Consider the following 72,089-nt stretch of genomic DNA (forward strand, 5'->3'; position numbering starts at 1 on the left):
TGATACCCCATATATGGGGGGGAACCACTGTTTGGGCGCACGGCAGAGCTCGAAAGGGAAGGAGCGCCGTTTCAAATGCAGACTTAGATGGATTGGTCTGTGGGCGTCATGTTGTCATGTTGCATTTGCAGAGTCCCTGATGTACCTAAACAGTAGAAACCCCCACAAGTGACCCCATATTGGAAACTAGACCCTCCAAGGAACTTATCTAGATGTGTTGTGAGAACTTTGAACCAACAAGTGTTTCACTACAGTTTATAACGCGGAGCCGTGAAAATAAAAAATATATTTTTTTCCATGAAAATGATATTTTAGCCCCCACATTTTTTTTTCCCAATGTAACAGGAGAAATTGAACCACAAAAGTTGTTGTCCAATTTGTGCAGAGTACGCTGATACCCCATATATGGGGGGAACCACTGTTTGGCGCACGGCAGAGCTCGGAAGGGAAGGAGCACTGTTTTACTTGTTCAAAGCAGAATTGGCTGGAATTGAGATCAGACGCCATGTCGCGTTTGGAGAGCCCCTGATGTGCCTAAACAGTGGAAACCCCCCAATTCTAACTGAAACCCTAACCCCAACCCTAACCCCAGCCCTAACCCTAGCCCTAACCCCAACCCTAGCCCTAACCCCAACCCTAACCCTAGCCCTAACCCCAACCCTAACCCTAGCCCTAATCCTAACCCTAATGGGAAAATGGAAATAAATACATTTTTTTAAATTTTATTATTTTTCCCTAACTAAGGGGGTGATGAAGGGGGGTTTGATTTACCTTTATAGCATTTTTTGGGTGGATTTTTATGATTGGCAGCCGTCACACACTAAAAGATGCTTTTTATTGGAAACAATTATTTTTTTATATAAAATAGTTTTTATTGTGTAAAAGCGCCAAAACATAAAAAAATTATATAAATGAGGTATCGCTGTACTCGTACTGACCTGAAGAATAATGCTGCTTTATCAATTTTACCACACGTGGAACGCTATAAACGCCCCCCCCCCAAAAGAATTTCAGGAATTGCTGGTTTTTGTTCATTCCGCCTCCCAAAAATCGGAATAAAAAGCGATCAAAAAATGTCATGTGCCCGAAAATGTTACCAATAAAAACGTCAACTCGTCCCGCAAAAAACAAGATCTCACATGACTCTGTGGGCAAAAATATGGATAAATTATAGCTCTCAAAATGTGGTGATGCAAAAACTATTTTTTTTGCATCGCTTTATTCTGAGAGCTATAACTTTTTTATTTTTCTGCTGATGATGCTGTATGGCGGATTTTTTTTGCAGGACAAGATGACTTTTCAGCGGGACCATGGTTATTTATATCTGTCTTTTTGATCGCGTTATTCCACTTTTTGTTCGCCTGTATGATAATAAAGCGTTGTCTTTTGCCTTGTTTTTTGTTTTTGTTTGCGGTGTTCACTGAAGGGGTTAACTAGTGGGATAGTTTTATAGAGCGGGTCGTTACGGTCGCGGCGATACCAAATATGTGTACTTTTATTGTTTTTTTTAATTTACATAAATAAATGGTTTAACTGGGAAATTTTTTTTTTTCCTTTATTTGGGGATTTTTTTTCTTTTTTTCTTTTTTATACATTCTATATTTTTTTTTTTTTACTTTCTACTATTGTCCCAGGGTGGGACATCACTGTATTACATCAGATCGTTGATCTGACAGTGTGCATAGCACTCTGTCAGATCAACGATCTGACAGGCAAGTGTAGGAGGCTTTCCGGTGCCTGCTCTCAGCAACACTCAGCAGGCGCCGGCTAGCCAGGGCATTTCATGACCCGGAAGGAGTCCTGCGGCCATCTTGGATCCGGGGACTCCTTCCGGATCACCGGAGCAACGCGATCTCATCGCGTTGCTCCGGAGGGAGAGCGCAGGGAGCCCCCGTCTCTGCGCGTTCCCCCTCTATGCCGCTGTCACTACTGACTGCGGCATCAGAGGGGTTAAATGCCCGCGATCGGCGCTAGCGCCGATCGTGGGCATTGCTGCGGGGTGTCAGCTGTCATATACAGTGAGACCGCGGTGATCGGTGCGCCGTACTAGTACTGCTGCTGGCACAAATGCAGTGTCGGCAGCGCAGTACTAGTACGGCGCATGGCGCGAAGGGGTTAAAGTGCTTGAATAAAGGATTACCCATTTTAAGGATCGGTGAGTGCTATTACCTTCTTTCTTTTATGGACTTGATATATATATTTATATATATATATATATATATATATGTGTGTCCCACTGACATTTATATATATATACATATATATATATACTAGATTGTGGCCCGATTCTAACGCATCGGGTATTCTAGAATATGCATGTTCCCGTAGTTTATGGACAATGATGATTCCAGAATTCGCGGCAGACTATGCCCGTCGCTGATTGGTCGAGGCAACCTTTATGACATCATCGTCGCCATGGCAACCATTGACATCTACGTCGATACTGTGCCCGTCGCTGATTGGTCGAGGCGAATTTGTGGCAGACTGTGCCCGTCGCGGATTGGTCGAGGCAACCTTTATGACATCATCGTCGCCATGCTGTGCCCGTCGCTGATTGGTCGAGGCCTGGCGGCCTCGACCAATCAGAGACGCAGGATTTCCAAGACAGACAGACAGACGGAAAAACCCTTAGACAATTATATATATATACTAGACTGTGGCCCGATTCTAACGCATCGGGTATTCTAGAATATGCATGTCCCCGTGGTATATAGACAATGATGATTCCAGAATTCGCGGCAGACTGTGCCCGTCGCTGATTGGTCGAGGCAACCTTTATGACATCATTGTCGCCATGGCAACCATTATGACATCTACGTCAATACTGTGCCCGTCGCTGATTGGTCGAGGCAACCTTTATGACATCATCGTCGCCATGCTGTGCCCGTCTCTGATTGGTCGAGGCCTGAAGGCCTCGACCAATCAGAGACGCGGGATTTCCAGGACAGACAGACAGACAGACAGACGGAAAAACCCTTAGACAATTATAGATATAGACTGCATATGTTTTCACGAATATTTGAGCTCATGGTTCCATTCTATGTCCATTTTGCAAGCCGGCGAGAAAATCTCGCTGTACGGATGCCATACGGATTACGTACGGAGGTTTACATGCGCAAAATCACTGCTTTGGGATCATTCCTACGTATTACGCCTGTAAAAAAAGGAATGTATTTTCCTACGCTGAGTGTGACCCCGGCCTTAGTGTGGGCAATTATATCTCTCCCTGTACTTGGTCAGGAGTGTTGCCCCAACGCACGTTTCGACAGGTAATCTCGCTTCTAGGGGTGGAACCTGCTGGGTCACCTAATGATTAACAGTTTGCACAGACAATCAAACTGACCTGCCTTAAGGTACCGTCACATTAAGCGACGCTGCAGCATCGCTGTTTGGTAGCTGGTGAGCTGTCACACAGACAGCTCTCCAGCGACCAACGATGCCGAAGTCCCCGGGTAACCAGGGTAAACATCGGGTTACTAAGCGCAGGGCCGCGCTTAGTAACCCGATGTTTACCCTGGTTACCAGTGTAAATGTAAAAAAAAAAAAACACTACATACTTACATTACGGTGCCTGTCGCGTCCGCTTCCCTGCACTGTGTAAGCGCCGGCCCTAACAGCAGAGCGGTGACGTCACCGCTGTGCTTTGCCTTACGGCCGGCACTGACACATTCAGTGCAGGAAGCTCTGAGCAGCAGCGCGGGCGCCGGGGGACGTGACAGACATCAGAGGGTGAGTATGTAGTGTTTTTTTTTTACTTTTACAATGGTAACCAGGGTAAATATCGGGTTACTAAGCGCGGCCCTGCGCTTAGTAACCCAATATTTACCCTGGTTACCATTGTAAAACATTGCTGGCATCGTTGCTTTTGCTGTCAAACACAACGATACACGCCGTTCTGACGACCAAATAAAGTTCTGGACTTTCAGCAACGACCAGCGATATCACAGCAGGATCCTGATCGCTGCTGCGTGTCAAACACAACGATATCGCTATCCAGGACGCTGCAAAGTCACGGATCGCTATCGTTATCGTTGCAAAGTCGTTTAGTGTGAAGGTACCTTTAATCCAAATAGACTAAGACTAAGCAATAGAAATTTGTAGTTAAAGTGGCAAATGTATTGGAATTGTTAATCATCACGGATAAGTGTAATTATAGATTACGGCTCATTTAGAAATATTATGTCACAGTTTTAGGTTTTAGTTAATTAAGAAGTAATATGTCACTATTTCTGATTTAACTATTCTTTAATTTATTGTATTACTTTTCTCATGAATGAAGCAGATTCTAATATATTAACATATTGCATTTACAGGTTTTGATTCATTCATAAAAGTTATATCACATTGTAATAAATCAATTTTATTTCTAATTCTATTATTCCTTATTACTATTCAAAAGACAAGATTAGGTTGCTATTGCATATAGAATAGCTATATATTATTCATTGTAGCCTATAACCTATAAATGTAATTTTTAAAATTTTAAAAAACAGCTTTAATTTTAGCACCACCTTAACTTGTGGTGTATGCTCATCATTATACACTGCTCACAAAAATAAAGGGAACACTAAAATATCACATCCTAGATATCACTGAATGAAATATTTCAGTTGCAAATCTTTATTCATTACATAGTGGAATGAGTTGAGAACAATAAAACATAAAAATCAATGTAAATCCAAATTAATATCCCATGGAGGTCTGGATTTGAAACGATACTCAAAATCAAAGTGGAAAATCAAATTACAGGCTGGTCCAACTTCAGCGGAAATGCCTCAAGTCAAGGAAATTATGTTCTATTGTGTGTGTGTGTGTGTGTGTGTGGCCTCCACGTGCCTGTATGACCTCCCTACAATGCCTGGGCATGCTCCTGATGAGGCGGCGGATGGTCTCCTGAGGGATCTCCTCCCAGACCTAGACCTAAAGCATCCACCAACTCCTGGACAGTGTGTGGTGCAACGTGACGGTGGATGGTGCGAGACATGATGTCCCAGATGTGTTCAATCGGATTCAGGTCTGGGGAATGGGTGGGCCAGTCCATAGCTTCAATGCCTTCATCTTGCAGGAACTGCTGACATACTCCAGCCACATGAGGTCTGGCATTGTCCTGCATTAGGAGGAACCCAGGACCAACTGCAGCAGCATATGGTCTCACAAGGGGTATGAGGATCTCATCTCGGTACCTAATGGCAGTCAGGCTACCTCTGGTGAGCACATGAAGGGTTGTGCAGCCCTCCAAAGAAATGCCACCCCACACAATTACTGACCCACTGCCAAACTGGTCATGCTGAAGGATGTTGGAGGCAGCAGATCACTCTCCACGGCATCTCCAAACTGTCACATCTGTCACATGTGCTCAATGTGAACCTGCTTTCATCTGTGAAGAGCACAGGGTGCCAGTTCCGAATTTGCCAATCCTGGTGTTCTGTATCAAATGCCAAGCATCCTGCATGGTGTTGGGCTCTGAGCACAACCCCCATCTGTGGACGTTGGGCACTCAGACCATCCCCATGGAGTCGGTTTCTAACTGTTTGTGCAGACACATGCACATTGGTGGCCTGCTGGAGGTCATTTTGCAGGGCTCTGGCAGTGCTTCTCCTGTTTTTCCTTGCACAAAGGCTGAGGTAGAGGTCCTGCTGCTGGGTTGTTGCCCTCCTACAGCCCCCTCCACGTCTCCTGGTCTACTGGCCTGTCTCCTGGTAGCGCCTCCAGCCTCTGGACACTATGCTGACAGACACAGCAAACCTTGCCACAGCTCGCAATGATGTTCCATCCTGGATGAGCTGCACTTCTTGAGCAACGTGTGGGTTGTAGAGTTCATCTCATGCTACCACAAGTGTGAAAACACAACAAACATTCAAAAGTGACCAAAACATCAGCCAGAAAGCATTGATACTGAGATGTGGTCAGTGGTCCCCACCTGCAGAACCTCTCCTTTATTGAGTGTGTCTTGATAATGGCCAATAATTTCCACCTGTTGTCTATTCCATTTGCAGAACAGCATGTGAAATTGATTGTCAAACACTGTTGCTTCCTAAGTGGACAGTTTGATTTCACAGAAGTTTGATTTACTTGGAGTTATATTCTGTTGTTTAAGTGTTCCCTTTATTTTTTTGAGCAGTGTATATTAGCATCCTATACTCTTTTAAACCTAGCACCCCCACTAAAGGGATATGCTATACATCGTTATTATTTAGCATGTGAGGTGTTCACTCAGACTAATGTCCCACCAATCTGGCAGGTCAGCACCATAATATCCAGTTACTATTAATAGAAAAACTTTCCGTCAACTTTTACAACAGTATTAGAGATTTTTAAGTTGTCTCTCAAGGCAGTTTTTAACTATCCTTCCTTTAAAGGTTTTCTCTGGGCATAGAAAAAAAAAAAAAAACACTAATTTTGTCTCTGGAGTTAATCATTAAAGTACGTTAAAATTGGTGTCGTCTTGTAACTGTTCTAGAAGGTTGTAGGAAGATGAGCTCCCAGTGGATATTCTGATCTAATACAGGAGGTGCAAGAGGCGCTTAGGTAAGAAGAGGCTGCTCACACTGCTGTCCATCCTGTCTCTATGATTTAATACTAGAGATACCAGGTTTGCTGAGGTAAGAAGATGCTGCTCATGCTGTTGTCCACCCTGTCTATCTGATCTAAAACTGAAGACATCAGAAGTGCAGTGAAGTAAGAAGAGGCTGCTCACACTGCTGTCCTTCCTGACTATCTTATCTAATACTGAAAATACCAGATGTACTGAGGTAAAAGCCACTCATACTGCTGTCCACCCTGTATTTCTGACCTAAGGGCTCATACTCACATGCGAGAAACTTGGATGAGTCTCTTCAATACCTGGCACTGCAGCAGGCACTCAGGAGCGGAGCGTGCTGCTGCATGTATTGCTATGTGGCCGCACGCTCCGATCTGAGTGCCGGGTATTGACATGCGAGATTCATCCGAGTTTCTCGCATGTGAGTATGAGCCCTAATACTGGAGATACCATTGATGCTGAGGTAACAAGAGGCTGCTCACACTGCTGCACACCCTGTCTATATGATCTAATATTAGACATACCAGGGTGCTGAAGTAAGAAGAGGGTGCTAATGAAGTTTTTCTCCTTTTCCTTCTGAATGCTGAATGATTACTGTGATGTGGAGATAGATTGATGGTTCATGGTATAGATTATCTCTAGGTCACAGTAGATTCCTACTGCACACGCACATGCATCTGTCCCATTAACATTCCAGGAGAGTTTTCTGTCAGTGTAAACTCTGGCCATTGTAATGTACTATAGTGATTACCTCCATAGGCAAAACTGGTGTGATTCACTAATAAAAACTATCTACGAACTTATTTATAATGACCTTTTTATATATATATTCCTGGACAATGTCTATCAGAGCTTTTTCAGTGGAATAAATTATGCATGTGGTCCCCGATGCTATCTGCAGCACAAACTGTGTCACAGAGCCTAAACAATATTAAGGAGAAATTACATCACTAAAGGGGACTCTGTGTGACTGCAGACTTATGAATTCCCCAGCGCACGCACTGTTATACATACTCCTGGCCAGTGGGTGCAGCCTCATTCTCCACACACTTGTATGGAGTGAGGCCCTGCACACTAGTTGTACACGCCCACTGGTCAGCCGCATCACTGATCGGCCTTGGCTCAATGCAAAAGAATAGAGAGAGGCCACAGCCAGTGGCCGGGGGTATGCATAACTCATATATACTCTCCGTTCCCGGGTCTGAAACCAGCCAATCCCTGTGTCACACAGTGCTCTGGGGAAACCATAAGTCTGCAGTCACACACAGTGATTGCAAACTTATTGGCTTTGACCAGACAACCCCTTTAAAGGGACTCTGTCATCTGAATTTGGAGGGAACAATTTTCAGCCATAGAGGCGGGGTTTTCGGCTGTTTGATTCACCCTTTCCTTACCCGCTGGCTGCATGCTGGCTGCAATATTGGATTGAAGTTCATTCTCTGTCCTCCGTAGTACATGCCTGCACAAGGCAATCTTGCCTTACGCAGGCGTGTACTATGGAGGACAGAGAATGAACTTCAATCCAATATTGCAGCCAGCGGGTAAGGAAAGGGTGAATCAAACACCCAAAAACCCCGCCCCTATGGCTGAAAATTGTTCCCTCCAAATTCAGGTGACAGAGTCCCTTTAACGTATCCTATACTGTCATTTTTATGACATGACATTCAGAAATTTACACTTTACCAGGTATTGCTCCGTCTGTCTGACATGTTCATTGACAATTTACATTCCATACTTCGTGTCACATGTTTACCAAGTCAGAGAGGGGGCAGAAGAAAACAGCGTCTGTTTTCTCTTACTCCTGCACTGTGTAGAAGTACTTCACCTTCATATTAAATGGATGCTGATTTCATTTAGCAGTACAGGGGTTAATCTGCTCAGATGAGAGCTCTTGGAAGCTTTCCTTCATTAACCCCTTCACCCCCAAGGGTGGTTTGCACGTTAATGACCGGGCCAATTTTTACAATTCTGACCACTGTCCCTTTATGAGGTTATAACTCTGGAACGCTTCAACGGATCCTGGTGATTCTGACAATGTTTTCTCGTGACATATTGTACTTCATGGTAGTGGTAAAATTTATTTGATATTACCTGCGTTTATTTGTGAAAAAAATGGAAATTTGGCGAAAATTTTGAAAATTTCGCAATTTTCCAACTTTGAATTTTTATGCAATTAAATCACAGTGATATGTCACACAAAATACTTAATAAGTAACGTTTCCCACATGTCTACTTTACATCAGCACAATTTTGGAACCAAATTTTTTTTTTTGTTAGGGAGTTATAAGGGTTAAAAGTTGACCCGCAATTTCTCATTTTTACAACACCATTTTTTTTTAGGGACCACATCTCACTTGAAGTCATTTTGAGGGGTCTATATGATAGAAAATACCCAAGTGTGACACCATTCTAAAAACTGCACCCCTCAAGGTGCTCAAAACCACATTCAAGAAGTTTATTAACCCTGCAGGTGTTTCACAGGAATTTTTGGAATGTTTAAATAAAAATGAACATTTAACTTTTTTTCACACAAAATTTACTTCAGCTCCAATTTGTTTTATTTTACCAAGGGTAACAGGAGAAAATGGACCCCAAAAGATGTTGTACAATTTGTCCTGAGTACGCCGATACCCCATATGTGGGGGTAAACCACTGTTTGGGCGCATGACAGAGCTCGGAAGCGAAGGAGCGCCATTTGCCTTTTCAATGCAAAATTGACTGGAATTGAGATGGGACGCCATGTTGCGTTTGGAGAGCCCCTGATGTGCCTAAACATTGAAACCCCCCACAAGTGACACCATTTTGGAAAGTAGACCCCCTAAGGAACTTATCTAGAGGTGTGGTGAGCACTTTGACCCACCAAGTGCTTCACAGAAGTTTATAATGCAGAACCGTAAAAATAAAAAATCATATTTTTTCACAAAAATTATCTTTTCACCCCAAATTTTTTATTTTCCCAAGTGTAAGAGAAGAAATTGGACCCCAAAAGTTGTTGTACAATTTGTCCTGAGTACGCTGATACCCCATATGTGGGGGTAAACCACTGTTTGGGCGCATGGGAGAGCTCGGAAGGGAAGGAGCGCCGTTTGACTTTTCAATGCAAAATTGACAGGAATTGAGATGGGACACCATGTTGCGTTTGGAGAGCCACTGATGTGCCTGAACATTGAAATCCCCCACAAGAGACACCATTTTGGAAAGTAGACCCCCTAAGGAACTTATCTAGAGGTGTGGTGAGCACTTTGACCCACCAAGTGCTTCACAGAAGTTTATAATGCAGAACCGTAAAAATAAAAAATCACATTTTTTTGACAAAAATTATCTTTTCGCCCCCAATTTTTTATTTTCCCAAGTGTAAGAGAAGAAATTGGACCCTAAAAGTTGTTGTACAATTTGTCCTGAGTACACTGATACCCTATATGTGGGGGTAAACCACTGTTTGGGCGCATGGGAGAGCCCGGAAGGGAAGGAGTGCCGTCTGACTTTTCAATGCAAAATTGACAGGAATTGAGATGGGACGCCATGTTGCGTTTGGAGAGCCACTGATGTGCCTAAACATTGAAACCCCCCACAAGTGACACCATTTTGGAAAGTAGACCCCCTAAGGAACTTATCTAGAGGTGTGGTGAGCACTTTGACCCACCAAGTGCTTCACAGAAGTTTATAATGCAGAACCGTAAAAATAAAAAATCATATTTTTTTGACAAAAATTATCTTTTCGCCCCCAATTTTTTATTTTCCCAAGGGTAAGAGAAGAAATTGGACCCCAAAAGTCATTGTACAATTTGTCCTGAGTACGCTGATACCCCATATGTGGGGGTAAACCACTGTTTGGGCACATGGGAGAGCTCGGAAAGGAAGGAGCGCCGTTTGACTTTTCACTGCAAAATTGACAGGAATTGAGATGGGACGCCATGTTGCGTTTGGAGAGCCACTGATGTGCCTAAACATTGAAACCCACCACAAGTGACACCATTTTGGAAAGTAGACCCCCTAAGGAACTTATCTAGATGTGTGGTGAGCACTTTGACCCACCAAGTGCTTCACAGAAGTTTATAATGCAGAGCCGTAAAAATAAAACAAACATTTTTTCCCACAAAAATTATTTTTTAGCCCCCAGTTTTGTATTTTCCCGAGGGTAACAGGAGAAATTGGACCCCAAAAGTTGTTGTCCAATTTGTCCTGAGTACGCTGATACCCCATATGTGGGGGGGAAGCACCGTTTGGGCGCATGGGAGGGCTCGGAAGGGAATGCAGACTTAGATGGAATGGTCTGCAGGCATCACATTGCATTTGCAGAGCCCCTAATGTACCTAAACAGTAGAAACCCCCCACAAGTGACACCATTTTGGAAAGTAGACCCCCTAAGGAACTTATCTAGATGTGTGGTGAGCACTTTGACCCACCAAGTGCTTCACAGAAGTTTATAATGCAGAGCCGTAAAAATAAAACAAACATTTTTTCCCACAAAAATTATTTTTTAGCCCCCAGTTTTGTATTTTCCCAAGGGTAACAGGAGAAATTGGACCCCAAAAGTTGTTCTCCAATGTGTTCCGAGTACGCTGATACCCCATATGTTGGGGTAAACCCCTGTTTGGGCGCACGGGAGAGCTCGGAATGGAAGGAGCACTGTTTTACTTTTTCAACGCAGGATTGGCTGGAATTGAGATCGGACGCCATGTTGCGTTTGGAGAGCCCCTGATGTGCCTAAACAGTGGAAACCCCCCAATTATAACTGAAATCCTAATCCAAACACACCCCTAACTCTAATCCCAACGGTAAACCTAACCACACCTCTAACACAGACACACCCCTAACCCTAATCCCAACCCTATTCCCAACCGTAAATGTAATCCAAACCCTAACTTTAGCCCCAACCCTAACTGTAGCCTTAACCCTAGCCCCAACCCTAGCCCCAACCCTAACCCTAACCCTAGCCCCAACCCTAACCCTAACCCTAGCCCCAACCCTAGCCCCAGCCCTAACCCTAATTCTAACCCTAACCCTAGCCCTAACCCTAATGGGAAAATGGAAATACATTTTTTTAATTTTTTTATTTTTCCCTAACTAAGCGGGTGATGAAGGGGGATTTGATTTACTTTTATAGCGGGTTTTTTAGCAGATTTTTATGATTGGCAGCCGTCACACACTGAAAGACACTTTTTATTGCAAAAAATATTTTTTGCATTACCACATTTTGAGAGCTATAATTTTTCCATATTTGAGTCCACAGAGTCATGTGAGGTCTTGTTTTTTGCGGGACGAGTTGACGTTTTTATTGGTAACATGTTCGGGCACGGGAGATTTTTTGATCGCTTTTTATTCCGATTTTTGTGAGGCAGAATGACCAAAAACCAGCTATTCATGAATTTCTTTTGGGGGAGGCGTTTATACCGTTCCGCGTTTGGTAAAATTGATAAAGCAGTTTTATTCTTCAGGTCAGTACGATTACAGCGATACCTCATTTATATCTTTTTTTTATGTTTTGGCGCTTTTATACGATATAAACTATTTCATAGAAAAAATAATTATTTTGGCATTGCTTTATTCTGAGGACTAACTTTTTTATTTTTTCACTGATGATGCTGTATGGCGGCTCGTTTTTTGCGGGACAAGATGACGTTTTCAGCGGTACCATGGTTATTTATATCCATCTTTTTGATTGCGTGTTATTCCACTTTTTGTTTGGCGGTATGAGAATAAAGCGTTTTTTGCCTCGGTTTTTTTTTTTTACGGTGTTCACTGAAGGGGTTAACTAGTGATATAGTTTTATAGGTTGGGTCGTTATGGACGCGGCGATACTAAATATGTGTACTTTTATTGTTTGATTTTTTTTTTATTTAGATAAAGAAATGTATTTATGGGAATAATATATATTTTTTTTCTTTATTTAGGAATTTTTTTTTTCTTTTTTTTTTACACATGTGGAAATTTAAAAAAAAACTTTTTTACTTTGTCCCAGGGGGGGACATCACAGATCGCCGATCTGACAGTTTGCACAGCACTCTGTCAGATTGGCGATCTGACTTAGAGCGCTGCAGGCTTACCAGAGCATGGCACTGCGGATTTCCATAGGTTTACATGGCACTGTACAATGCATGGAAAACTGCTGCGAATCCGCAGCGTCAAATCCGCTGCGGATCCGCAGCCAAATCTGCAACATGTGCACATACCCTAAGGCTCTCAGCTGTTTACTGTTGGCCACTCCCCTCTACTATATATTCTGGGCCCTGGCTAGCACTCATTGTTAGAGTAGCTCATGCTGCATGTTTAGGAGATGGTGGTCTGTGGTTGTTGTTTGAGAAGGCGTTTGGTGGATTTATCTGAGACTGCTGCTAGGTTTTGAGTGTGTGATAATTTCCCTCCTTCTCCTACTTTAGTTTTACTCCGTCCTCCACTCCCCAGTGTTTACCTCTGTTGTTTATGTGAGTATATTTGTATGATTGGCATTTTCCTTTATCCTGTTTGTATTACCTTGTTAGGGTGGTTTCACACTTGCGCTTTTGTCTGCAGCGTTTTTTGCACAAAAAACGCATGCGTTTTTCCCCTATATTTAACATTGAAAACGCATGCGTTTTTTGTACGCGTTTGGTCGCGTTTTCAAACGCATGCGTTTTTTTTCTGCATGCGTTCATTTTCAGGAATGCTACCTGCAGTATTTTCTTGCGCGTTTTTTTTGCCGCGAAAAAAACGCATGCGTTTTTTCGCGGCAAAAAATGCATTGCTGTCTATGTAAACGCATGCGTTTTTAAGCACATGCATTTGTTTGCGTTAAAAACGCATGCGTTTTTATTGGAAAAAAAACAGAAAACATACTGAAAAGTCACCCACCACCATCAAGGTGATAAAGGGATCCAAACCCTAACCCTACCCCTAACCTCACCCCTAACCGTTTAATGAACATTTTCTGACAGTCATAGTGCCACGTATTTCAGTGCCACGTATTTCAGTGCCACGTATTTCAGTGCCACGATATTTCAGTGCCACGTATTTCAGTGCCACGTATTTAGGGTAGGGTTAAGTGTAGGGTTAAATGCGTGGCACTGAAATATCGTGGCATTTACGTGAAATACGTGGCACTTAAATACGTGGCACTTAAATACGTGGCACTTATATACGTGGCACTTAAATACGAGGCACTTAAATATGAGGCACTTATATACGTGACACTTAAATACGTGGCACTTATATACGTGGCACTTATATACGTGACACTTAAATACGTGGCACTTATATACGTGGCACTTATATACGTGGCACTTAAATACGTGGCACTTATATACGTGGCACTTAAATACGTGGCACTTACGTGGCACTTAAATACGTGGCCACTGAAATATCGTGGCACTTATATACGTATATAAACGTATTTCAGTGCCACGCATTTCAGGTTAGGGTTAGGGTTAGGGTTTTTTGTTTTTTTCTTGTTTTCTTGTGGTTTTCTATAAAAACGCATGCGTCTAAAAAACGCATGCGTTCTACCGCGTTTACATGCATTTTTTGCAGATAAAAACGCAGATAAACGCAGATAAAAACGCAAGTGTGAAACCAGCCTAAGTCTGGTTAGTGTATTGTTGTACACTACTACTCCCCTCTTTCCTGGGTGGGGGAAGGCTACAGACTGAGGGCGCATTCGGGAGCTAAGGCAAGGTATGTGGCTCCAACATCTTCACCATCAGAAGTAATCTGGGGAACAGGGCGAGCAAGGGCGCCCCTAGCGTTAGGGACAGGGAAATAGCTCCCTGGTCCCGGGACACCCGACAACAGAGTTGTGACAATTTGTCTACATTGCCTCAACTTAGTGGTTATGTTGTAGTGTCACTAAATTTATCTACTCTGGATGTAAAATCTCTACACACCCCTGTTCAAATATCAGGTTTTTCTTATGCAAAAAAAAATCATACCAATAAGAATCATTTCAGAAATAAAAATGATGAAACTAAAGTTGGTGCCTAAATGCGAACATCCTCTTATAATTAGTGATGTGGTTGTGCCCAGAATCAGGCAATCACATTCAACTCCATTTAAACTTTAGCAGTTCTAGTAGGATTGTCCTGACATTTTCTTAATTGCATTTTACAGCAAAAGCTAAATGTAAAATGGATCTAATTGAAAAATCTCAGTCAGGAGAGGGGTAAAAATGTTTTTCCCAACAGGGACATTACCTAGAAATGAACGTCCCTCAAAAACTGATAAAAAACCCCAAGAAGAATATTGGTCTGGGAAGCTGCGAATAGTCCTATAGTGACGTTAAATGAGCTGAAGAAATTTCTAACAAGTAATGGTTGTATACTGCATGTGACAATAATCTCCTGTATTCTTCATATTTCTGGCCTGTGGGGTAGGGTGGAAAAACAGAAGACTTTCCTTACAATCAAAAATATCCGAGCTTGGCTACATTTTGCCAAAACTTATATCATGTCTGTCAAAAGTATATGGGAAAACATATTATGGTCTGAGGAGGCCGATGTGCAAGTTTTTGGCTATAGTTCCAAAAGGTATGTTTAGCGCAAAGCCAACACTGGACATCACCAGTAGAACATTTCCATCACATCACCAATAGAACACCATATCCAAAGTGAAGCAGGTGGAGGCATTATGCTTTGGGGTAGTTTTTTGTCAGCTGAAACTGGGGCTTTAGTCAAGGTGAAGGTAATTGTGAATAGTTTCAAATATTAGTCGATTTTGAAACAAACCTTCAGGCTTGACAAATTGGTAGTTCTTATAAAAATGATCCAAAGTGTCTGTCCCTTTATACAAGACCTGTTGAAACTCTTAGGCTCCTTTCACACATCAGTTTTTTTGCCATCAGGCTCAATCCGGCGAATTTTGAAAAAAACGGATCCATTGCAAATTGTGAAAAACTGATGTGACGGATCCGTTTTTTCGCCGGATCCGACACCGAATAGCTGGTTGAGAGAGAGAGAGAGATACAAAAAATTTTACTATGTGTCCGGCGAAAAACCGGACAGCGAAGGATCCAGCAAAAAAATGGATGAAACGTGAGGCCATCCGTCGCTAATACAAGTCTATGAGAAAAAAACGGATCCGACAGCAATTTTTGCCAGATCCGTTTTTTTCAAAATTCGCCTGATTGTGCCTGACGGCAAAAAACTGATGTGTGAAAGCAGCCTTACTCATGCCTTTTTTTAATATATTTTTCATCTTTTGTGTCACATTTTTTTTGCAGGCTGCAGCTGGGCCCTACAGTGCTGGATGGGGCAATTGGGATGTCTGTCCTTGTGGCGTGCACTTACACAGTGCTGAGCAGCCTGTCCTATCTAGTAGTGTGGGCGAGAATATAAGCTGTAAGCCAGTGTGCACTATATCTATGCGTGTGACTGGCGCCCTATACAAGCCTTATCCATGTGCATTATTAATACTAGGCAACCATCCTCTCCATTAATGGTAGGCGCGAGTGGCGATTTCATCATCCTCTACCTTTATCATGGGTCCCTGTTGCATCCTGTCGTATATTAGTATTGTGACCTGTGTTGGTAAATATATTCCCATGTATTCCCACTTGCCATTCATGCTATATGAGTAGGCTGTACATCTTCATCAGCTGTATGTCATCATTATAGGTGCTTGATATCCCTCTCCTTAATTTTCCAACATGCATTGTTCCTGTCATTGTCCAGTGGTTGCCTGTCCTGAAATGAAAGTACCCCCGTCCCCTCACCTGCTACCTGTATGTAGTTTAACAGACAGGAAAAGAAAGACAAAAACCTGACCCCACTTCCTATCCAGGTAAACACATATACTATACAGTTTCCAGTGCTGTGCATAGAAATCATGCCCCCCCCAAAAAAAAACAAAAAACAAAACCCAAAACAAAACCAATAAAAAATAATATTCGGTGGGGCCCAGAAGAGCATAATTCACAACTTTGCAGCCCTTACAGAGACAGAGTGATTGTCCTCCTATTGAAGCCATAGATTCCTTTTTTATTGTCCCCATAAAGTACGATGCCAACAAAAGTGCCCCCCCACAATACGATACCCAAACAGTGAATTCCTACACAGCACCCTCCAGATGCACAGTATGATGACCTTGCTGTACCACCCGCCAAAGTATGTTGACCCCAAAACAGTATGATGCCCCAATTGTGACCCCAACACAGCCCTCCACACAATATAATGGCCCCCACCTCCACACTGTATAATGGCTCCCTCATAGCCCTCCAAACAGTATAATGGCCCTGACATAGCCCTCCAAACAGTATAATGGTCCCCACATATCCTTCCAAATAGTATAGTGGCCCCACATAGCCTTCCATATAATATAATAGCCCTCCATATAGTATAACAGGCCTCATATTGCCTTCTTTATAATGTAATTACCCCACATTGCCTTTGATATAGTGTTATGGGCCCCACATTGCCTTTCATATAATTAAATCAAATTAAATTGGGTCAGTACATAATATGTCTTCGCAAAGTCATTCATTTTCTTTATGTAGACGTACTAGTGTAATGTGTAGGTATGATGTTTCAGAGACCAAAATGTACTAAATAAGTATATGGCAGTCCTGGTTAGTAGTTGAGGTGCTCAAGTAGGGTTCCAACCCGCAGTTAAGCAAGTAAGGAACTTGACACTCAAAATCGGTAACAGCGCTGCACTTTTCAGAACAAGAGAATACAGCATATGGCAATCAGTTCTGATGAAGGTCCGACCCAAGGACCGAAACGTTAACACCTATTTGGATTGCCAATAAAATATTGTTTCAATGATTGTAATTTTGAGCTCCAAGTTCCTTACTTGTTTCAGAGATCACAGTCAGAACATAGAACACATGGATTTCTTACGGATTACAGTATTTTCCAAACATGACATTATTTATTTAAAATTAGTTTGTAAGTATCTTGTTACATTAATTACAGTCGTATAAATAAAACTAACGTGAGTAAACTCATGGCACTGCTATTTGGACACCATGCTGGGTGATGAGTATAACTAGACACTGCTATGTATGGCTTTTAGTGCACTACATGACAGTACATTATATGGTGGGAGGTGAAGCACTAACAGAAGGTAACGCACAGAAACAGCGTGCAGCGTAAGATCAGCCCTGTACAGAAGTTGGATTGTGCAATGCTGTCATACAATCAGAGACACTGGTATGTGAAAGTAGAAAAGATTCCGGCTTATGATCTATAATGGAAATGCATTCACAATCTCCAGTTTGGCACTGACCAGGTAAATGTGTTGTAGAAAGATTTTTTATAAAGGCAACTTAAATTTGAAAATCCATCAGTGATCATTGCATTGTAAGGCTGCAATTATGATTTTGTGCTTCTGTGTGTACCATGTTCAACACTATATTCAAAAGATCCATTCTTAAACCCTCCAAACATTTTACAGCCATTTATGATCGTAGCAAAATGATTCAACTTCACAAAAATTCTGTTTTTATAAAGCCTAGAAACCCTGAGTATTGTATCTGTGAAGAACAGTTCACCAAAGTGAACCTTCATTTGATATGTATTCCAAAAAATATGAGTTTAGGAATATTGATTTTAGGGTTATTTAGTGAAATCATTTAACACATAAAGAAAAAATCCCGAATATGTGAGGAATCTGGAGAAAAATAATAAATCAGTAGGGTTTTCTTGTGGTCTTCAATTTTAGAACTTTATGGTTCTGTAGCTTCAGAGTCGCAGGATGATTGTCTCGCCGTCCTCTGGCCTGTAATCAGCAATACCTAAAAAACAACACAGTTTGTAAGACTCAAAGGCCTCATTCACACAACTGAAAAATGGATCAAATCATTATCAGTATTTGATCAGTGTCCGTTTTTTTCATTAGTGTTTTTATCCTATGCAAAAAAAAGGAGATTCGTCAAACCTCTCCTGGCACTAGTTAATGAAAACTGGAACCAGTAAGCCATGAATGTGCTGTCCAAATTTTCAGCAGACCTGTAGAGTTACATCTGGCGAGTTTGATCAGTGACGCTAATCAAAAACAGACAAATCTCCCATTGTTTTTGTGGACACTCAGATTGCAAAACAACATGGACATGAGAATAAACTTATGAAAAAATGTTCTTTTTAATAAAGAAATAAAAATAGGATTTTTTAATCTGTATTGTCACCTATATGCCATCCATATGACATCCGTTTTTATACATTAATAATTAAAAAATTATAATCCCAATTTATCTGTTAAAAATCAATGCCATACTGTTGGTGTCCATATTGTATCCGATTTTGCTGCGCACCCGCTGAAATCTATAGGCGAGTCTCAACCAAAAAATGTATGAGACTAGAGCATACAGTGAATTTTTTTTTCATCGTCCATTGGTCTGTGTTGGAAAACATTCATGTGAACTAACGTATTGATTAACAACGGTCTGTGTACTGTCTATTTGGGGTCCACTTTCCATCTGGGCAGCAAGTCAGTGAAAAATGGACAGCACATGAATAGCATTTGAGCACTGTCTGATTTTTTCATGGACCCACAGACTTTCTTTGCAGAGTTTTATTTGACACTTGGATCAATATCGGACATGTCTCTTTTTTTTTTGCATGGACCACTATCTGCAAAAACTCATGGATATGTGAATAGCTCCATAGACTGTCATAGGTACAAATGTTGTACGTGAAAAGAAAAATACGGATAGCACTCGTACATGAAAAACTGACCTCTGAATGAGGCCTTAGGGTATATTCACACAGAGCATTTTTTTCTGCTTTTTTCTGCAGCAAAACCTGATTTCTTGGCAGGAAAGAAGCTGCGGCAAAAACGCATGTTTTAGTGCATTTTTTTTCATGCGTTTTTGTGGCTAACTTAGGTCTCTTTGTGCATGCTAAGGCTGGTTTCACATTTGCGTTCAGGAGGGCTGCAGATGGCTGCGTACTTCCTCCCTTCTGCCTCCCTGAAGCTCCGCCTACTTCTATATGCGTCCTGCGTACCAATCTTTAACATTGGGTACACAGGGACATGCGTTGTATGCGGATGCATCCGCATGCGGCAATTTGATGTGTGCGGCGACCGCACGGAATGCGGATTACTGCGTGGAACACAACGACAGACAGGTATGGGTATATTGTTGGTTTGTTATTTTACTTTTATTACAGGAAATCGAGGGCTTCGCTGGGATTACGAGTTTAAATGGAAATGGAAAACTGTGTTTAGTCTTATTTCAAATAAAGGACTTTATTCTGGCTGTGTCTTTATTTACATGTAACAACTATAGGATTAGTAACGGATAGGTGTCTTATAGACGCCTCTCCATTACTAATCTGTGGGCTTGATGTCACCAAATATTACCCCACTTGCCACCACTACAGGGCAAGTGGGAAGAGCCAGGCAAAGCGCCAGAATTGGCGCATCTAATTGATGTGCCTTTTCTGGGCAGCTGCAGGCTGCCATTTTTAGGCTGGGGGGCCAATATCCATGGCCCCTTACCAGACTGAGAATACCAGCCCCCAGCTGTGAGCTTTAGCAAGGCTGGATGTAAAAAATGGGGGGGACCCCACAATGTTTTTTTTTAAGTTATTTAAATAATTTTAAAAAAGCGTGAGGACCCCTCTATTCTTGATAACTAGCCTTGCTGAGGGTTGCAGCCCCCAGCTGTGAGTTTTGTCTAGCTGGTTGTAAAAAGTAGGGGGGAACCCACACCGTTTTTTTTTTAAATTATTTATAGCGCGGGAGCGACAGATGAATACTCCCATCCGCCGCTCCTGCTCTCACTGTAATTGGCGGTAGCAGGTGTCAGATGATGGGAGCTGTAATCCCATCAAGCTGACACCAGTGACCAGAGGTAAACTTGATACCTCTGATCACAGCTGAGCAGAAGTCGAGCACCTACTGTTCCTGTCATTTGTTTGTAAGGAGTCTAAATTACCGGAATCTATTTCACATTTTCTCAGATTTTGTTTTGTAATATAAAGCACTTTTATTAATTTGTAAGTAAATATGACTATCAATTCAACCCAACAGAGCATTCATCAGGAGACTTACCTTCTAACAAGGAAATATTTGGTTCCTTCAGAAGTTGCCAGTAACCTGCCACATTATTCACTGTGGTTAGGAATAGTCCATACAATGTGTTTTTGGTTTCAAATCTAAGAGCAAAAATTTAGAATGATTGTTACAAGTGGTGGGAAAGAGGAGCTAAACATCTAAAACACAACAGGGAAATGTACTGCCGGATTTCTTTCTAAAATCGCCAATATGGACTGATGAAAAAGCCTGATTTGGACCATTGTCTGCTAACTAACTTTTATTATCAGAAGCAGCAAGACAGAGGCCAAATACTGAGAAAGTAGCAAAAAATACATATGCTGTATAATGGCTCTTATAAACAAGAATCTGCATTCTGAATTTCACACAGTGTTAGATAGATTTCACATGTCTGACATTTACGGCCAGAGTATAGACTTCGATCTACGGACCGGCCATGGATTTCCTTACCAAAACTCAATAATCTCATACATCTGTACTCAGACATTGAATCTCAGACACTTCTCATGTTTACATTAATTAATGATTGATATAGTGTGAGACCCATTTAATTGTCTCTCAAGGGCCTGCTGCAGCTTTCAAATTAATGACCTTCACACTGTATCAATATGTACCATAAATTCCCTTTTATCGCCTTCTCGGTGGCCTTCGTTGTCATTCCTAACCTTGCTTATTTCTCTATGTTGTAAAAAAAAAAAAATATCACAGAAAAATAAACAGCATTTCCAACACTAGGTCAGAATACCAATACCCTGTCAGGATGCACGAGACACTCATGATAAAGGCGGGGGCAGCACAGGTACAAAATACTGATGAAGCAACCACTCCCAAACCAATCAATTCATGGAGAGGGTGGCTGCCTAGTATTCAAAATGCACACATATGAGACTTACATAGGGCCCCAGTCACACAGGTATGCATTTTGTATCAGTAATCTGACCTGGTGTTAGAAAGGTTTTTTATTTCTCTGTGAGATTTGTCTTGAATCTATGCCCTATGTGAGCCATTTTTGAATGTAGTGTAGGATGTCCCATGTATGAGGACCCTTGGCGTGGGTTGCGAGCTTGCGAATCTGGGGAAAAAATTAGTCACCAATACTGTTAGGGGTCGAGTTCCCGCCTCTGCACAGAGGGAATCTTGGGCCATCTCCGCTGCGGTCTCCCATTCTTCTCCAGCTGCAGTGGAGCCTGCTCAGCGGAGACGTCGGTCCCAGCGTCTCGCTCAGTCTGACTCTGTGCAAAGGGTTACTGCTGCCTTTCCAGCTTCTGCCATTGTAGCCAGTACTGGGCAGCGGAGAGCAGACGTTTTTGGGACTAAGTCCTACTTTTCCCCTTCTGAGCATGCCCAGGGTAAGATCTCTCCTTGGAGATCAAGGGTCACATGCTTAGATACTGCAGCAAATCCCATTGGTCCTCTAGGAAGGTCCAGAAGGTGCTCAACTTCTGTGACAACCTTCCATTGGTCCTTCTGGGGAGGTCCTGTACTTGCTGCAGCTATAAAAGTTTTGCATGACTGCACGGCCATGTGTTAGTATCAATTCATGTCATGAGTTTTGCGCCAATGTGGTCATTCATGTGTGTATTCAGGGCCCTGGCTGAAATAAGCCACTAGAATTCCGGCACCTCCGGTGAGGAGATTGTGTGTATGCATTCAGGGCCCCGGCTAAAATAAGCCACTAGAATACCGGCTCCTCCGGTGAGGAGATTGTATGATTGCCTCTTTGACTGCCTGACCACAAACTGCTATCTGCTCGGCAGTTGCTGTGTACTCCTGTGAGCTAAACAGGACACAGTGCTTTCTTTATAGGCGACTCTGTGAAGTAACAGAGTTCGCTTCTACCGCCATATAGTGCCGCCGTTTGCCAGCAGCAGGTTCTCTCCTGCACGGTGGACCCCGGGATGCGAACGCACCAAATATCATCTCACTATTTACTCGGTGCGTTCCGCCAGACCTAACAAATACCTCATGTATTTTATACATAATTTTCATTTTTTTATTGCACATTTTTTTGCAGGATGCAGCCAGGCCCTTTAGTATTGGGTGAATTGGGATGTTTTTCCTTGTGGGTTGCACTTATATGGTGGTGGGAGGCCCACCTGATCTAATATTATGGGTGCTGCAAATAGGCTGTAAGCCAGACACTGTGCATCACACGTATCTGTGAGACTGGCGTCGTATACAAGCCTCATCTGTGTGCATTTGCAATACTAGGCAACCTCCCCCTCCATGAATTGGTAGGTTTGTGAGTGGTTGCTCCATCAGTATTTTGCATCTGTGCTGTCACCACCTTTATCATGGGGTCTCCTGCACCTTGCTAGTGCATTGGTAATCTGACACAGTGTTGGTAAGGCTGCTTCTTTTTTGTGAGATTTCTCTTGAATGTATGTCCTATGTGAATGCTACTATCTTGCACCACATACCTATGAGATGACAATAGAGTCTATACCAAAGTAACTGAGATAGGGTTAATATTCACTGGAACTTACGAAAACTTAGAATTTTGGTCTTGAGCAGTCTTCAGAATATCTAGAAGGGAGGAACGTGATGGGACTTTAATCAGCTCATTGAAATTCTGGCCTTCTACCATCAGCCGGACGTGGATAAATTCATTACCAACAACGACATCATCGGTGGGTGACATGGGGATTAACAAGGGATCGTCTAAACAGGAAAATAAGTAACACTGGTTAATAGCATCTGACTTCAGAAAATGGCTTTTTGAAGGTGTTCATGTATCTTCAATAGCTGTTGGTTGAGCGCTTGGTCACCAGACAGCTATTTCTCCCAACAATCCCCATACATAGGCATGCTCAGTTTCGTTGAGCATGCATGTGTTTTCAATGAGATGCGGGAACCAAGCTGCTGCCAAACACATCTGGAATATACTTATCTCTAAAGAGAACAGAAGAATCAGGCTTGAAATTCAACTTGCATTATCCTTATTTCCCCAACATCATCTTTCAAAAGAAGAGTTGGGAGGCCCCCATCCATTATAGTTGGCTAAGTCCACTGAAGTTGGAGGGGTTTGCTAACTTTGCACTAATGTGTATTTGATCCTTAAAGGAGTTGTCAGAAGTTTCAGAATTCTCATCTCCATTATTCCTTCCAATCCCCCTCTTCAACTTTGTAATGCACTTATGTTTATGTAAGTGTGTCCGCCTTGGTCATCTGGAGTGATCTTCTGTGACCTAAACACCCATGTCATGATCTGGCTGTGATTACACCACATCACATGGGTCTCTAGCTTTCTCCAGCTTACAGGTCCGTCCTGTCAGTGGAACATCATCAGATTCAGGGTTGGGGGATGGGCATACAGTCAATGTCTACATCACATGCAAAGACCAAGCAGTAGCTGCTTCTTCTGAGCATGCAGTCTGATGGATGAAACAGGAGATGGGAGGATGGCTCAATACTTCAATTAGTACAGCCACACCTCTACCATATATTAAATAGTGAATCCACCTATAGCAAAGGTATGATAAGTAAGTATTGTGTCTGGTTTAGCAGTGCTGACTGTGTTGTGTCTGGTGTAGTAAAGCTCACTATGTTGTATTGGGTCCGTTGTAGCAGTGCTTATCGTGTTGTGTCTGGTGTAGCAGAGATGAGTTTGTTGGGACTGGTATAACAGAGCTTAGGCTTCTTTCACACTAGCGTCGGCCCAACGTGCCGACGAGCGTTGTGAAAGTAATGCCCGACATGGGCAGCAGAAGCAGTCTTACGACGCTTCTGCTGCCCCATTGTAAGGTCCGGGGAGGAGGGGGCGGAGTTTCAGCCGCGCATGCGCGGTCGAAAATGGCAGACACGATGCGCAAAAAAAAAGTTACATGTAACTTTTTTTGTGCCGATGGTCCGCCAAAACACGACGCAACCGTCGCACGACGGTTGCGACGTGTGGCCATACGTCGCAATGCGTCGCTAATGTAAGTCTGTGGGGAAAAAACGCATCCTGCAGACAACTTTGCAGGAAGCGTTTTTTCTCCTAAACGACGCATTGCGACGTATTACAAACGACGCTAGTGTGAAAGTAGCCTTACTGTGTTAGGCCACGTTCACACGTTCAGTATTTGGTCAGTATTTTACCTCAGTATTTGAACCAGGAGTGGGTGATAAATACAGAAGTGGTGACTTGTTCCTATTATGCTTTTCTTACAAATGCTGAGGTAATATACTGAATGTGTGAATGCGGCCTTATGCTGTGTTTGGACTGGTGTGACAGGGCTGACTGTACTATGTCCTATGTAGCAGATCTGACTGTGTTGTGTCTGGTGTAGCAGTTCTGACTGTGTTGTGTCTGGTGTAGCAGATCTGACTGTGTTGTGTCTGGTGTTGCAGATCTGACTATGTTGAGTTGGGTTTGGTGAAGCAGACTGTGCATGTAGATCTGTCACAGAACAGTAATCATTGCTAGATTGGTAGTTCTAGCTAGGAGGAGAAAGAACAAACACCTAACAAGGAGAATCCTACTTGAATGAAGGGTGGGATAGAATATAAAATAACATATTACACATCATTTTGATACAAAAAAGGAAAGAAAAAGATGATAAACCAGGAAGAAATGAGGGCGGAGAGGGAAGGGTTTGGGAGATGAAGATGTGGTGCAGCCTGTAACTATTGTCACGCCCGACAGTGTGGAATGGGGATATCTCTGGCAGGTGTTGCAATATATGGGGTTTGGCTTGTGGTTTGTGTCCTGGATTCGGCTGCTGTATTCGCAGCCGATGACCAGAGTCCGGGTGAATGGGGAATTATCACGGACTATACAATTAGCTAGAGGGACGAGGCAGGGGTGTCTGCTCTCTCCTCTTTTGTTTGCCCTGGCCGTGGAGCCATTGGCTGCTAAACTTCGACAGTCTGACAAGGTGTCTGGGTTTAAATATGGGATGATTGAAGAGAGGGTGGCGTTGTATGCGGACGATATTCTACTGTTTCTAGCTGATCCGGTTGCTTCCTTGGGGGGGCTATTGAGATTATTGAAAGATTTGGCTCACTGTCAGGACTGACGATGAACTGGAGTAAGTCTATTTTGTTTAAAGTGGACGACGTAGGGGAGGAGGGGAGTGAGCTGCTGGAGGATGGGCGACTGAAGGTGGTAAGTCAATTTAAATATCTTGGGATATGGGTATCTATGCCGGTTACGGATTACATACATAGGAATCTGACTCCGATCTTAGGTGTTCTTAAGGCAAAAGTGGATGCTTGGGTTAAACTGCATTTTTCTGTGGTGGGCAGGGTGAATCTTATCAAAATGATTTTGATACCGAAGATTCTGTATGTTCTTTATAATGCGCCAGTTTGGATACCGCGCGGGAAATTTCGGCAGATTAACTCCCTGTTCAGGAATTTGGTATGGGGGAGACAACATCCACGTATCAGACTGGAGACACTTCAGCGACCCAAGGAAGATGGGGGCTTGGCATTGCCTAACCCTGAAGTATATTTTCTTGCAGCCCAGAGTCAGCACTTAAAGGGCTGGGCGCATGAAGGGTCGTCCGGGGCGGTACAGCAATTAATGGAAAAGGTGACAAAAAGAAGGCCAGCAGTACAATGTCTAGAGGATGGCTCCCTGGGGGCTTTGGGGAAATTGTATCCGACTATGTTATTGATATGTAAGCTGTGGGGTAGACTAAAACATATACGTGGGATTACGGGTCTGACCAGATTCTCCCCGCTATGGCATAATAATAATTTAAAGGAGTTTGTGGCAATGGGGGTACTACCAGAATGGTGGGCCAGGGGGATTCAATATGTCTATCAGATAATTGAGCAGGGAGAGTTGAAATCCTTTTCCCAATTGCAGGTGGAATTTGATCTCGGGCATGCGGGGGAATATCAATATTTGCGGATGAGACACGCATTTGGAGCTCAGAATAGGGACGGAGGCATCAGAATTCAAAGGGATATAGTGTTAGAGAATGTGTGTGGTGAAGGGACTACCGGGGGGAGTTATTTCCACTCTTTATAAAGACTTGCTGCACACTTTCCTGTTAAGGTTTCCAATACTGGCGAGAGCTAATTGGGAGAGGGATCTGGGCCCAATGGAGAATGAAACTTGGGAGTCGGTGCTGGAGTGGGTTCCACGGCTGTGTCTGAGCGAACCGTATAGGCTGTCACAGCTTTATGTAATACACAGAGTTTACAAATCTCCGAAGGTGTTATATAAGGCAGGTTTGCATGATGAATCTGAGTGCCCGAGGTGTAAATCTACAGATGCAGATATATTTCATATGATGTGGACGTGTCCGAGACTGGCTGCTTTTTGGTTGGTAGTTTTGAGTCGTGTGGAAGGAGCATACAGATGCAGGGTGCCAAGGGACCCGATGGTGTGCTTGTTGGGGTGCGTGGACGAGATTGGAGTGGATAACAACCTGAAGACAGCTATTGCCAGATTGCTGTATATGGCCCGGAAGGTAATTGCACGAAATTGGATTAAGGACGAGCCGCCTTCAAGAAGAGAATTCCTCCAATATGTGAAGCAGGGCCTGAAACTGGAAAAGGGATTTTATCAGAAAAGAGGGAAAATTGAAATGTTCGATAAGCTGTGGTCTCCGTGGCTTGCCATGGGATAGGTTTGTTATAGAGACCGGGTGAATCAAGACCCTGAATTGGTGAAAACATAACACGTGGCCTATGGTCCAGGGGATAGTCATCCTATAGATTTGAGTGTGGAGCTATTAAACAAGGTGGGCTGTCTTATTGGGGGGGCGGGATAAGTTGGGATTGCGGGGTTCGTTTGGGGGGAAAACTTTGTACTGAAAACAAGAATGTAACATGTCAATTGTAATATTATTCTTAATAACAATTTATTTGAGTTAAAAAAAAAAAACAACTATTGTCACGCCCTGTCCCTGCTGCATTAAGATGTAAACAAGCACAGCTTGTTTATGGTTTGCAGACACTAAGTAACATAGGTGTCATGCTCACGCCAAGGGGGTTTGTGGTCCCACTGTGCCACGAAGCAGACTACCCTGGATGGGGCGTGACTATGACAGCTGCCTTGTGCGGCAGGCAGCTGCCAGGTGCTACTCCAGGGTGGTGTCTGGCTGTAGCTGCTGATCCCACTTGGAGAACAGGAACACTAGGACAGGTGCGGGCATCAGGCAGGACTAGCAGATGAGCATGGATGAATCTCAGACGAGTTGGCTGGCAGAGACACAGGGCTGGCAGGCACGGCAGAGACACAGGGCAGACAGGCACAGCAGAGACACAGGGCAGGCAGGCACGGCTGAGACACAGGGCAGGTTGGTGTGGTGTATGAAGGAACAGGTTCACACAGGAGGTTCAGGTACGGATATGAAGTATGAAGCAACAGGTTGGGACCTGTTCACACAGGAGTTGCGGGTAAGGAAACAAGCAGGAAGGAATGAAGTATGAAGGAACAGGTTGGGATCTCTTCACACCGGAAGAGAACCGCAAGGCTGCGGATAGGAGCGGTAGAGCAGCAAGAAATAGAGCAGCAGAAGCTAAGCAGAGCAGAACCGCAAGGAATGCAGAGAGGAGCTGCAGCAAGAGATTTCTGCAGGAGCAGAGCAGAGTAGAACGGAGCAGAACCGCAGGAATGCGGAGCAGAGGTAAAGCTGCAAGAGAGCGGAGCACAGGCAAAGCCACAAGAGCCGCAAGAGTGTGGAGCATAAGCAAACAGAGGACACAAGGAAAGACACAGCAGGGAAAGAAGCCACAGACAAGGAGACAGAGGTAGGACAAAGTTCAGACAAGGTAATGGAACAAGACAAGGTACAAGAACAAAGACACAGGGACCAGGATATTCTGCCTCCTGGAGGGCGGACAACAAGAACAAGGCAAGGCTAGAACAGAAACACTGAGACCAGGATATACAACTTCCTGGAGGGCAGACAGACAAGATCAAGGCAAAGCTAGGAGTAGAACCTCCAGAGAAGGAGAAACACAGAGCAATGCCTGGCAGCTCAGAAGCTAAACACTAACTGAGTTTACACATTGCACAGGCCCAGTCCACAGGGTGGAGCTGTCCTAAATACTGGAGGCCTCTTGGTAATTGGTCAGGAACAGATTAGACAGGTGCACCTGAATCCTAAAAGAACCAGAGAGTTCTGGCGCCGCCCCCCTATGCACACAGCCAGGAAGCATGCAGAGAGGAGAGGCACAGAATATGGACCTGGCAACAGACTGAACACAACATGACATGGAGCAGTGAGTAAGATGGTGTGTGAGGGATGGGAGGCCATGTAGTGATGCCAGCAGAGTTGTTACAGTACCCCCCCTTTACGGCCTCTCTTCTTCAAGCCCGCCAGAATTACTTGTAGAAGAAGGATAGGAGCACACATAGTCAGAGCCATCACGACATTCCTCAGGTAGGATGAGGTAGGTGTGACATTAAGAATCTCAGGTTGCCCAGTCTCTTTGAGTCCAGCAAGATCAGCTTCCCACACTGAAGATACAAGGGCCAGGACTTCTTTCACCAGGTTGACAGAAAGCAGGGACTTAGAAGCTTCTGCTTTGACCTCAACATAATCCGATTCTTTGGAAACTGAAGACACCTTCACTGGATCCAACTTAAGCCCATCATCACAAGAAAATTGAACCTCCTCCTTTAGACTGGTGGAAAGCAGAGATGAGAACACTTCTGTCTTGGGATCTTCACCCATTGGCCACATGGAAGCTGGAGGCATACGTACAGGAAACATCTTCAGCCTGGTACGCTGAGAAAACTGGACCTCCTCTTCTGGATTAGAGGATGAGTAAGTCTCTGTCTTGGTATTATCTTCAAGTAGCCACTTGGAAGCAGAAGGCATACATTTAGGAAGCCCCATCAGCCTGTTACTCTGACAAAACTGGACCACCTCTTCTTCCGGACAGACCAAAACAAGGCAAAGCAAGGACACAGACACTGAGACCAGGATATACAGCCTCCTGGAGGGCAGACAGACAAGATCAAGGCAAAACTAGGAGTAGAACCTCCAGAGAAGAAGAAACACAGAGCAATGCCTGGCAGCTCAGAAGCTAAACACTAACTGAGTTTACACATTGCACAGGCCCAGTCCACAGGGTGGAGCTGTCCTAAATACTGGAGGCCTCTTGGTAATTGGTCAGGAGCAGATTAGACAGGTGCACCTGATTCCTATAAGAACTAGAGAGTTCTGACGCCGCCCCCCTATGCACACAGCCAGGAAGCATGCAGAGAGGAGAGGCACAGAATATGGAGCTGGCAACAGACAGAACACAACATGACATGGAGCAGTGAGTAAGATGGTGTGTGAGGGATGGGAGGCCATGTAGTGATGCCAGCAGAGTTGTTACAATAGGCAATAGTATTTTTTTTATTTTTCAACATTTTTACTGGAATGAAAAATCCCTTTAAGTTTTAAAACATCAAACAATACCCTGTTTACACTTGTCAGTCATATCGAGCATGTGGTGACTTACTTATGATGCTGTCACAATCCACATTAGCCACATCCAGATATGATTTCTGGAACAACACAGGCATCAGCTGGGAAATCATCATGGGGTTTGAGAACTTTCCTTTTTCCATTCCTTTCATCAGGGCTTTTATTGCTTTAGAGCAGGTATCTTTGTCTTTTCTTCCACCCAATGCTGAGAAAAACTAATGAAGAAGAGGCAGAGGAACATTTGTTTAATAGTGCACTGCAGTGTACTGCAGAGAGCGCAGCATCATTCACTAGCGGTGACATCGTCACCGGCTTTTTCCCACGGTCCAGAGGTCACCTCAGTTCAGGCCGGCCGTGAAGATGTCACCGCTGGTGAATGATGCTGCGCTCTCTGCAGCTCATTCACCAGTGGTTTTCAGCCGGGACGGTCGCATATTGGCACCATCCTGGTTGAAATCTATTTAGCCCCCAGACTTGGATTACAGCGTGGGACAGAACGACGAACAGATATGGTATATTGTCGGTTTATTATTTTATTTTTATTACAGGAGATCGAGGGTGTCGCATGGATTAGGAGATATAATAAAATGGCCAAACTGTGTTGTGTTTTATTTCATTAAAAGACTTTATTCTGGCCGTGTCTTTATTTAACATTACAGCTATAGGATTAGTAATGGATAGTTGTCTTATAGACGCCTATAAGGTGACTTCAACCACACAACTATTACCCCACTTGCCACTGCTACATACGCCTTTTCTGGTCAGCTGCGAGCTGCCGTTTTTAGGCTGGGGGGGGCCTATATCAATGGCCTCTTACCAGTCTGAGAATAATAACCCCCATCAGTGAGCTTTAGCAAGGCTGGTTGTCAAAAATAGGGGAGACCCCACACCTTTTTTTAAATTATTTATTTAAATAATTAAAAAAAACAGCGTGGGGACCCCTCTATTCTTGATAACCAACTTGCTGAAGCTGACAGCTGGGGGTTGCAGCCGCCCCCAGCAGTGAGTTTTGTCCGGTTGGTTAATAAAATAGGGGGGAACCCACGTCGGATTTTTCATTCATTTTTTTCTGAACCCCCATCCTCCGCACCTACTGTCACTGTTATTAGTAACAGTAGGTGTCAGATGATGGGGGTAACAGTCCCAAAAGCCACCACACCACCTGCTGGTGTTCGGACTATAATTTTACACTCATCATTGTCCTCTGCTCGTTGGCAGAGCAGGGGAGAATGATGACAGCCGACTTCAGCACAAACTGCCGGGGAACAGCGCTTACTGTAGCGCTTCTTCCCTGGCAGCTGTTTGTGTGGTACTGATGCGGCACACGGGTGGCACACGGTTGCCACACGTAGTACACACACTGACACGGATATCTCCGGTACTGGTTTTTCCGGTACCATCAGGACGTGTGAAACTGGCCTACTGCAGGGCTGTGGAGTTGGTAAGCCCAACCTCCGACTCTTCAACATCCCTGACTCCCGACTCCGACTCCACAGCACTGCCTCACTACTGAGCATGAGCATAAAGTGCAGCACAGGTTCATCTCAACTAAAAGCCAAGGTCTTTAGATTATTAGACATTTATAGGACATTTCACACCTTTCCCAAATTCTTATGAAAACATTTACAGTACATACTATATTGAACTACTGTACCCAATTTATTATATATTTTAGGAGTCGCAGTTGGTTCATTTTATACCAACCCCACCAAAATGAACACTGACTTTGACACTACTTTGGCCAATACATACTCCCCTCCCACTCAGTATGATGGCCCCAACATAACCATGCGCTGCAGCCATTTTGCTGGAAAAAATAAAAATTTTACTGCAGTAAAATAGTGGCGGCGCATGCCCAGTAGCATCTATTGCTTGCTGATAGATGCTGCTGCGCAAGCGCCACCACCATTTTGCTGCAGCCAATTTTTTCTTCTTTCAACAAAATGCCACCACCAGTGGCGCTTGCGCAGTAGCATCTATCGGTAAGAGATAGATGCTACTGTGCAGGCGCCGGCCCCATTTTTCAAGATGTAATTTTTTTTTCTAAGCCTCACAATGGCCACAACATTATAGGTATTATCAACAATATTACATGTAAAGAATATTATCTATAGTAATATAAAAAATATTATATGCATTATCTAAAACAAGAGCCATACAGATGAATATGTAAGCGAAGCAGCACAAGAAGACCCCCCCACAGGCTGCTCCGGAGCACAAGAAGCTCAATAACTGAAAACTACAAGTGAAGATTAAGCAACAACCACAAGATGGATTTCATCAACCCAGCTTTCATTGTAATCAGTATAACGGTGCCCACCTGACACCGTGTGTAGGTTACTGTGCATGATCCTGCTGACAGGTTCCCTTTAAAAATAAATAAATATTCACCTCACCCCGTTCCCCCGCTGCTCCAGTCTCTGCAGTGCGTCTTCTGACCCTCTGCACTGCTTGGCACAGATTGCTCTGATGGCATCATCGCGCCTTCTGCGTGGGACATCATAGAGCTCAGATGCAGAGAGGAATGATAAGAGAGGGAGCGTCAGCTGTCGGCTCTCTCTCTCAATCATTGTTTTCAACTGTATCAGCATCCAGATACAGGATGCCGATATAGCTGACAGTACGATGTTGGGCGGGGGGGACCCAGGGCCTGCGCTGGCACTGGGCCACCCCGTCTCACTGGCCCCATAGGCGGTACCCCACTGGTCTCAATTGCTCTACTGTCCCTATAAAACTCCGATATCTATAAACTCACCTGCACAGCAAGGGGGGTGCTGTAAAGATTTCCTAGTTCCCCGTCTTTGTTTTCTGATTCAACAATTTTGTCTTTTATGCTTTTAACAGAATTTTTTATATGCAGGACCAGCTCACGAGGATAGTTATTGAGTCTCTTTACACATAGCAATGCGATGCCGGCCATGGCTTCTGTGTCTGTAACAGCAAACATAGATTACACAGTATAGACGCCATTCATATAAACTACTTAAAGACATTAAATAAGCAATTCCATCATAAAATGAACAATAACTTTTCCAACAGTGGAAAAAGCCATACTATTTTATTACTTTACAACTTTTCAGGCCTTAAAAGAGGCAGTTTACTTTTGACAACCCTGTGGGCAATACTAAATCGTGCCTGTGCTGGATTACCAGTACACCAAGCACATACAGGTGTTTCTCACAAAGTTAGAATATCAACATAAAGGTACGGTAATTTATTTCAGTTCTTTAATACAAAAAGTGAAACCCATATATAATATAGTCATTACAGAGTGATCTATTTCAAGTGTTTATTTCTGTTAATGTTGATGGTTATGGCTTAAAGCCAACAAAAACCCAAAAGTCATTATCTCAGTAAAATAGAATAATTAACAAAAACACCTGCAAAGGCTTCCTAAGCATTTAAAAAGGCCCCTTGGTCTGTTTCAGTGGGCTCCACAATCATGGGGAAGACTGCTGACTTGACAGATGTCCAGAAGGCAGTCATTGACACACTCCACAAGAAGGGTAAGCCACAAAAGGTCCTTGCTAAAGAAGCTGGCTGTTCAGAGAGTGCTGTATCCAAGCACATTAATGGAAAGTTGAGTGGAAGGAAAAAGTGTGATAGAAAAAGTTGCACAAGCAACTGTATATCTGTATATGGGAAATGTCCTGCCCAGAACGCAGCTTCTGAATTTTTGCACTTTGTAGAACTAAACCAAATAATGCTATATATACAGTATATTTCTATTTGATAAGTTCATTCTCTCTACCTATTGATATTGTGTCTCCATATCCAAGTTTCTTTTGTTCTTCTGCAAGAACGAGCTTGTGGACCACATGCCTGTCGACTAACTTGCCATTGACGCACATCGCCAGAATACCAAGGCTGTACTGGAAGTAGTTAGAAAGTGGTTTGCCATTAAGTGCTATATAAAGAGAAAAACATCATAAAACTTAGGGGTACAAATAGGTTGGTAAAAAATGTCACTATCTTAAAATCATTTGTAGTCATAATTACTATTAACCCTTCCCATTGGAGCCAATATTAATTGTTGAGCTTTCAAAAGCTTTTTTCCTCCCATTCTTCCAAGAACCATGACTTTTTTTATTTTTTCCTTGACATAGTAGTATCAGGGCTTGTTTTTTTGCAGGGCTCATATTGGCCATCAGGAGTCACCGTGTGCTCTGTCGGACATAGGACATCATTTTCGGTCTTATCCGCCTTTTTGAGAGGCAGACTCCAAGACACAGTTAATTAATTAGGGGTGTACGTCTGAAAATTATGTTTGCCAGAGCACACACAGTGACTCTGCCGACATCATTACCGTCAGTGGCCCAGTAAACGCATGCAGTCCATTAACTTTACCATAAAATGTACTGAAAAACGAAAACAAGTGGGGTGAAATGGTGTAAAACACACAATTCAGCCATTGTTTTTTAAATTTTGTTTTATGTCACTCAATATGCTGTGAAAATTACCTAGCAACATGATTCTGCAGCGGAGTATACTTACGGCAATTCCTAACTCATTTTGCTGGTTTTTAGTAATTCAGAACTTTTTGGAAAATTCTGACACATAACTTTTTTTTTCATTTTTCCATTGATTAAGCAGTATGGGGCTTGCTTTTATCGGTAACATTTTGGAATACATATGAATTTTTGCTTTTTATTGCATTTTTTCTGGATGTTTGGTGACTGAAAATTGCAATTCTGGCATTAAAGGGCAGCATTAATCAAAGTACAGAGCCCACCCACTGCACTTACATATCTCCTGCCCCGCTCTACTCTCCACCCACTGCCTTCCTTCTGTCTCCAGGTCACTCATGTTTCAGTGACCTATCAGTCAGAGACAGGAGGCAGGCGGCAGGTGGAGAATAGAGCGAGGCCGGAGTTATGTAAGTACAGAGCCCACCCACTGCACTTACATATCTCCTGCCTCGCTCTACTCTCCACCCTCTGCCTTCCTTCTGTCTCCAGGTCACTCATGTTTCAGTGACCTATCAGTCAGAGACAGGAGGCAGGCGGCGGGTGGAGAATAGAGCGAGGCCGGAGTTATGTAAGTACAGAGCCCACCCACTGCACTTACATATCTCCTGCCATGCTCTACTCTCCACCCACTGCCTTCCTTCTGTCTCCAGGTCACTCATGTTTCAGTGACCTATCAGTCAGAGACAGGAGGCAGGCGGCGGGTGGAGAATAGAGCGAGGCCGGAGATATGTAAGTACAGAGCCCACCCACTGCACTTACATATCTCCCGCCTCTCTCTCCATTCTCCACCTTCTGCCTTCCTTCTGTTTCCAGGTAACTCACGTTTCAGTGACCTATCAGTCAGAGACAGGAGGCAGGTGGAGGGTGGAGAATAGAGCGAGGCCGGAGATATGTAATTACAGAGCCCACCCACTGCACTTACATATCTCCCGCCTCTCTCTCCATTCTTCAACCACTGCCTTCCTTCTGTCTCCAGGTAACTCTTGTTTCAGTGACCTATCAGTCAGAGATAGGAGGCAGGCGGCGGGTGGAGAATAGAGGGAGGCTGGAGATATGTAATTACAGGGCTCATCCACTGCACTTGTGGCCTATAAGCAAACAATTTCAACTACGGTATGTATTTCTCTAAACCAGCAGCAAAACAGATTTCTACAAGAAATATAAGGATTTATTCAGCACTAATACCCCTTAACATACATGCCTTTATTTTTAATATGGTGACAGGATCTCTTTAAAAAAAATTTAAGTGTCTAAGGGCTAATACTAACATATAGTATGAGTACAAATTCGTTGCTTTGCTCCTAACTGTAGTATGATTGATTGCTACATTTAGTGGGGCAGTTACTTTTTCACATTGCTGATCAGAATATAGGAAATGCATTTGTTCCTTTAAATAAATGCAGTAATCATGTGGGAAATTGTGATGTATCAACTCCTCTTCCCTTTGTGTTATTTTCATTTGTAATTGTTATTGAACAATTAGATGCGATTAGTGTGACACATAAGAAATAACAGGGGTCATCGCACTCTATAATCGGCCATACCGTATGCTGCATTTATTGGTCACTACTAGTGATGAGCGAGTATACTCGTTGCGAGTATTTTGTAGTGCTCGGACATTTAGTTTTGTCGCCTCAGCTGCACGATTTACGGCTGCAGCGGACAGACTGAATACATGTGGGAATTCCCTATCAAACAGTCAACCCACACATGTATTCAGCCTGGCTAGCAGCCGTAAATCATGCACCTGAGACCACCCGAGCGTGCTCAGGAAAACCCGAGCAACGAGTATACTCGCTCATCACTAGTCACTACCAGATATACAGGACTCAACCATGTCAGATAATTACCTATGTTTTCTTTTTCTTTGTGAAGGTGATATTTCATATGTCTAAATAATCTGTTTCTTACAGATGAGTCTATGTTGTCACAAGACACCTTCTGTGCCATCAGCTGAAAGGCTAGCAGTCCTGTCTTGGGCTCGCCTTCTTTGATTCCCAATCGACTATATTTGTGAATGACAAGATGTTTAGTGAGAAGAAAATCAACAGAACAATTCACAAGTCATGCAGAAGCAAAATATTGAGAGAAAATCTGGTTTCCTTTTGGTACTAAAGTGGTGACTCTTGCTAGTCCTCTATAAGGTCTGCCTACTGACATATTTCCTTTATTTTCCGTGTAACAATGCTCTCAACGGCATTAGTGTAACTCTTGTGTGGTTAATGGGGCTCCACACACGGAGATTAATTTTAAGGAAAAGGTAGAAGTAAAAGAGATTTACATTCAAGAGGAATTGTCACTTCTCAAAAATATGTAATTTTTCACCTGATGTAAAAGCTGCTCCTTCACTGAATCTGGTGTTGTTTTTCTTTTCTATCTGAGCCTCTCCATTTTGAGATATACGATCCTCTCTTCTTTTCATATTTTTATCCACGTGGGCATGATCCTCAATTCTCCTCTATGAGCGTATTCTTGATGATTAGGCCCAGTTGACTAAAAAGATTAGATTTATATACAAAGAAGAGGGGCCGATATCTCAGGAACAAAAAAGAAACCATGCCAGAATTAGGAGAACATCAGCTCAGGTAAAAATATAAAATTACCAGTAAGTGACAGATCCTCTTTAAATACCAAATAATCTGTGATGAATAAATATAATGCTATTGTTGATATTACTTTGCATGAATACATTCTCATAGCCTTATTCTCCATTCACACCTGTGTTAGAGTCCCTAACAACTTCTTAGCGCCTCCCTACTCACTGCGTTCGCAGCTCTGCTCCTCCTTGTGTCAAACCGCTGTGCCGAGTCCTTATCCAGCACTTCCAAACTTTGCATATCTGCATATCCCTGCTGTCTACACCTGGCTATAGGGAGGGACAGCCAGATCCTGCAGCAATTTAACCCTGTTGTGTCCTGCAGGGTTTGCCTTCCCCATCCAATCCCCTGCCAGGCAAGGTATACAGTTGTGCTCAAACGTTTACATACCCTGGCAGAATTTTTGCCTTCTTGGCCTTTTTTCAGAGAATATGAATGATAACACCAAAACTTTTTCTCCACTTATGGTTAGTGGTTGGGTGAAGCCATTTATTGTCAAACTACTGTGTTTTCTCTTTTTAAATCATAATGACAACCCAAAACATCCAAATGACCCTGATCAAAAGTTTACATACCCTGGAGATTTTGGCCTGAGAACATGCACAGAAGTTGACACAAATGGGTTTGACTGGCTACTAAAGGTAACATCCTCACCTATGACCTGTTTGCTTGTAATCAGTGTGTGTGCATAAAAGCTGAGTGAGTTTCTGGGATCCAGACAGACTCTTGCATCTTTCCTCCAGCCACTGAAGTTTCTGGAATGTGAGTTATGGGGAAAGCAAAAGAATTGTCAACGGATCTATGGGAAAAGGTAGTTGAACTGTATAAAACAGGAAAGGGATACAAAAAGATATCCAAGGAATTAATAATGCCAGTCAGCAGTGTTCAAACTGTGATTAACAAATGGAAAATCAGGGGCTCTGTAGAAACAAAACCACTGTCAGGTAGACCAACAAAAATGTCATCCACAACTGCCAGGAAAATTGTTCGGGATGCAAAGAAAAACCCACAAATAACATCAGCTTAAGTACCAAACTCTCTGAAAACTAGTGTTGTGGCTGTTTCAAGATGCACAATAAGGAGGCACTTGAAGAAAAATGGGCTGCATGGTCGAGTCATAAGAAAGCCATTACTGTGCAAATGCCACAAACTATCTTGCCTACAATACGCAAAACAACACAGAGACAAGCCTCAAAACTTCTGGAACAAGGTAATTTGGAGTGATGAGACCAAAATTGAACTTTTTGGCCACAACCATAAACGTTACATTTGGAGAGAGGTCAACAAGGCCTAAGATGAAAGGAACACCATTCCTACTGTAAAGCATGGAGGTGGATTGCTGATGTTTTGGAGATGTGTGAGCTACAAAGGCACAGGAAACTTAGTCAAAGTTGAAGGAAAGAGGAATGCAGCATGTTATCAGCTAATACTGGTGGCAAATTTGCACTCATCTGCCCGGAAGCTGCGCATGCGACGTACTTGGACGTTCCAACATGATAACGATCCAAAACACAAGGCCAAGTCGACCTGTCATTGGCTACAGCAGAACAAAATGAAGGTTCTGGAGTGGCCATCTCAGTCTACTGACCTCAAAATTATTGAGCCACTTTGGGGAGATCTCAAGTGCACAGTTTATGCTAGACAGCCCAGACATTTACAGGAACTGGAGGCTTTTTGCCAAGAAGAGGGGGCAGCCTTACCATTTGAGAAAATAAAGAACTGCCGCAAAAGACTTCAAGCTGTCAATGATGTTAGAGGGGGCAATACATGGTATTAAGAAATGGGGTATGTAAACTTTTGATCAGGGTAATTCGGATGTTTTGGTTTGTCATTATGATTTAAAAAAAGAAAACACAGTAGTTTGACAATAAATGGCTTCACCCAACCACTAACCATGAGTGGAGAAAAAGTTTTGATGTTATCATTCATATTCTCTAGAAAAAAAACAAAAAAGCAAAAATTTTGCAGGGGTATGTAAACTTTGGAGCACAACTGTATATTAGTCAGCTACTCCCTCTTTACCTTTGCCTAAGTTTAGGTTTTATCTGCATTTGTCTCTAGCTTCCTGCCAAAGTGTACCTCAGTTTAGTCTCCTCTGAGATCGACCCGGCTCAGCCAGTCATCTATTCTGATCTTTCCTCTCCTGACCCCACCTTGTATAGTGAACCCATGTTTCCTGTCCCGACCCTGGATCGTCTGACTATGCCTCTGTCTTGCCCTCCTGTACTCTGTATACCTGCACTGCCCGTGGATCAGCTGCTGCAGATACAGAGACTGCCCTGGAGTGACACCTGGCAACTTCCTGCGGCCAAGCCTATCCTCACCACCAAAGGCTCTAGCGAAAACAAGGTAGTTGCTTAGTTTCGCCCCTCCATGATAAGCTCAGCCTGTGGAGCAGTGGGTCCACACCCATCTGCATCACACCTGTTAGGAGGCTCGGTCGTAGTTTCCATCATTATCATTAGGAGGGAAAAATAAAGAGCAAACTGCTCAATATTTCCAATGAAATGATGGACCCCCTTAACAGAAACTCAACATTCTCCATTATAATAAATTGGGCCCATGGGGCATCGTTTGTGTCTGTGACAGATCCTGCATGAATTCTCATTCTCTATTCCTATAAAAGGACATAAAATCCAGAATAAATGCATGTGTGAACTGAGCATTAAAATATAAAGTTCCAATCAGCCATGATTTAGTTTAACCATACTCCGCTTCATTAAAGGAAACCTGCCACATGGATCTGCCAATCTAAACTGCCAACACCAACTCGTTATTCACAGGAACAGCCCGCCAAGAAGACTACTTGCGGCTAATTAGCATACTGAGCATGGCAGATTTATAAAGGTTTCTTCCACCGTGCCTTATATAAAAGCAGGCCTGTAATCTTGTAAAAGACAGAAATAAACTGACAATTTACAGTGGAAAATCCTTGTGACTGGTTTCCTGTCTGTACGGCAAAAATAATAATCATATGCAGTGATGGTGGTCTTCTAACCATTACAGGAATATATATGCTCCCAAACGCCAATGAACAAGCACATATGTGCTACCTGCTAGAAATGGTCTCCATTGAAGTTTTAAGCCTCTGGAAGTATTCATCTTCTTTTTTCAGATTATGATTTTCAGAAAGACGAAGTCCAATATAGACGCTGGGATTGGCATCACTGGAAGCATCGAATGTTGCACTCAATAGCTCACCATTCAATGACTTTATTAAATGAATTTTTCCTTCAGGAATTTCTTGGAAACAAAAATGGGTCACACATGTATCAGTAATCTATACAGCACAGCCTACCCTAATGAACATATATATATACTGTGTGTATGTATACATATATATATATACAGTATATATGTTTGTCTTTTCTATAATCAACAGTTAGCAAATGCTCAATCATTGGGGGCTTCAATAATCACTGGTAAAGGGTTCACTGCTCACAGCACCGTCACTGAGGACGTATGACGCAGCAATACGTGCTGACTCTGTTGTATGACTGCCGTCACTGTTTTTCTCTGACAACACAGACAAATTATATTTTTTGTGGGCCTTTTCAAATAGTAGCTTTGTTTTTGTTTGCTGATTTATGTTCTGTTTAAAAAAACAGAAACGTGTCCTACTCTTGTGCTGACCAAACTCGGCCATTCAAGTGAATGGGTCCGCTAATAAAAAATGGAGAGCACAAGGATACCCTGCAAGTTGCATTTGTGTGCAGTCCATTTTCCACTGAACTGTTGCTAATGATACCTCCATCATTTTTCTTTTTGCACATGAGAAGAATTAACGAAACATGGATGAAAATTGGATCAAGCACACTGGAAAAAAAAAAATCAATCTAATTTTTTGCGTACAAGAAAAAAAAATTGCATGTGAATCCAGCCTTAAAGGGAACCTATGAGCAGGATAATGCTAAGTAAGGTACATACATGGCCATATTGGCGCTGTGATACTGATTAAAACGATACCTGTGGTGAAGGAATCCTTTCTGTGGATTGTGTGTAATGAGTGTTTGAAGTTTTCTTATAATCAGATCAGGGGCAGGACTGTGAGGCGGAACTATGGGGAGGGTCTTCGGCTTTGCCCCTCCGCTGTCTCTGTTTTCTTTATAATTCTCCTGGTGTAAACTTCAGATTGGCGCCATACTAACTGTGGGCACTAATCTCCTGGCAGTCTCCAGGAAAACGGCACTAGTGACAGCCCTTGGACATGTCTGCATTTTACTTAGCCAAATCCTGCTGATGGGTTCTCTTTAAAAAACAGATGACAGGCTTACTTCATGGATCTAACATTTAACAACTAGACTTTGAATGCTGATTGTGATTTGTTTTTGGCATCTTATAAACAGGTGGCAGATAGCTCAGATATGCCATCACTTTATCACCAGTTGAGGTGTGATTTGTGAGACCCCCATGGATCCTGAAACTGAAGGAGATGCAGTTTAAGTAATGTATTTTCTTATGTGTGCTCTCTGCACAGCAGTGGTGGAGGCTGCAGCCAGCCCCATTCACATGATCAGCGCTGCGCCCCTGATGATCATATAGTCGCTTATCCATGGCTTATGGCTAGTAAGGATTACTATACCCCACATACACGGATAGTGGATATAATAGGCTCATTGACGCACTTTTCCAATATACTGTACTAGCACAAGATCTGAAAACACAGCTGTGGTAACCAAGAATGCAATGCAGTGGGAGTACAGTGGCTTGCAAAAATATTCACACCCCTTTGCTTTATACCTATTTTGTTACATTACATTATTCCATGATGCATGAGCACTAAATAGTCTAAAAGTTTGTAAAGTGAAGTGAGAAAAATATAGGCATAAGTTAAATTTTTTGGGATCAAATAACGAAAAAACGGCATGTGCATGCGCATATGTATTCACCCCTTTTGATATGAAGCCCCAAAAATTTCTGGTGCAAGCAGTCACCTTTATAAGTGATAATTGAAAGGAAGTCCACCTGTGTGCAATCTAAATGTCACCTGGTCTGTCAGTATATACACACCTTTTCTGAAAGGCCACAGAAGCTGCAACACTATTTACCCTCCCCAACGTGTGCCGTCCATATACAGCTCTGCGAGAGCGGCGTTCCCACAAAGACAAGTATATTTATGGCGCTGCGATCGTTGGGGCTGACGCTGAGCATTACCATGATTGGGAGCGGGTGACAGCTCTATGTGAGAGCTGACACCCTGCAGCAATGCCCACGATCAGTGCTACCACCAATCGTGGACATTTAACCCCTCTGATGCTGCTGACAATAGTGACAGCGTCATGGAGGAGCATCGCACAGGCAGTAGGCTCCCTGTGTGCTTCCATTATAGTCTCCATGGTGACCCCCTGGCCGCAAGATGGCAGCAGGGTCCTTCAGGGAAGTTGGCGTGTGAGCGCCTGCAGGACCCTGTCAGCAATCTGTTACTATACAGTGATGTCCAATTCTGTGAAAATGTAGAAAAGTAAAAAAAGAAGTTATTACAAAGTGTAAAAATATTTTCTAAAAAATCCCCAAATAATGAACTTAAAAAGAAAAATAAATTATTTATGTAAAAAAATTACCAAAAAACCCACATATTTGGTATTGCTGCATCCAGTACGACCCGCTCTATAAAACTGTCCCACTAGTTAACCCCTTCAGTAAACACCATAAAAAAATAAAAAAAAGGCAAAAAAACAATGCTTTATCATCATACCGCCAAACAAAAAGTGCCATAAAACGCGATAAAAAAGATGAATGTAAATAAAAATGGTATGCTGAAAATGTCATCTTGTCCCGCAGAAAACAAGCAGCCATGCAGCTTTATCAGCAGAAAAATAAAAATGTTATAGTTCTCAGAATAAAGCAATGCAAAAATAATTATTTTTATCTACAAAATAGTTGTTAGACTACGGTCACACTATCAGTATTGGGTCAGTATTTCACATCAGTATTTGTAAGCCAAAACCAGGAGTGGGTCAAAAATACAGACTTGGTGACGTGTTTCTATTATAGCTTTCCCATCTGATTGTTTCACTCCTGGCTTTGGCTTACAGATACTGATGTAAAATACAGACCAAATACTGATAGTGTGACCGTAGCCTTATTGTGTAAAAGCGTCAACACATAAAAATATATATATAAATGGGGTATCGTTGTAATTGGGGCTTCAGAGTTCCCAAGCAGAGTCTGGAGTATCTGTCCATACGACCACAATAAGCCGTACACTCCATAGAGGTGGCTTTTATGGAAGAAAAAAAGCCTTTTCTTTCACACAAAGATTGTAAGGCTTGTTTTGAATTTGCTAAAAGATATTCAGGAGACTCCCCAAATGTATGGAGGAAGGTGCTGTGGTCAGATGAGACCAAAATTGAAGTTTTTGGCCACCAAGGTAAACGCTATGTCTGTTGCCAGACCAACACAGCTTATCACCCCAAGAACACAACACACTGAAACAGGGTGGTGGGAGCATCATGCTATGGGGATGTTATTCGGCAGCAGGGACATGAAAAATGGTCCGAGTCTAGGCGAAGATGGATGGTGCGAAATACATGGTTGTTCTTGAGCAAAACCTGTTTCAGTCTGTCAGTGATTTGAGGTAGTAAAACACAAAGGATTCCAAGGGGGGGGGGGGGGGGGCGGGTGAGTACCGTACTTTCACAAGCCACTGCACCTCACAATTTAACTTTTTTTGTTCACTGGTGTCACGTGGTTTACTACATTGTTAAATTGAGGTCCCACGTGGATGAGTCTGTATGTTTCTTTTTTGATGTACCCATTAGTATTCAGCTGGGTATGTACGTATGCTTTTTCATATCCTATACTGTACTTTCCTTACAAACTGTTGTCAATGCTTGATTAATAAAAAAAATAAAAGTAGGAGCACAGTGCAAACTGCATATCAGGGGTCTCAGAATGAATAGTGAATGAATAACATTTTGACATTTTGATGATCTCCATCAGACCCTGTGACTTCTGCTTCAGTCACCAGGCGCTGCCGTATTCACTCTGCAGGTGATATAGATGTCAGAAACAGAAGCTCTGGACTGTGGGTCCTGACCAGCCACTCAGATTAGAGTACCTGGAACCTGTAGTGCCGTCCAGTCTGCAGTGTGGGGGTGTGGGCTGTCCAGCTGGAGTGATCAACTCCCTGCCCCAAGCCAGTTGGAGAGCACTATACCTTACTAAAGGTACCGTCACACTCAGCGACGCTGCAGCGATATAGACAACGAGCCGATCGCTGCAGCGTCGCTGTTTAGGTCGCTGTAGAGACGTCAAACACAGCAGCTCCACAACGATGCAGGAGCGATCCTGTGACGTAACGGTGACTCACTTATCGTTCTCACAGGTCGTTAGCTCCATGTAAAACATTGCTGACATCGTTGCTTTTGCTGTCAAACATGACGATACACACCGATCTGACGACCAAATAAAGTTCTAGACTTCTAGCTCCGACCAGCGATATCACAGCAGGATCCAGATCGCTGCTGCGTGTCAAACACAACGAGATCGCTATCCAGGACGCTGCAACGTCAAGGATAGTTGTCGTTCTCGTTGTAAAGTTGCTGAGTGTGAAGGTACCTTAAGTCTTCCAGCTTGCTGCTGGAAGCTGTCAGATATATAGTTCAGTGTTTCCTTGGCTAGATGTGCATCTTCTGCCCCTATTTTTGGTTTAGTGCTTTCCTGTTTTGACTACGGCTTCTTTCTGACTATTCTTACAGATCCTGATTTTGTACTTGACATGACCTCTTGGTTCTGACCCTGCTTGGTGACCATTCGTACCTCCGGATGAAAGCCCTTTCATAGTAGCATTCTACTGGGTCCTTCTGTAAGACCAGATCCCTGCATGTAAGATAAATGGTACTGTGATTTCTCTGGAGTTTGCCAGACGGAGTGGCTTGTTATGATCTGGTGGTTAAGGAGCAACATGGGACGAGCTCTGAGGAGATGGTATCTTTACTGACCGCAGTTCCTGAACCTAACACAACACTAGAAGTAGCCGTGGAATGTTCCTGTCACTCCCTAGACATCTCATCACAGCCGGAGAACTAGCTACCCCTAAAGATGGAAACAGGAAAGCTATCTTGCCTCAGAGAAAGCTCCCAAAGGACAGACAGCCCCCCACAAATATGGACTGTGAGTGGAGAGGGAAATTACATACACAGAATGAAAACAGGATTTAGCAAAGGAGGCCACTTCTAACTAGATAGACAGAATAGGAAAGGATACTGTGCGGTCAGTATTAAAAGCTAGAAAAATCCATCACAGAGTTTACAAAAAATCTCCACACCTGACTAACGGTGTGGAGGGCAAATCTGCTTCCCCAGAGCTTCCAGCTTAACTGAATATAGAATACTGACAAGCTGGACTAGAGCAAACATAAAATTAGCTGAATGATTAAGTCCACAGCAAGAGGACAACAAATGAACATGCAAGGACTTATCTTTGCTGAACAGGACCGACTATCAAGGAAATCCAAGGAGAGATCTGAATCCAACCAAGAAACATTGACAGCTGGCACTGGCTGAAGATCAGAGCCAGGCTAAATAGCAGAGCAGGAGAGGCGATCAGTGGAAGCAGCTGCTAAGCTAAATCCAAGGAGCAGCAGTTCCACTTAAAACCACCGGAGGGAGCCCAAGGGCAGAATTCACAAAAGTGCCATTTACAACCACCGGAGGGAGCCCAAGAACGGAATTCACAACAGTGGCTTGTGCCAAGTCTTTCCGAGGCAGCCATTTGAGTCTGCGGCCACAGGCGGTCATTACACATATTAATGCTTCCAAAAGTGGGTTTCGTTATTTTACTCACCACATAACTTCACTGATGCAATAATGGCTTGCACCAAAATTATCAGGACTCGCCAGTTTAAAGCCATTATTTATCTGTAAGAGAAAACAATCTTGTATCAACAGAAACATTTGTATTGTGAATAAATCTATTACAGATATCCAAAAGTGTCCACAGAATTTCTGGGTCCGTGACACAAGAGCAGATCTACCATATACAAAGTCTGAGCTAACTGCACATGGGGCCATAAAAGCAGCTGATCCACTATAACCTTAAAAATTAGCATTTCTCCCAAGTGTCTGCATGATTACTTATGGGACTGTGGTAGGTTCGGTCTTCTCTTCTGGTGGCCAACCCAACTCAGAAGAGAACACGCAGCCACATCATAACATTTTCCCTAGCTTGGCAATGTGAAGCTGTGTCTCTTCTCCACAGTGCCTTATTAGACCTATGACAGAGAAGGAAGACAGACTGTGGCAGCTGATAATGGCTCACCGAATCCACTAAAGTCATGGGTTGGCATCCTTAGCCTGGGAATCTAAGAAGGACCTATGATGGAAAGTGGCAATTTGATGCAATGCACTGTAGAAGGCAATGTCAAGAGATGGATTGTATATGAATGTAGGTACAGCGAGGGCACAGTAACAGTGATACATGTATGATTGGTCTTTGTGATGACACCTGTGCTGAACTGCTCCGTTTAGTCTACTGACCTGATAAAGTCCTATACTTGGCTACTTAAAAGTTTACGCTGAACTAAATATTTGCATCAGCACTGAGCAAAGGATCACCTTGCAACTTGTCACACGCTTTGACAGTTTCACATAGCTTGTGGTCACCACTAATATGTGCAATTGATCCATGGAACATCAGTATTCCCATTATTAGGTTTCCACTAAGAGGCAGAAAGACCATTGCATAATCATAACTCCAGGGTCATTCTCTCTGTGGTGCATTTACTTTGTCAAAAACTTATTTCAAAATGATTTCATTAGTTGACTATTTGGGGTGCAGAGTTAAATGGTTTTGAAGTATCTTCTGTAATTGCTTTAGAAACAGGACCTCCTTGTTGCCAGATTATCAGGCATTGTGAATTAACAGGCAGTCACAGAAAATCTTCAAACTGTATTTGTAAAGGGGTAGGAACATAAACTGCTGATAACATGAATTGTATGGTTTTATTTAATGAAATCTTATAATTAATCATTACTGGTTTTGGTCTATTGGCATGCTACATAATGCTAACGCTAAAACAGAATTCTTATCTACCGTATATTATCTGATGCTCTCTGACAGGAACCTGTCAAGTTATTTGGCCTTAATACACTGTTCTTACAGAAACATTCCCAAATTCTTATCTTATTAATATATCGCAGTCATAAAATTATATTACACTGTGCACTTTTGCACTTACAATTGCTTTTTTTGCCTTTCTACCCACATAATTCATCTGTTTCCCATTAGGTCTATGACAGCATGTGATTAACCCTTTCCCACCATGCACCGTATTAGTACTGCTCTGCGAGAGCTGTGTTCCAGGAAACAGCAGTACTAGTACGGCGGCACGATCGCGCAGCCTCACGCTGAGCGAGCATTTAACCCCTCTAATGCCGCTGCCAGCAGTGACAATGACATTGCGGGGCATCGCGCAGGGAGCAGACTCCCTGCGCGCTTCCATCAGGACAACGCGATGTGAGCTGTCTTTAGTGCACGTAACAAGTTGATTAGGAAGGTCTAACTGGTCTGTAGGAGCCAGAACTCTTAATGGTTGGTAGGGGCTCAAATACTTATTTCTCACTGCAAAATGCAAATAAATTTATATAATTTATACAATGTGATTTTCTGGATTTTATTTTTGATATTCTATCTCTCAATGTTAAACTTAACCTACCCTTAAAATTATAGACTGTTCATGTCTTTGTCAGTGGGCAAACTTACAAAATCAGCAAGGGATGAAATAATTATTTCCTTCACTGTATATCCCGTATCCTGGTATACTTTATGTCTCACCTTCCATCTGCTCCCCCACTACGCAGTGTCCTCTCCTGAAGTCGGCAACTGACTTCAGTGTGAAAGTGACGGGAGTGCATGACATGACTTCCATGAACCCCTAGTCACATGTGCGCCGACGTCAGCTGCTGGCCTCTAATTGGCCGGAAGCATGTATTGTTGTGCAAGGATCCGACGGGTCTATGCGCTGCAATACTCTTTAACTGAATGTGTGTCCGAGGATAGACATCCAGTTGTAGTTTGTGCTGGCATTGGTGGGCTCCTTGCCCGCATGGGCCAAGCCGCTATGATCACGGTTTCTATACCCCTGTTTATAAGCCAAAATCAGGAGTGGAACATTCAGAGGAAAAGTATAATAGAAAAATGTGACCACTTCTGCATTTTTCACCCACTTCTGGCTTTGGCTTAAAAATACTAAGGTAAAAACTCACCAAATACTCAATGTGTGAATATGGCCTAACATGTTTTACTAGTTTGATCTACAATGTATTGTTCATAACTAACCCCCTATTCTCCCGCGCATCCCCCATACTCTGGAACTCATACCCTAACATATCACACTCTCGTCTACCATAGAAAACTTCAAAAGGAACCTGAAGACCTACCTCTTCCGACAAGCCTAAAACCTGCCGTAACCACCGATCCACTAAACTGCTGCACGACCAGCTCTGCCCTCATCTACCGTATCCTCACCCATCCCTTGTAGATTGTGAGCCCTCGTGGGCAGGGTCCTTTCTCCACCTGAACCAGTCATAACTTTTATTGTTTAAGATTACTGTTCACGTTTTTATTATGTATACCTCTCCTCACAAGTAAAGTGTCATGAAATAAATGGCGCTAAAATAATAAATAATAATTATAATAATCCTGTCCTGTTGTATGCCATTGCTCAAGAACTGATCTCAGTGCAGGGTACAGAGATTATGACAATAATAGGATGACTTGTGCATCTTATTTTGAGACTGTATATTTTATGCACTGTTACTGTATATGATTTACTGCCCCTCTATAGGATACAACTATTATATTTTGTACTTGGAACATACATCTCTTTTTATGTATTAGTTAAAGATCTATTCTAGAATGCAAGAGAAATCCAGAACCTAAGGGTAGTCAGGTAGCTGAGTTCAAATGGGGAACTATGGCCATAAGTACAAGGGATTCTTCTCTAGAGATGACGGCTTTAATACTTAGATAATTATTACAACTGCACAAGCAGTCAGCAGATCACAGAAACACACAGTCAGCAATTGTGAGGGGGAAGCAGAAGACCTGCACTATGTGCAATAAATGACTTCCAATTATCTTGTAAGAGACCTTTGACATCCTGCAGTGAGCTGATCTGTGAAGGTTCATGAAATTGGCTACACATAAAATGTCAACATGACATTACAAAAGACCCAAATCCTCTCAAAGATAAAATTGTAATTGTCTGCAAACACAAATGTAGGGACCACCAGGGGTGTAACAATTCTGGGTGCAGGGGCGGCAGTCAACCCGAGCCCTGGAGCTTATGGGAAAACCAGCTCAGGCCGGGGTCACACTAGCGTAGAATACGGCCGAGTGCTATGCGATAAAATATCACATAGCACTCGGCCCAGTGTTACTCTATGGGGCAGATCACATCTGCGAATATTTTCTCATGCTGAATCGACACGCGAGAAAAATCGACAATCAGCTCACTCGCACCCATATAAGTCTATGGGTGCGAGTGACACAATGCACAGCACTCGGATATTATCCGAGTGCGGTGCGATATACGCCGACGCCAGCAGCGAAGGAGATGGAGAAATTAATTTCCCAGCCTCCTCCTTACCTGTGCTGTGATTCTCTGATGCCAGAGGATCGGAGAGCAGTAGCATGACACTCGGTTCCCGGTTGCAGCAGAGCAGGTGCCGAGTGTCATTAGCATATCGCATCCAATGCCATACGCTGGTGTGACTCCAGCCTTAAAGACCTGAAATAGTTGGGGGCACTGTTAGAGATTTTATTCGTGGGCAAATCTAGAATGTGAGCACTTGGCAGATTTGTAGGAGAGATCTCTGTAACAGAAGGATGTTCCACAACTGGGTCTATTTTTGTGTGCCCCTGTGATTTATACAAACTTCTTTATGATATACGGGACATACTTTTGCAATAAAATTTGCTGATTATTAAATTACCATGAATATACTATTTATGAAGTGAGTCCTAATACAGTTATGTGCATGAACCTCTACCATGCAAAATGAATGTAATAAGGCATTACCAACACAATCAAGAGAGGAATATGAAGTTCCTGTGGCTCAGAAAAGCTGCGTACAACTATATGGTGTACCATGCAGCACCTTGTAGAGTAAGGGTGCCTTCACATTATGTCTTATGTCTGAACCCCCCCACACAAGATGGGATTCGGACGTATGCGCCAACAGAGCGAACATGTGCTCTGTCATGCATCATTTTCGGGCTTGTACGCCCACACGCAGGTGCAGTCTACTACATCTTGGTGTCCGCCTCAAGTGGGCATATAAGCCCAAGAATGATGCAGCATGGCAAAGCACACGTACATAGGTACATACAACCAAATCCCATCTTGTGAGAAGGAATTCCAACATATGCAGAGGGGGTCTGGACGTAGGCCCCGACGGGGCTACCAAGCGTGTACTACACGCTTCTTCCCAAGAAGCAACACTTCTTGAGGAGAATTTGCCCCATAATGTTGTCTGATTAGATGAGGTAAGTCATACAGATGTCACTAGAAAAAAACACTGTATATGAAATTGGAAGCACTTAGATATAGTAGAGCTAGAAGCCTGTAGATGTCTTATTACGGCTATGTACAACTAGCACTGAGCAGTAATGCGGCCTTCGTGTGTCCATAAAGAACAACCAGGATAATTGTTGCTTCCATAGTATGCGTAAAAAAAAATAAGATACAATAATTTTGACAATCATGTTTCAAAACGTGAAAAGCATAAGCCTTGTGGTATGGGCACACTAAAATTTTCTTTTGAAAATGCTGAAACATTTGTTAAAATGTTTAAGTGTTTTTTTCTCTTTTTGATTGAACAGTGCCCAGTTTTAAGAGGTTTCCTGCTATTTCAGCTTTCTTTCTGCTCGCTTTACAAAACTGAACATGGGCAAAACAGAATTCATCATCTTTCCCCTATTTCACTCTGCCAGACCACGAAACCTATCCATCTATGTCAATGGCTGCTCACTTTCCCCAGTCCCGCATGCTTGGTGCCTCGGAGTGATCCTCGACTCTGCCCTCTCTTTCAAGCCTCATATCCAAGCCCTTGCCTCCTCCTGCCGACTCAAACTCAAAAATATTTCCCTGATCAGTGCATTCCTTGACTAATCAACCACAAAAACACTCGTGCATGCCCTTATCATCTCCCACCTTGACTACTGCAACCTCCTACTCTCTGGCCTCCCCTCTAGCACTCTGGCACCACTCCAATTCATCCTACACCCTGCTGCCTGACTGATCCACCTGTCTCTCCATTATTCCCCAGCCTCCCCTCTCTGCCAAGCTCTTCACTGGCTTCCTATTGTCCAGAGGCTCCAGTTCAAAACCCTAACTATGACATACAAAGCCAACCACAACCTGTCTCCTCCATACATCTGTGACATGGTCTCCCGGTACTTACCCACACGCAACCTTCGATCCTCTCAAGATCTCCTTCTCTACTCCCCTCTTATCTCTTCTTCCCACAACTGCATACAAGACTTCTCCCGTGCCTCCCCCATACTCTGGAACTCTCTACCCCAGCACATCAGACTCTCGCCTACCCCAGAAACGTTCAAAAAGAACCTGAAGACCCACCTCTTCCGACAAGCCTGCAACCTGCAGTGATCCTTAGTCTTCTGAACCGCCGCACAACCAGCTCTACCCTCTCCTTGTGTATCCTCACCCATCCCCTGTAGACTGTGAGCCCTCCTGGGCAGGGTCCTCTCTCCCTCTGTACTTGTCTGTGCCTTGTTTTGCTCATGCTTATTTTTGCTTTTCTATATTTGCCCCTTTCACATGTAAAGCGCCATGGAATAAATGGCGCTATAAAAATGTATAATAATAATAATACAGGAGCCACTTCAAAGAAGTGACATGCAATTTCTTTTTTTCCACCCAAAAATTTTTCAAAACCTGAAGCGGAAAAATATGCTGAAAACACTAAACCTATGAGCAGGAAAATGGAATCTTAGAAGTGATTGTTTTTTCCATGTATTTTTTAAGCAGACCACCTCCAAAAATTCCACTAAAAACTGTGTGCATCTATCATGATATATAACTAGCAGGTATGGATGGCAGTTCACATCAGGGTGAACTGGTCATCGATCCCTCATCAACCCTGTAAACATTTTTTTCCTTTTTTAGCGTGAATTACTTTGCTGAAAGGGCTTTATGATCCAATACAAAAACCCGCTGGTACTTTGACGCTAAGTGACACCACTGTGTACGCTCTTAAGAACTGATTCATACCAAAATTTAGAATTATTGCTACTTGCTATTCCCATTTCCAATCCCATGTATGTGTGTTTGCAAAATTCTGAAATTATACAAAAAAAACCCCGTTAACTATGACAAAGTAATTTCGTACAATCTGCAGAATGCTCCTAGGATCCAGCTTACTGGCATTCACAGTATTCTCAGCACTGTTTATTCTGCGATATGCCAGAAATGAACATATAGGCACAGATATATTTATATGGCTCTGTCTACTGATCAATATTATGTGTAAATAATCTGTCAATGATCATAGCCTAAAGAGAGAAGACACGTACAAAGGAAAAATACCTGACAATAGTAAACGGCTTAGATTGGAACACTACTACTTTAGGAAACAAAAGCCTGATGAGATCCCATGCACTAACCTGCGGTACCAGGAGATATCAGCTCACACTTACTGATCACCACACCATGGATCACACTGCAGGCCCTCTGGGTCCTCACACTGCAGAATGCTGCTCCCTGCTTGTTCTCCAGCCTTGCTGGTCACATGACTTCCCCCTTCCAGCCTCCCACTGAGAAGAGGAAGCGTTTTAAGGTGGAACTGTAAATGCAGCACAATGCACTACATGTCCTCTGCTGTCACCTAGCCGAAATCATCAGTGTGCAAGGCTCTAACCTCAAAGGCGGGATGCATAAACGACACAGAAATTAGGGGCGGACATATAATTGGTGCAATCCTGGGCAGACCCACAATAGTTAAAGGGGCCCAATTTCAACCTCCAAAGCAGGTGGAACTGTGCCTCCTCATAAGCTATTGGACTGCAAAGGGCCCATGCATTGTTACTGCTCAGGGCCTCTTCTCTCTGTGGCCACCAGTGATGAAATGATCAGTGACAGAAAATGTGTTAAAATTTGAGGGCAAAAAAACAATGTTTTTAATATCACGTTATGATTTGGATGAGCCGAATGAACTTGATTCTTTAGGAAAGCAAATGAGTTAAGTGCAGGTCCCCAGTCAAGAGAGGCCATACTGGGCCATCGACCCCTTTAAGAGAGGCCGACATGACAAGGAGATGTGGGAATACAGGGTTGGAAAGAAATTAAGGGGTTAATGGCATTTTGAGATAGGTTGGAGTGATGAGGTCACGGGAGGAGGGGGCAGAGGCGGGTTTAAGGGGACAATATAAAAAGGGGAAGCCATATTAGTGGGGCAACCATTTTAGGTACCCACCGGTTAGGTTACAAAGCTTAGCGGTAACTGGTTTGGAGGTGGGGGCCTTGCTCCAACGCTTGAGGGATGCGGCAGGCACTCAAGGAACAGAATGTCTGCAGGTATCGATCAGCAGCCTGCTGCAGGGGTCGGTGGCAGGAGCTTCTCAGGCTCCATTAGATGGCAGACGGCCGCGGAGATCCAGGCCTCCGGCGTTCCTGAGTCCAGACGCCACCCCCCGGGTCCGGCATCAAGTAAGGAGCCCCTCTGGGGACCCTCCGGTTTCTGACGCAGCCTGCAGGCCGGTGGCACCTCGTCAGAGGGCCGGGAGGAATCCAACGAGACGGCGGGGCCTGCAGCAGCAGGAGGAGTCAGCCTCCCTCGCATCTGTGAGTGCACAGCAGAGGATGTCAGGACCCGGGTCAGCGGGCACCTGCGCAGCAGCAGGGCCTGCTCTGCGGAGAGGCGAGCGGGAATCACGGAGGCGGCAGCCTTATCTGGCAGCCCCTCAGCGTAGGGAAAACAGTGGGCGGCAGCTGGCCAGCTCATGTTACAGCGTGTTGCCAGCGGCATCGCTGGATGGAATACAGCAGCGGAGCTCAGGCCCAAGGGGGGGTCGACTCATATGTCCTATGTGGGATGCAGGCAGCTGCCTCGGTCAGCAATTCCGCACACCCGACTCAGGAGCCAGGGGGATCATCCCAGGGAGAACACAGTGTGACTGGAGTCTGTCATGTCGGACGCTGTTCAGACCAGGTCGTCCGACAGACAGCGGTAATTCCGCTTTTGTCCACTATGCGCTCATTGGCGTCCGCTAGATTTTATCTAGCTGGTTCGGGGTTAATTTACCTGGTGAACGGATTGGAAGCTGGGCCATGCCCACTGCCTTTAAATAGTTCTCCTGAACATTGGGCGTCGCCAATTATAGCTTCAGTCTAGTGCTTGGTTATCTTGGTCTGGAGTGGTGAGCTAGTAGTTGGAGTATCGTATCTGGTGGTGTATTTCCCTTTGTCTTATTTACTCCTTCCTATATTTGTATTTATTTTGCCCTGCGCATTTATAGTGTATTCCTGAGTGACTGCGGCGTGGTGTATATTTTCCGTTATCCTTGTCTGTGCTAACTGTGGGTATTGGTGTATGATCTTTTCACTGGGTGGAGGGCGGTGGATTCAGCCTAGGGTTGAAACAGGAGACAGGGTGAGGGTCGAGGCCTAGACATGCACACCATCAGTGTAAACTCTAGGTAGAGGGTCAGTCAGGATTTCTCTAGTCTGAGGGAAATTGCAGGGGCCCGGGTTATTAGCTCTTGCCCACCTAGTCTTCCCATATAATCGGCCAACATTATTTCCATGGATCCCATGATTTCCATAAACCGCCAGTTGAGGGCGCTGTTCCTACAGGTCACTGAGTTGAGGGGGGCAGTGCAGCAACAGGGACTAGCAGTATCTAATGTGCAAGCCGGTGTTACAGATAAAGTTGCTGAGCCTAAGTTTCCTTTGCCTGAAAAATTTGCTGGGGAACGCAGTAAATTTGTTACTTTTCGTGAAGCTTGCTAACTGTATTTTCGGATGCGTCCGATCTCCTCCGGTAATGAGGCTCAGCGTGTGGGAATGGTATTGTCATTATTAAGTGGGGATCCCCAAGCATGGGCGTTTTCTTTGCCATCTGATTCTGCTGCATTTGACTCTGTGGAGAGTTTTTTTTCCTTTCTTGGAAATATTTACGATGAACCTGACAGAATGGCTTTAGCAGAATCTAACATACGCACTATTTGCCAGGGGGAGCGAGTTGCAGAGGATTACTGTTCTGAATTTCGCTGCTGGGCAGTCGACACTCAGTGGAATGAATCCCCGCTGCTGAGTCACTTTATTCATGGAGTTTCTGATAGGGTTAAAAAAGCCCTCCTGATGTACGAGACTCCTACTTCACTAGATTCCGCTATGAGTCTTGTTGTCCGCATTGATCGCCGTTTGCGTCTGGGGGAGCATGAGACGCCGCCTGTGGGAGGAGGTTTAGGTTCACGTGAGGTTGCTGCAGGTGAGCCCACGGAACCTATGCAAATCGCAGGGGTATCACATGTTAAGCATCGTGCTCCTGTACTCAGGAAGCAGGGAGCCTTTTTTTTCTGCGCTAAAACTGGTCATTTTATTAATATCTGTCCTCTGCTGTCAAAGAAAAATGCAACGGCGGAAAAACTTCTAAGCTCAGAGGGTGTGGAGGAGTCCAATCTGAGCTTATGTATATCCTCCATGATGGTTTCTCAGTGCATGCTCCCTGCCAAAGTTGTTGTCGCTGGCAGAGAGCTGCCAATCACTGCTTTTGTGGATAGTGGTTCTGCCACAAATCTCATTGATGAGGAGTTTGCGCGCACTGCTGGTTTTAGGATCGAAAAACTGCCTCATCCTATCCGCGTGGTCACCATCAATTCTGCTCCTCTCCCATAGGGGGAGATTACTGAGTTTGTGGCTGAGATTAAACTCCACATTGGGGTTCTTCATTTCGAGCAGGTTACATGTAAGGTGCTCAAGAGTCTTCCGGCACAATTGGTTCTGGGTTTTCCATGGTTGTCTAAACACAACCCGGTGATTGACTGGAAAACTCAGGACATAATTCAGTGGAGTGATTTCTGTCAGGAGAATTGCTTGGCCACATGTGTTGCTGCTGTGACTTCAAGTGTTCCTGAGTCACTTCTGGATTTTATGGATGTGTTTTCTGAGAAGGGTTGTTCAGAGTTGCCACCACATCGCTCCTATGACTGTACCATCAGGTTTAAACCAGGGGCTAAATTGCCTAAAGCAAGGATGTTTAACATCTCCGGTCCGGAGAGACAAGCGCTAAAGGATTACATTGCTGAAAGTTTGAGCAAAGGGCACATCAGGCCTTCATCCTCACCTGTGGCAGCAGGGTTCTTCTTCGTTAAGAAGAAAGATGGTGGACTACGGCCGTGTCTGGATTTCAGGGAGTTAAACCAGATTACGATTCGTGATCCATACCCTATGCCATTGATACCGGATTTGTTCAACCAGGTAGCAGGTGCTAAGTGGTTTACCAAGCTTGACCTCAGGGGGGCGTACAACCTCATAAGAGTCCGTCAAGGTGATGAGTGGAAGACGGCTTTTAATACCCCTGAGGGTCATTTTGAAAATTTGGTGATGCCATTTGGGTTGACAAACGCACCTGCAGTGTTTCAGCATTTCATAAATTATGTGTTCTCGCATGTTTTGGGGAAATTCGTTATTGTGTACCTAGATGACATCCTCATATATTCTTGCGACCGTGATACTCATTTAGATCATGTCAGGCAGGTGTTACAGCTTCTCAGAGAGAATAAGCTATATGCAAAACTGGAGAAATGTGTGTTTTCGGTACAGGAGTTGCCTTTCTTGGGCTATATTGTGTCTGCTTCTGGTTTTAAAATGGACGCCGCTAAGGTGCAAGCGGTGTTGCATTGGAAACGGCCTGATAACTTGAAAGCACTTCAGCGGTTCCTTGGGTTTTCTAACTACTATAGGAAATTTATCAAGGATTTTTCCATCATTGCTAAACCGCTAACTGACATGACTAAAAAGGGTACCAATTTCACCGTTTGGCCTGAGGCTGCTGTGTGCGCATTCGAATCTCTTAAGAACAGGTTTGTTTCGGCCCCCATTCTTGTGCAGCCAGATGTATCGAAACCTTTTGTGGTGGAAGTCGATGCGTCTGAGGTTGGTGTGGGGGCGGTGCTGTCACAAGGCTCATCCTTGAGCGGTTTGCGTCCATGCGCCTACTTTTCCAAGAAACTGTCGCCCGCCGAACGTAACTACGATATCGGCAACAGAGAGTTGTTGGCAATCAAATTGGCCTTTGAGGAATGGCGACACTTCTTGGAGGGGTCGATTCATCAGGTTACTGTTATTACCGACCATAAGAATGTATGGTAACTTGGAATTTGAAGTCTCCAAGGTGGTTGACTCTCGTGTAGTGCGCCGCACTTTACAGTACTTGGTACACTGGCGTGGTTATGGGCCTGAGGAGAGGTCCTGGGTACCAGCCTCGGACGTTCATGCGGATCGGCTGGTCAGATTGTTTCACCGCCGCCATCCGGACAAGCCGGGTCCTATAAGCCGTGAGGGCCCTGGGGTCCCTCGTAGAAGGCGGGGTACTGTCATGTCGGACGCTGTTCAGACCAGGTCGTCCGACAGACAGCGGTAATTCCGCTTTTGTCCACTATGCGCTCATTGGCGTCCGCTAGATTTTATCTAGCTGGTCCGGGGTTAATTTACCTGGTGATCAGATTGGAAGCTGGGCCATGCACACTGCCTTTAAATAGTTCTCCTGAACATTGGGCGTCGCCGTTTATAGCTTCAGTTTAGTGCTTGATTATCTCGGTCTGGAGTGGTAAGCTAGTAGTTGGAGTATCGTATCTGGTGGTGTATTTCCCTTTGTCTTATTTACTCCTTCCTATATTTGTATTTATTTTGCCCTGCGCATTTATAGTGTATTCCTGAGTGACTGCGGCGTGGTGTATATTTTCCGTTATCCTTGTCTGTGCTAACTGTGGGTATTGGTGTATGATCTTTTCACTGGGTGGAGGGCGGTGGTTTCAGCCTAGGGTTGAAACAGGAGACAGGGCGAGGGTCGAGGCCTAGACATGCACACCATCAGTGTAAACTCTAGGTAGAGGGTCAGTCAGGATTTCCCTAGTCTGAGGGAAATTGCAGGGGCCCGGGTTATTAGCTCTTGCCCACCTAGTCTTCCCGTGACAGAGTCACAGCCAGCGCAGCAACGGCTTCATGGGTCCCTGGTCAGGCAGCCTGTTGTGAATTCTGCTCTTGGGCTCCCTCCGGTGGTTGTAAATGGTAGCGCTGCTGTCTCTGAATCGCAGCATTTGTCAGGTGTGTTCACTTTTTGCAATTCTGACTGGGCTATTTAGTCTTGCTTCACCCTTTAGTCAGTGCCAGTTGTCCATTGTTCCTGGAGGATTCACATCTCTGCCTGGTCTCTCCTGCTTTGCAGTTCATTTCAACAAAGATAAGTTCTGGCCTTGATTTTTTGCAGTCCACATGCTGTGGCCTTATTGTTCAGTTCTTTTCCATGTTTTTGTCTTGTCCAGCTTGGTCTGTATAAGGATTTGTTTAGCCAAGCTGGTATCTCTGGAGATGCAGATATACCCTCCATATCTTTAGTTAGCTGTGGAGATTTTGTATTTTCTGTGGTGGATATTTTCTAGTGTTTTAATACTGACCGCATAGTACTCGGTCCTATCCTTTCTATTTAGCTAGAAGTGGCCTCCTTTGCTAAATTCTGATTTCAGTCTGTGTATGTTTTTTCCCTCTCCTCTCACAGTCAATATTTGTGGGGGGCTGTCTATCCTTTGGGGATTTTCTCTGAGGCAAGATAGTTTTCCCTTTTCTATCTCTAGGGGTAATTAGTCCTCCGGCTGTGTCGAGATGTCTAGGGAGCGCTAGGCACATTCCATGGCTACTTCTAGTTGCGGTGTTAAGTTCAGGGTCTGCGGTCAGTACAGGTACCACCTTCTCCAGAGTACGTCTCATGCTGCTCTTAGGCCACCAGATCATAACAGTACAACTGGCCAACAATGAGTTAACCGCATCTCAGAAGAAGGGAAGGAAAGTGCTGAGCCATTTTTTTTTCTGTAGTCTGTTGTGTTTTTTTTTTTTTTTCTTCCCTCTTTACCTCTGGGTGGCTCAGGAGTTCGGCGCTGGTATGGATGTTCAGGGATTGGCTTCTCGTGTGGATCAACTTGCTGCTAGAGTACAGGGTATTTCCGATTATATCGTTCAGACTCTGGTTTTAGAGCCTAGAATTCCAACTCCTGATTTGTTTTTTGGGGATAGGTCCAAATTTCTGAGCTTTAAAAATAACTGTAAACTGCTTTTTTGCTCTGAAACCCCGTTCCTCTGGTGATCCCATCCAGCAGGTTAAAATTGTTATATCTCTGCTGCATGGTGACCCGCAGGCAGGGCCGGCTCCAGGTTTTTGAGGGCCCCGGGCAAAAGAGTCTCAGTGGGCCCCCCCTTTAACACATACCGTGATTCATGATGCACAAATACAGCTGAGAAATATAGCTATAGTACAATGCCAGATTTCACTTCTTACATGAGTGATAGCTATTGAAAATTCTGCAGTGTATATATACAGGACACGAGGAGCGGTACTGTGCAGTGTATATATACAGGACAGGAGGAGTGGTACTGTGCAGTGTATATATACAGGGGAGTGATGGTACTGTGCACGGTATATATACAGGACAGAAGGAGCGGTACTGTGCAGTGTATATATACAGGGCAGTGATGGTACTGTGCAGTGTATATATACAGGACAGGAGGAGCGGTACTGTGCAGTGTATATATACAGGACAAGAGGAGTGGTACTGTGCAGTGTATATATACAGGGGAGTGATGGTACTGTGCAGTGTGTATATATGCAGGGGCGTGATGGTACTGTGCAGTGTGTATATATACAGGGGCGTGATGGTACTGTGCAGTGTATATATACAGGGGAGTGATGGTACTGTGCAGTGTGTATATACAGGACACGAGGAGCGGTACTGTGCAGTGTATATAAACAGGGGAGTGATGGTACTGTGCACGGTATATATACAGGGGCGTGATGGTACTGTGCAGTGTATATATACAGGACACGAGGAGCGGTACTGTGCAGTGTATATATACAGGAGAGTGATGGTACTGTGCACGGTATATATACAGGGGCGCGATGGTACTGTGCAGTGTATATATACAGGACACGAGGAGCGGTACTGTGCAGTGTATATATACAGGGGAGTGATGGTACTGTGCAGTGTATATATACAGGACAGGAGGAGCGGTACTGTGCAGTGTATATATACAGGGCAGTGATGGTACTGTGCAGTGTATATATACAGGACAGGAGGAGTGGTACTGTGCAGTGTATATATACAGGACAGGAGGAGTGGTACTGTGCAGTGTATATATACAGGACAGGAGGAGCGGTAGTGTGCAGTGTATATATACAGGGCAGTGATGGTACTGTGCAGTGTATATATACAGGACAGGAGGAGCGGTACTGTGCAGTGTATATATACAGGACAAGAGGAGTGGTACTGTGCAGTGTATATATACAGGGGAGTGATGGTACTGTGCAGTGTATATATACAGGACAGGAGGAGCGGTACTGTGCAGTGTATATATACAGGGCAGTGATGGTACTGTGCAGTGTATATATACAGGACAGGAGGAGTGGTACTGTGCAGTGTATATATACAGGACAGGAGGAGTGGTACTGTGCAGTGTATATATACAGGACAGGAGGAGCGGTAGTGTGCAGTGTATATATACAGGGCAGTGATGGTACTGTGCAGTGTATATATACAGGACAGGAGGAGCAGTAGTGTGCAGTGTATATATACAGGGCAGTGATGGTACTGTGCAGTGTATATATACAGGACAGGAGGAGCGGTACTGTGCAGTGTATATATACAGGACAAGAGGAGTGGTACTGTGCAGTGTATATATACAGGGGAGTGATGGTACTGTGCAGTGTGTATATATGCAGGGGCGTGATGGTACTGTGCAGTGTGTATATATACAGGGGCGTGATGGTACTGTGCAGTGTATATATACAGGGGAGTGATGGTACTGTGCAGTGTGTATATACAGGACACGAGGAGCGGTACTGTGCAGTGTATATAAACAGGGGAGTGATGGTACTGTGCACGGTATATATACAGGGGCGTGATGGTACTGTGCAGTGTATATATACAGGACACGAGGAGCGGTACTGTGCAGTGTATATATACAGGAGAGTGATGGTACTGTGCACGGTATATATACAGGGGCGCGATGGTACTGTGCAGTGTATATATACAGGACACGAGGAGCGGTACTGTGCAGTGTATATATACAGGGGAGTGATGGTACTGTGCAGTGTATATATACAGGACAGGAGGAGCGGTACTTTGCAGTGTATATATACAGGGCAGTGATGGTACTGTGCAGTGTATATATACAGGACAGGAGGAGTGGTACTGTGCAGTGTATATATACAGGACAGGAGGAGTGGTACTGTGCAGTGTATATATACAGGACAGGAGGAGTGGTAGTGTGCAGTGTATATATACAGGACAGGAGGAGCGGTAGTGTGCAGTGTATATGAACAGGACAGGAGGAGTGGTACTGTGCAGTGTATATATACAGGACAGGAGGAGTGGTACTGTGCAGTGTATATATACAGGACAGGAGGAGTGGTACTGTGCAGTGTATATATACAGGACAGGAGGAGCGGTACTGTGCAGTGTATATATACAGGGCAGTGATGGTACTGTGCAGTGTATATATACAGGACAGGAGGAGCGGTAGTTTACAGTGTATATACAGTATACAGGACACGAGGAGCGGTAGTGTGCAGTGTATATATACAGAACACGAGGAGCGGTAGTGTGCAGTGTATATATACAGGACACGAGGAGCGGTACTGTGCAGTGCATATATACAGGGCAGTGATGGTACTGTGCAGTGTATATATACAGGACAGGAGGAGCGGTACTGTGCAGTGTATATATACAGGGGAGTGATGGTACTGTGCAGTGTATATATACAGGGCAGTGGTACTGTGCAGTGTATATATACAGGGCAGTGGTACTGTGCAGTGTATATATATTTGAACAGCCGCGCAGCCCAGGCCCCCAGCACCTGTCCTGTATATATATTCTGTCATACAGGCTGTATAGATACAGTATATACATATACAGGACAGGTGCTGGGGGCCTGGGCGGCTGCTGAAGTATATAATATACAGTATATCAGCTGTGGCCGCCCCAGGTCACCCAGACTGTCAGAATACAGCGATACATCGCACTCACTCAGGGCGGTTAGGAGCTCCTCCACCTCCGGAATCTGCGGCTGCCTGAATCTGATAACTTCAGCAGTCAGTGAGTGAGTGCAGCCAGCAAGGGGCGGGCGGGAGAGCAGAGCAGGAGAACGTGCTCTCTCCGCCCACAGTGTCACGCTGGCTGCCTTCTTAACCCCTGTGTGCCTGGCCCTGCACTGACAGTGAGAAGATGCTTGTGCCAGCACAAATTGAACGGCCAGATGGATCTCTGACAGCGTGAGTGGGCCCCCCCGTCTCGCCAGGGCCCCGGCACTTGCCCGGGTGCGCCGGGTGCTGACGCCGGCCCTGCCCGCAGGATTGGGCATTTGCCCTGGAACCTGGGAATCCGGCATTGCTTGATGTAGACACCTTTTTTCAGGCGCTTGGGTTATTGTATGACGAACCTAATTCAGTGGATCATGCTGAGAAGACCTTGTTGGCCCTGTCTCAGGGTCAAGAAGCGGCAGAATCATATTGCCAGAAGTTTAGAAAATGGTCTGTGCTGACTAAATGGAATGAGGATGCCTTGGCGGCAATCTTCAGAAAGGGTCTTTCTGAATCCGTTAAAGATGTTATGGTGGGGTTCCCCACGCCTGCTGTTCTGAGTGATTCTATGTCTCTGGCCATTCAGATTGATCGGCGCTTGCGCGAGCGCAGAGTTGTGCACACTATGGCATTGTCTTCCGAGCGGAGTCCTGAGCCTATGCAGTGTGATAGGATTGTGTCTAGAGCTGAACGCCAAGGATTCAGACGTCAGAATAGGTTGTGTTTTTACTGCGGCGATTCTGCTCATGTTATTTCTGATTGCCCTAAGCGTACCAAGAGAATCGCTAGTTCTGTTACCATCAGTACTGTACAACCTAAATTTCTGTTATGTGTGACCCTGATCTGCTCATTATCGTCATTTTCTGTCATGGCATTTGTGGATTCAGGCGCCGCTCTAAACTTAATGGACTTAGAATTTGCCAGATGTTGTGGTTTCCCCTTGCAGCCTTTGCAGAGTCCTATTCCTTTGAGGGGCATTGATGCTACACCGTTGGCTAAAAATAAACCTCAGTTTTGGACACAGCTGACCATGTGCATGGCGCCAGCCCATCAGGAAGATTGTCGTTTTCTGGTGTTGCATAATTTGCATGATGCTATTGTGCTGGGTTTCCCATGGTTACAGGTGCATAATCCGGTATTAGATTGGAAATCTATGTCTGTGACTAGTTGGGGTTGTCAGGGGGTTCATGGTGACGTTCCTTTGATGTCAATTGCCTCCTCCCCCTCTTCTGAAATTCCTGAGTTTTTGTCAGATTTCCAGGATGTATTCAATGAGCCCAAGTCCAGTTCCCTTCCACCACATAGGGACTGTGATTGTGCTATTGACTTGATTCCAGGCTGTAAGTTCCCTAAGGGCCGACTTTTCAACCTGTCTGTGCCAGAACATACTGCCATGCAGAGCTATGTTAAGGAGTCCTTGGAGAAGGGGCATATTCGGCCATCTTCTTCACCATTGGGAGCAGGTATTTTTTTTGTTGCCAAAAAAGATGGCTCCTTGAGACCCTGTGTCACGATTCACACCGTGACTGTCACCAATTGTCATGATCCCTTAGCCGTGGCCCGCAGTTTGTCACGAAAATCCACAGAGATTCCTGACCACTGCCACCATTAGGTCACGGATTGGGGTGACTTTAGACCAGCAGACGGCTATCACATGTGCAGGGGGGCTTATCCTCGTTATCCCTCTACTGCCACAATGTGATAAAAAAGACACACACAATGCTATTGACCTCTTAGTTTACAGCAGGGGCTTATTTTAGGTATCCCACTGCTCTTCAATATACCATGAACTGCAGGGATTTGTGTATCCCGCTTACAGTCCCACTTAACACTTGCAGCTCTCTGGCGCCCCCCTTTCTCTCAGGTCAGATTAGGTACTGCACCTAGGGTAATTAGTCGCCAGAAAGGCTGCCTGCTATGTACTGGCTATTGGGTGCGCTGCAGCGACGCGATAACTACTCCCACGCAGGCAGGAACAATAATTATCAAGCTGCAGTCGCTGAAACAACACACCAAAAGTCTGCACACGGTAAGCTGCCACCAGCTCCGATTAAACGGGTCCGGAGCTAACCCAAAACAGTAGCGTAATTCCCCTTCAAGAGACTTAGGGTACGTTTTTAGAGCAGGGAGGAAGAACTGGCATGAAATAATACACCCCACAAGGAGTAGGCAGTGCTTTATAAAAATATTTTACAAAGATGTTACAAGTGAGACAATTGCAAATATGTACAAGGTAATTATGAAAATAAAAGGATTAAATGAAGAAAAGATAACACTCACATTTCTCAGATCATTGCATTGCAGGCAACCATACGTCCCAGCTCATTGGACGTGCTGCTCAGGTCTGTCCAGGAAAAACTCACAACCCATCCTTGGAAGCCTGCCAGCAACTTTATAACCTACAGCCTGTGACCTCACAGAAAGGGCTGGCTTTTCCAATCCCTCCTACCTCTTCCTTTTTACTAACAGGGCATGAAATATATCTGATGCCCGTAACTTCGCTCCAGAACATGTCATAATCGTACCATACCCAGCATTCATCTCGTATTATCGCTGGCATTCTAGAGAGATCAAATATGTCCTATTTGGGATGTATATTTACAGAGAAATCCCTACTTCTTCACCTGATGGAGTTAAAAGCTCATGTTTAGAGTGATGGGTAGCTCCTTCGATGGAGATTACAAATATATGTTTTCATGGTCTTAACTTAAACGATTTGCCTAATATCTTACAAAAACAGAACAAAGGACTTTCATGATTCTAGAAGGTTCTAGTCCAGTGATAGCTGGACAAGAGCTTACGCGGCAGGAAATGCCGGTCGTAAATACTTTTCTTCAATAAAACTCCCCTCTCACATACATTGGCAAGGCAAGCTCAACTCTGAAGTAAAAGAGAAGGGGGGTTTCTTAGCCCACATCCTGGGCTGACAAGAGAAACTCAACTTATATGATATTTCCTACCATATCGTGACACCTCCCCCTTTTGGCGTGCGCTATGGTGGCAGAACCTCTCGGTATGCCTCCATGCGCACCTCCGTGGGTTCACCCTGGCGGGAGAGTCCATCTGCATTCCCATGCTCTTTGCCCGCTTTGTGTTTAATGGTGAAGTCAAATTGCTGAAGGGCAAGGCTCCAGCGTAGCAACCTGCCATTGGTTCCACACATGGTGCTTAGCCAGCGCAGAGGGTCGTGGTCGGTCACCACAGTGAAGGTGCGACCATACAAGTAGGGCTGCAAGCGCTGCAGGGCCCAGACTATGGCCAGGCACTCCTTCTCAATGGTGGAGTAGGCCACTTCCCTCGGCAAAAGTTTCCGGCTCAGGTACAACACGGGGTGCTCTTGGTCCTCCGAGTCAACCTGGCTGAGCACAGCACCAAGGCCAAACTCGCTGGCGTCGGTCTGTACCAAGAACGGTCGACTGCTTTCAACACAGGGGCGTTGCACAGTGCTGTTTTCAACGCCTGGAAGGCCCCCTCACAGCCATCTGTCCAGTTGACGATGTGGGGTAGCTTCTTCCTGGTGAGGTCCGTCAAAGGTTTTGCCAGGCTACTGTAGTGCTGCACAAAGCGCCTATAGTACCCTGCAGTGCCCAGGAAGGACATCACCTGTTTCTTGGTCCCAGGAGTGGGCCAGTTCACGATCACGCCCACTTTGTCAGGCTCCGGTTTCAGGGTGCCTCCGCCTACCCGGTGCCCCAGGTAGTGGACCTCCCTCATGCCCATCTGGCACTTTCCCGGCTTGATAGTCAGTCCTGCTCGGTGAATTCGCCCGAGCACCTCCTCGAGATGCTGCAGGTGTTCATCCCAGGAAGGACTGAAGATGGCAATGTCATCTAAGTACGCCACAGCGTACTTCTCCAGTCCCTGAAGCAGGAGATTGACCATCCGCTGGAAAGTGGCAGGGGCATTCTTCATGCCGAAGGGCATGACCGTGGACTCGTACAGTCCAAAGGGTGTGATAAAGGCGGACTTCTCCTGCGCCTCGGGGCTCAGGGGAATCTGCCAGTATCCTCGACTGAGATCCATTATTGTCAGGTATTTTGCGCCAGCTAACTCCTCAAGCAGCTCCTCGATGCGCGGCATTGGGTGCGCGTCAGAGGCTGTAATGGCGTTGAGCCCCCTGTAGTCCATGCAGAACCGGGTGGTCCGGTCCTTCTTTGGCACGAGAACTACAGGTGAGGCCCACGCGCTCTTTGACCGTCGAATCACCCCCAGCTGTAACATCTCATCGATCTCCTGGCGCATAATCTGCTGCACCTGGTCAGAGATTCGATAGGGTGTTCGCCGTAGTGGGGCGTGATTCCCGGTGTCCACCTTGTGGACCGCTAACTCAGTCCTTCCAGGCCGGTTGGAGAACACGACCCGGAAGGGTTCCATTGTGGTTTGCAACTGCAACCGCTGTGGTTCATCTAGCGAGGCGCTCACCTCCACGTCCTCAATGGACCCACGGGCCTTGGCTTGGGCCAGCATGTCCAGGAGGGTGTCTTCCTCCCCGTCTTCGGGTGCGCTGCAGACCGGTAGGACGAAAGGTTCACGTTCGTGATGAGCCGTCATCATGTTGACGTGAAAGGCCTTTCGCCTACCCCGAGTGTGGTCAAGCGTGACCACGTAGGTGACCGGGTTGAGCTGTTGGTGGACGACGTACGGGCCCTCCCAGGCTGCCTGAAGCTTATCCGTTGGTACAGGAACCAGCACCCACACCTTTTGACCCACGTGGTAGGTCCGCTCCCGGGCGTTCTGGTCGTACCAGTGCTTCTGATCAGCCTGAGCCTGCGTCATGTTGTCATGCACCAACTGCGTCAAGGTCTGCATCTTGTCACGGAAGCGCATGACATACTCCACTATGGACACTTCAGAAGGGTTCGGCTCCTCTTCCCAGGATTCTCTTACCAACCCAAGGGGTCCCCGGACTCATCTGCCGTACAGGAGCTCGAAGGGGGAGAACCCCGTTGAGGCCTGCGGAACCTCTCGGTAAGCGAATAGCAGGTGTGGGAGGTACCGCTCCCAGTCGCGCCCTTGTGTCTCAACCAGCATGCGTAGCATCTGTTTGAGGGTACCATTGAAGCGTTCACACAAGCCATTGGTCTGTGGGTGATACGCACTCGATACCAGGTGCTTCACCTGCATTTTCTTACAGAGAGCCTCCATTAGGTGAGACATAAATTGGGTCCCTTGATCAGTAAGCATTTCCCTGGGAAATCCTACACGTGAAAAGATGGCCAACAGGGCATCCGCCACCTTATCTGCCCTAGTTGACGACAGAGCTACTGCCTCTGGGTACCGGGTAGCGTAGTCTACCACAGTAAGAATATATTGCTTTCCAGAGCTGCTGGGGACGGCCAGCGGGCCCACAATGTCCACCGCAATCCTCTGGAAAGGCTCCTCTATCACTGGCAAAGGGATCAGGGGAGCCTTAAGAGCAGGCCCCGCCTTCCCCACTCTTTGACAGGTGACACAGGAGCGGCAGTAGTTTGACACATCTGTCCCCATCTTAGGCCAATAGAAGTGTTGAGACAGCCGGGCCTTAGTTTTGCTGATCCCCAAGTGTCCAGCTAGCGGGATCTCATGGGCAATGCGCAACAACACACCCCGGAATTGCTGCGGGACGACCAGCTGTCTTTCCCTCAACCACTCCTTTTGTGATTCTCCGGGTACTGTCTCCCGGTACAACCTTCCTCCTTCCCAGAACACCTTCTTCTTATCAGTCTCGGAGAATGGCGTCCTGGCGAGTTGTCTCAAACTCTCTAGGCTCGCATCTGTGTGCAGAGCGGCCTGAAACTCCTGTCTAGGGGAAGCCAGAAGCGACGTCAGGGTCCCTTCCCCACGGCAGCCCTCTGGGACCTGCCCTGGGTCCACCTCTGGTTCAGTCATAATGATGACTGAGGAGGGTCCGGAAGGCAGACAGTTATCTGCGTTCCGGGCACTCTGACTGCGGGTGACAGCAGCTACGTAGGCTGTCTCCCCGGGGGTTTCTACAGACCCATCAGCCGACGCTGCTATGAGCTCTACCTCCCCATCCACCCCCATTACCTCAGGAGCATTGCTACTTATGGGCCAGTTACCTTCCTCGGTGGCACTGGTCAATTGCATGGCATCACCTTCCTCACGGTTCCCATGTATCTCCCCATTTCTTGTAGCACCGACACTTGCCCCTGCTAGGGGTTCCTCAGCCGTCTCACTCCGCAGAGCAACGTGGCTGAGCACTCCTGTACCTATGGACACATCAACTTTCACAGAAACATCATTATCAGATACAGTTGGCACAGGTACAACATTTCCACCATCAATCCTAGGGAAAAAATGGTTATCAGATGCAACATTACAAGATAAAGCATGGTCAGGTAACACATGCGATTTCCCATCATCATCATCAGGGTTAACTTTACCCTCATTAGTAGATTGGGGAGGGGTGTCAGGGACGTAGTATGCAAACAACCTCCCCAAATCAGTCCCCAACAAAACATCAGTGGGCAAATTATCAGACAGCCCCACTTCCTTCACCCCCCTCCCGGCACCCCAATCAATATAAACCCGGGCCATCGGTAAGGGACAGCTGATGCCCCCAATCCCAGTGACAGTTAGGGTTTTCCCCGGAATGATTTCTTCAGGGGCCGCCAGTTCGGGTCGGATGAGGGTTCGTTCAGCCCCGGTGTCTTTGAGGCCTGTAGCAACACGACCTCCCACAGTGACGGGCTGTACGTTGTCACACACCCTCCCAACCACACCACCCACCAAAAGAACTGCTGCATTCGGCCCTGGGGCCTTGGCTGGGGGGTTCTTCTGCTTGGTTGGACAGAAGGTACTGATATGACCAGGCTGCCTGCAGTGGTAACACTGGCGAAGTTCGGTGGTAGGTCTGGTGCTGTTGGCCATGGGGACAGGACCTCTGGTGTGTTGGCTGGCAGGGGTACTGGCGTTGGATGCAGGCTTACCCCCTCTCCAGCTGGAGGTGACTGGCTTCCGCACTTCCGATCTGCAGTTGGCCTCATAGGCATCGGCAATCTGCGCTGCTTTCGTCACGTCTTTGGGTTCTCTGTCCATCACGAACTGTCGCACCTCAGCTGGGCAAAGATGGAAGAACTGGTCTTTGATCATCAGGTCGCGCAGCTGTGCAAAGGTGGTCACTGACAGTCCTTGGGTCCACTGGTCAAAGTGGGTCCCCAGTCCATGCACCACATCACTGTAACTGTCGTGTGGGCCACGTTGGAGGGTCCGAAACTTTTTACGGTACACCTCGGGTGTAAGCTGGTACTTGGCTATCAGAGCCTGCTTGATGGCCTCATAGTCACCATCTTGTTCTTGAGGGAGTGCAGCAAACGCCTCCAGAGCTTTTCCTCTCAGCCCTGGTGTCAGGTATCGTGCCCATTCATCTGTAGGCAGTCGGTACTGTCTGCAGGCTTTCTCAAAGGCCCGCAGAAAAGTGTCCAAGTCCCCATCCTTTTCCATAACAGGAAAGTGGTCAGGCCGGGGCTTCGGTATCTGAGCGCTGCTGGGCTCACGGCTGGACTGGGACGACCCCTGCATTTGCAGTTGGGCCATCCGCAGCTGGTACTCCCGCTGCGCTTGGGCCTCTCGCTCGGCTCGGTCTTGGTATTGCTGGATCAACTGCAGACGTCTCTCTAGGTCATCTGCGGGGCATTGTTGCAGAGCCAGCTGCAGGCGGAGGTCTGCGCCCCCCTGGTTGCCAGTAGGGCCCGTATTCAGTGGTTGGACCTCTGCTGCAGCACCATGTTCGCTGGTGCTAGCATCTGCGGCCTCTGGGCTCTGTGAGTGGTCTAGAGCGGCTTCCCATTGCACCAGTTCAGCGACCATTTGAGTCTTGGTCTTGTTCTGGGGGTTCAGGCCATGGTACATGCATATCCCAGCAAGAGTGTCTTTCTTCTGCTGGGTGTACCAGGCTTCTCCTTTCGCAGCCATGGTTGCCAAATAAAAGATAGAATAGAAAAACGAAGAGAAAGGGAGGGGATAATTACCAGTACACAATTGTCTCAAGACTAAAAAACACTGAGTTCGTTCTCCCAAACTTATTTGCGCAGAGTCCTCGCAAGAACTTTCTGCAAGTTTTTAGTGAGAGGAATGATTGCTCAAACCGAATCACTAATGCTCTAATATCCCACCGCCTTGCCACCAATTGTCACGATTCACACCGTGACTGTCACCAATTGTCACGATCCCTTAGCTGTGGCCCGCAGTTTGTCACGAAAATCCACAGAGATTCCTGACCACTGCCACCATTAGGTCACGGATTGGGGTGACTTTAGACCAGCAGACGGCTATCACATGTGCAGGGGGGCTTATCCTCGTTATCCCTCTACTGCCACAATGTGATAAAAAAGACACACACAATGCTATTGACCTCTTAGTTTACAGCAGGGGCTTATTTTAGGTATCCCACTGCTCTTCAATATACCATGAACTGCAGGGATTTGTGTATCCCGCTTACAGTCCCACTTAACACTTGCAGCTCTCTGGCGCCCCCCTTTCTCTCAGGTCAGATTAGGTACTGCACCTAGGGTAATTAGTCGCCAGAAAGGCTGCCTGCTATGTACTGGCTATTGGGCGCGCTGCAGCGACGCGATAACTACTCCCACGCAGGCAGGAACAATAATTATCAAGCTGCAGTCACTGAAACAACACACCAAAAGTCTGCACACGGTAAGCTGCCACCAGCTCCGATTAAACGGGCCCGGAGCTAACCCAAAACAGTAGCGTAATTCCCCTTCAAGAGACTTAGGGTACGTTTTTAGAGCAGGGAGCAAGAACTGGCATGAAATAATATACCCCACAAGGAGTAGGCAGTGCTTTATAAAAATATTTTACAAAGATGTTACAAGTGAGACAATTGCAAATATGTACAAGGTAATTATGAAAATAAAAGGATTAAATGAAGAAAAGATAACACTCACATTTCTCAGATCATTGCATTGCAGGCAACCATACGTCCCAGCTCATTGGACGTGCTGCTCAGGTCTGTCCAGGAAAAACTCACAACCCCCCCCTGGAAGCCTGCCAGCAACTTTATAACCTACAGCCTGTGACCTCACAGAAAGGGCTGGCTTTTCCAATCCCTCCTACCTCTTCCTTTTTACTAACAGGGCATGAAATATATCTGATGCCCGTAACTTCGCTCCAGAACATGTCATAATCGTACCATACCCAGCATTCATCTCGTATTATCGCTGGCATTCTAGTGAGATCAAATATGTCCTATTTGGGATGTATATTTACAGAGAAATCCCTACTTCTTCACCTGATGGAGTTAAAAGCTCATGTTTAGAGTGATGGGTAGCTCCTTCGATGGAGATTACAAATATATGTTTTCGTGGTCTTAACTTAAACGATTTGCCTAATATCTTACAAAAACAGAACAAAGGACTTTCATGATTCTAGAAGGTTCTAGTCCAGTGATAGCTGGACAAGAGCTTACGCGGCAGGAAATGCCGGTCGTAAATACCTTTCTTCAATAAAACTCCCCTCTCACATACATTGGCAAGGCAAGCTCAACTCTGAAGTAAAAGAGAAGGGAGGTTTCTTACCCCACATCCTGGGCTGACAAGAGAAACTCAACTTATATGATATTTCCTACCATATCGTGACACCCTGTATTGATTATCGCCTCTTGAATAAGATCACGGTCAAATTCCAATACCCTTTGCTTTCTGATCTGTTTGCTAGGATTAAGGGGGCTAGTTGGTTTACTAAGATTGACCTTCGAGGGGCATATAATCTTGTTCGTATTAAGCAGGGTGACAAATGGAAAACTGCGTTTAATACACCCGAAGGCCATTTTGAATACCTTGTGATGCCATTCGGACTCTCTAATGCTCCATCTGTGTTTC

At 44.9% G+C, this 72,089-nt stretch overlaps 1 protein-coding gene across 1 annotated transcript; it reads right to left on the minus strand.

Moving 5' to 3' along the window:
- Positions 1–17,357: 17,357 nt before the first annotated feature.
- Positions 17,358–52,813, minus strand: TCN2 (transcobalamin 2). Its single transcript, XM_077291994.1, has 10 exons — positions 52,571–52,813; positions 45,728–45,801; positions 39,994–40,183; positions 36,194–36,348; positions 33,626–33,781; positions 32,630–32,805; positions 29,909–30,089; positions 22,996–23,170; positions 20,507–20,610; positions 17,358–18,245 (listed from the first exon to the last, which is right to left on the minus strand). The coding sequence occupies exons 2-10, from the start codon at positions 45,792–45,794 to the stop codon at positions 18,193–18,195; spliced, it is 1,257 nt and encodes a 418-aa protein (XP_077148109.1). The 5' UTR covers positions 45,795–45,801; positions 52,571–52,813; the 3' UTR covers positions 17,358–18,192.
- Between the last annotated feature and the right edge of the window lie 19,276 nt (positions 52,814–72,089).

Source organism: Ranitomeya variabilis, chromosome 1 (assembly GCF_051348905.1).
Source record: "Ranitomeya variabilis isolate aRanVar5 chromosome 1, aRanVar5.hap1, whole genome shotgun sequence".
Classification (NCBI taxonomy): Eukaryota; Metazoa; Chordata; class Amphibia; order Anura; family Dendrobatidae; genus Ranitomeya; species Ranitomeya variabilis.

Bases quoted from the DNA above. Each gene is read 5' to 3' on its own strand.
- TCN2 (XM_077291994.1), bottom strand. From the start codon at position 45,794: ATGGCTTTAAACTGGCGAGTCCTGATAATTTTGGTGCAAGCCATTATT. The intron at 36,349-39,993 runs GTAGCACATATG...TCACAAATATAG, and splicing joins ATGGAGACCATTTCTAGCAG to TCGATTGGGAATCAAAGAAG. The intron at 32,806-33,625 runs GTAGAGAGAATG...TTGCTGTTACAG, and splicing joins TGGAGACACAATATCAATAG to ACACAGAAGCCATGGCCGGC.